Source organism: Apium graveolens, chromosome 4 (assembly GCF_009905375.1).
Source record: "Apium graveolens cultivar Ventura chromosome 4, ASM990537v1, whole genome shotgun sequence".
Lineage (NCBI taxonomy): Eukaryota > Viridiplantae > Streptophyta > Magnoliopsida > Apiales > Apiaceae > Apium > Apium graveolens.
In genome coordinates, this window is record NC_133650.1 from 189,135,574 (window position 1) to 189,207,662 (window position 72,089).

Genomic DNA, 72,089 nt, shown 5'->3' on the forward strand with positions numbered 1-72,089 from the left:
TCTGAGTATTATTTATAGAAGGATTGTTAAGTTGAGGAATGTACTTGGATTGAATATTTATGTGTTAAAGTACAAGAAGAGGTGCGCGGGGTATATAGCTAAATAGCTCAGGGGATAGGCGAACCTCAAAGTTTAATTGTTAAATCAAATAAATTTATTTAATGGACTTTAATATAATTTATTTAATAAACTTAAAATGATTTATTTTATAAACTTTAAATAAGTTTTTTTTATAAATCTAAATTAGTTTATTTATATAAGTTATATTTAAGTTTATTTTATAAATTGATTTAATTACAATTTAAACTTAAAAAGGAAAAAGAAAAGAAAAAAAAATAAAAGAAAAGAAAAAGAAAAGAAAAAATAAAAGAAAAAATAAAAGAAAAGAAAAAATCAAAATAATAAAAGAACACCGGGGTGACATTAGGTCGCCATAGAAGGTGTAGTTTATTTTGGTTTTTTTGTTAACTTAGTACTAAGTACATTTGCTGTACTAGTACACTCCTGTTGCCACAGGCATATTTACTCCCTCTCTCTCCTGGTTGACACAGAGGTTTTGTTAAGGTTATGTCGCCACAGAGCAAAACCAATTCCTCCTGTACACCTATGGCCACAGAATCCTCAGCCACATGTCATTGGATAAAGTCTACATAATTTGCATTAGAAGAAAAGAGCCATTCATTTTTGGATCAAGTTATGTTCATCTTCTCTCCCAAAAGTGAAGTGAAAATGGCAACATTGATTTACAGAGAAGCTCAAGCTTTTTGTATATCCGTTTAACTTCTCACCGGAGTAACGTTATAATGCCCAATTTAATTCTTGTATATTCATAGGGGCATTATAATCATTGCCCAGTAATTAAATCATATACAAACAAAAGCTAGATCATTGTATAGGATTTAATTTGTAAATCTTTGTAGTAGCTAGGAACTTTATTGTTCTTAGATTGTAGCCGGTTAATTTATTTACCGGAGTGTAGCAACACCCTTCGAGGATTTATATACAAATATATATTTCCCCGAATATCTTGTGTTCCTTGTTTTTATCGTTCCAAACACTATTCCTCTCAAGAACACGAAACCACTAACCGAGCACTAAATCTATATCCGCTAAAGATTCGAAAGAATTTTTTAATTGAGTGATTATCGTATTCAGCCCCCCTTCTACGATAATTCGGGACCTAACATTCATCATTAGATGTGGCGCCCTCCAAACCCGGGTCAGAAGTTTGGCGTCCACACACACACCTTAATTATAACCTGCTTATAACAATAATAAAGATAACAATAATATGCAGTGACCCTACTTACCAACTACCACGGACCGCAACAGGTTAAAGTATGCACACAAGCTAAACACATCTACTTATATTACAAACCGTTCAAATCCCAACCATTCAAACTCAAACTGAGTATTAAACATTATTACAAACTTTTACAAACTTAATTTATTCAAAAAGAAACTTAATTTATTCAAAAAGAAACTTAATTTATTCAAAATGAACAATAATAAACAATAACCAGAATCATTAATAGCAGTGAGTGCTTAACAATGAAAGGGTTTCAATCCTTGTATGGATCTACAAGGTAACTTCAAAGCTTGGATGTTGGGTAATGAAAGAATTGGATAACAAATGAATCAACGTTTCAGGGTTTCAAAGATTTGGTCTTTCAAAGCATAAAATACAATGGGTTGCGTATATAAGTAATTCAGTCCAGTGTTTGATATTTAGTTGGTATGTATTTATAGAGTAGTATCATAGATTTGTGGTTTTTGTTTGGGTATACAATAATCAATGGCTTAGAAAGAATAAGGTTTACGCCTCAAGAACAATAACTGGAATCAGGGTTTGGGTTTTAGTGCTTCAAAGCACTTGCAATATCAACAAGACTATCAAGTACTCCAATATCTCGAGAAAGTTCAGAGCACTTGCCTGGTATTAGCTTATTACACTGCACTCGCTTCCAATCTCAACCGCCTTACTCCTCAACTACCTGTTTCCCTTTCCTACGTCTTGCCTCTTCTGCTCACATATCATAAGCATCTATCAATATTCAACTCATATGATTCTATTTAACATATACTTCTATCTACCCTTCGTTTTATCCAAATCCGATTAACGGATTGAAAGTTACGCAATAAACAGTAAACATCGAATATATATAGACCGATAGTCAACCAACATGTCACATATAACACATAATACGTCACATAATCAATGACATATCCTTTATAAAGACATTTCGGGTCATAAATAGGCTTTCTGGTATTTAAAACAATTTTTAAAACATTTTTCGGAATTAAAACGGGCCGTTGGATCAATTTCGGGATAATAAACAGGGTTCGGTTGGCCAATTCTGGCTTCGAAACAATTTTATAATAATTATCGAGCCTTGGAAATAATTTAGAATAATATTTTAAAGCTCGAAACTATTTTTTAGAATTTTTAAATCATTTTTAAATAATTAAATCTAATTAAATAATTAACTAAAATCAATTAATAATTAATTAAATCAATTAATCAATTAATTTTCAAATTAATTGACCAATTAATCAATTAAAAATTAACTGAAATTAATTAACTAATTAATTCAGATTCATTTTTGAATTAAAAATAATTTTTAGAATTAAAATAATAATTTTTAGAATTTTCAGAAATTAAAAATGAATTGTTATAATAAAAATAAATAGGAAATATGATTTTTAAACATTTTTAAAACAGGAATCCTAAATTTGCAAAGTCTGGAAACTTCAGGGACCTAACTGTATCGTTTTTAAAACTACAGGGGCCTGTTTGCAATTTTGTCAGCCCCGCCGTCGACCTCGCCGGAGTGTGGCCGGAAACTTCAGGGACCTAACTGTATCGTTTTTAAAACTACAGGGGCCTGTTTGCAATTTTGTCAGCCCCGTCGTCGACCTCGCCGGAGTGTGGCCGGAGAACACGATTCCGGCCACCTCAGGCCACCAAACTGTCCAGATCACAACTACACTTCACCAGGAACATATTCATGCAAACAAATCATTCTAATCATTCCTGTTCTGGCCGGAAATTGGCCAAGAACATCGCCGGTTTCCGACGAACATCGTAAACCTTCAAAACACAACTCCCTTTGATTCACTAATCCACTGTTAACGAGCTATATATGAATCGGTTGCAAATTTCATAAGGAACACAACCCACTATAAATCAACAGCTAATAACCCCTAAATCAAAAATCCCCAAATTTCAATTGAAAACATTCATACGGGTTATAAACCCTAATTTTAAAATTCGAAAATTAAACTCAAATTTGAACATGTTATTGAACTCCAAATCAGACGTATAATATACCAAAATCATCAGGAAAACAAGCTCTACAACATGCAATCATCAAATCATACAAACAATCATCCGAACAAAAATTCATATTTTTAATCAAAATAATTCGAAATTTAATAAAAATATATAAAATTAACCTTTGATTCTGCAGTAAAACAGGTTATGGAATCTGATAGAGCTCTTCAAGACCTTCAAATCTGGTACTCGAGCTTTTCAAACAAAGATCAATAACACCTTCAAAAGTTGGTTTGATTCTTGGAACAGTTTATTAATATATGGTTTTTCTCTGTAAAATTATATAATTATCTGTCTGTAAATGATTTTGATACGAAATAAAATACGGGAAAAGGTTATTTATAATTACGGAAAATTAGTATCCTATTGGATCATTCCGGATATAAAACGGTACGTTTATTTATAAAAACTGATCCAAACGGTATCGGTTTTCGGGATAATTATCCAAACCAGTACAATTTATACTGCGGTCTTGGTCTCAGCGCCTGGTTACACGTACTACGAGGTGATAATTGGGATAGTTTAATAAAAAGCTCCCGTTTATCAAAAATACGGGTTTTATTGATTTACCGAAACAAATATTGTATCGTAAATGTTACGCCGGGACCCGCGCAGAACAAACCGTACGCCGGATCGAAAAAGTCGAAACATAAAATATGCTCGGAATATTACAATTAGGTTAGGAAGGAGTTCTCGAAGAGTTTCGGGTTCCAAAAACGTAACAACGGATGACGTCGATTGGTTCCCGTTTTTATTAAATAGATTTTAAATGCTCGGAAAAAGATTTTATAAATTTCATATGATTCTTATAAATCCATAAATCAACATAAAAATAATTTGGAAGATATGACAATAATCTATATTTTATTTTGGACATATAAAAATTAAAATACTCAATTAATATTATTTTTAAATATCCAAACACAGATAACACTTAACAATTAAATCACGGAATAGATACTGAACACAGATAATAATTATTTAATAACAAAAATAATTACACGATATATCCCGGATATTACATCTTTCCCCCTTAATAGGATTCTGTCCTCAGAATCTCCTAAGAAAACAAATGAGGGTACTTTTCTCTCATATCACTTTCAAACTCCCAGGTTGACTCTTCAACCTTTGGGTTTCTCCATAATACTCTTACTAACTTTACCACTTTATTTCTCAATACTTTTTCTCTTTCCTCTAGAATCTCTACCGGACTCTTTACGTATGACAAATCTGCCTGAAGCTCTATTGGCTCATATTCTATTACATGTCTGGAAACTGGATTGTACTTCTTAAGCATTGATACGTGAAAAACATTGTGAATGTGCTCCATGTGCGGTGGTAACGCCAACTCGTAAGCTACTTTGCCAACGCGCTTTAGGATCTCAAAAGGTCTGACATATCTTGGGCTTAGCTTCCCTTTCTTTCCAAACCTCGTTAGTCCTTTCCATGGTGATACTTTCGGTAATACCAAGCTTCCTTTTTCAAATTCCATGTCTTTCCTTGACTGGTCTGCATATTTCCTCTGATGATCTTATGCGGCTATTAATCTCTTCTGGATAATTTCAACAATTTCCTTTGTCTGTTGCATCAATTCAGGTCCAAGTATTTTGCGTTCTCCTACTTCATCCCAATGCACTGGAGATCTGCATTTGCGTCCATAAAGGGCTTCATAGGGTGGCATCCCAATACTGGCGTGATAACTGTTGTTATAAGCAAACTCTACCAGAGGTAAATGCTCGTCCCAACTTCCTTTAAAATCAATAGTATAAACACACAACATGTCCTCGATTGTCTGGATCGTTCTTTCACTTTGGCCATCCGTCTGGGGGTGATAAGCCGTACTCATATTCAGTCTTGTTCCCAAACATTCTTGAAAACTCTTCCAAAATCTTGAATTAAACCTTGGATCTCGATCAGATACAATAGACACAGGAACTCCATGACGAACTACAATTTCTTTCAGGTATATATGGACCAACTTGTCGAGCGAAAATCTTTCATTTATAGGCAGAAAATGAGCTGACTTGGTAAGTCTATCCACTATAACCCAAATGGCATCATGATTAGCCCTTGTCCTTGGTAATCCAACTATGAAATCCATGGTAATATGTTCCCACTTCCATTCTGGAATCTCCAATGGTTGTAGCAATCCACTTGGTCTCTGATGCTCTGCTTTAACTCTCTGACAGGTATAACATTTACTAACCCATTCCGCAATTTCCCTCTTCATATCTGGCCACCAATAATTCTCCTTTAAATCCCTGTACATCTTGGTACTCCCTGGGTGGATGGAATATCTTGAACTATGTGCCTCTTGTAAAATTTCATTATTTAACTCCGTCACCGGTGGAATCCAAATTCTAGATGAAAACCTCAGAATACCTTGATCATCCTTTTGCGTACATAATTCTTCACCTACCAAACGATTTATATCTTGATCCATTACATCTTCCTGACATTTCTTTATTTTCTCCAATAACTCCGGTTGAAAAGTCATGCTGTACACTTTTGTTTCCTCAGGCTTGCAAACTCTAATCTCCAATTCTAATTTATGAAATTCCTTATATATATCTTCAGGTACGGATAACACATTTAACCTTTCCTTCCAACTTAACGCATCTGCTACAATGTTCGCTTTACCGGGATGATAATTAATCGAGCAGTCGTAATCCATGATCAATTTTAACCATCTCCTTTGCCTCATATTAAGTTCCTTCTGTATGAATATGTACTTTAAGCTTTTGTGATCCGTGAAAATCATCACTTTTCTCCATACAGATAATGTCTCCAAATCTTCAAAGCAAAAACTATGGCTGCTAGCTCCAATTGCCTTGACGCATACGCAATCACTTTTTCGTGCTGCATTAAAACACATCCTAGTCCTTTGTGAGAAGCATCGCTATAAATTACGAAATTCCCTTGATCGTCTGGAAGTGACAAAACAAGTGCCGTGATTAATCTCCGCTTCAACTCCTGAAAACTTTCTTCGCACTTGTCATTCCATATAAACTTTTCATTCTTTCGTGTAAGCTTTATCAATGGTGTTGCAATCCTTGAGAAATTCTGAACGAATCGTCGATAAAATCCTGCCAATCCCAAGAAACTTCTTACCTCAGTGGGTGTTCTCGGTCTCTCCCAATTCGTAATTGCCTCAATCTTTGCTGGGTCCACTTTGATCCCTTCGTTACTGACTATGTTTCCTAAGAACTGAACTTCCTGTAGCCAAAACTCACACTTCGAGAATTTAGCATATAACTTCTTTTTCCTTAAAATCTCCAAAACTGTCCTCAAATATTCCGCGTGATCCTCTTCCGTCTTTGAATAAATTAAAATATCGTCTATAAACACAATAACAAACTTATCCAAATACTCCTTGAAAATTATGTTCATCAGGTCCATAAACGCTGTCGGGGCATTGGTCAATCCAAAAGACATCACTAAAAACTCGTAATGTCCATACCTTGTTCTGAAAGCTGTCTTTGGTATATCTTCTGGCTTGATCTTTAGTTGATGATATCCCGATCTTAAATCAATTTTGGAGAAGTACTTGGCTCCCTTCAACTGGTCAAACAGATCGTCAATTCTGGGTAACAGATATTTATTCTTGATTGTAAGCTTGTTGAGCTCCCTATAGTCGATACACAATCTCATGCTTCCATCTTTCTTCTTGACAAATAATACCGGGGCTCCCCACGGGGATATGCTGGGTCTGATTACTCCTTTCTCTAACAACTCCTGTAATTGCTTCGCTAGCTCTTTCATCTCAACAGGCGCCATTCTGTACGGGGCCTTGGATACTGGTTCTGTTCCAGGTGCTAAGTCGATCGCAAATTCAATTTCTCTATCTAGAGGAAGTCCTGGTAATTTGTTGGGAAACACGTCTGGAAATTCATTCACAACTGGAATATCTTCAAGTTTTGTTGGTTCTTGACTTCTGTCAATCACATATGCCACGAAATGCTCACATCCTTGTCGTAATAACTTCTTAGCTTGAATTATTGTTAAGAACTTCTTTACTTGTTTCTGACCCTTGAATGTTACTATTCTTTCATCTGGCGTCTTCACCATTACCTTCTTATTTCGACAATCTATTTGGGCATCGTGCTTAGATAACCAATCCATCCCTAATATAACGTCAAATTCTCCTAACTTAAATGGTATCAAATCTACACAAAACTTATTATCAGAAATCTCAACCTCACAATTCCCACAAACTTGATTCACAGTTACACGTTCTTGATTTGCTAATTCCACAGTCATTATTTCATTTAAACACTCAACTGGACAATTTAATTTACTAACAAAATCTTGTGAAACAAACGATCGGGTTGCTCCTGAATCTATTAACACTTTGGCACACAAAGAATTCACATTAAGCGTACCTGCCACGACATCCGTATCCTGGATAGCATCTTTCACAGATATATCAAAAACTCTAGCCCTTGGAGTCTCATTCACTGTTTGGGTAGATCCTATAATCCTCAATGCATTACTAACTGGGGCTGGTGTCTTGCAATCCCTGGCCATATGTCCTGGCTTCCCACATTTAAAGCACGTAAATCCAATGGCTAGAATCTTTACTGCTGGATTCCGGATAGGCTGATCCTTATTTGCTGGCTCTCTTGCTGGCTGATTTCGGCACTCTCTCGAATAGTGCCCTTTCTGGTTGCATTTGAAACATACCACATTCAACTTATTACAAACTCCCCCATGCTTCTTCCCACATACTTGACAATCTGGAAAAGTTAGTCTCAACTAATTCGGCTGATTCGTATTAACTGGCCGGTTGCTCTGGCCTCCGTCTCCTGCACTTTGTCTCCTGAAATTAAAATTTCTCCCTGACTGAAACTTGCCTTTCTTAAGACTTGGAAACTTCCCTGGTTGTGACTGGCCCTCATTCCCTTCAAGTTTCCTTTTCTTGCTTTTTTTTTCCTTCTGGAACATCTCACTCTCTGTCTCTGCGATCATAGCCTTCTGTACTACTCCTGCATAGGTATCCAATTCAAAAATGGCTACCTTCCCTCTGATCCATGGTTTCAAACCTTGCTGGAATCTTTTAGCCTTCTTCCTGTCAGTATCCACATATGACGGTACATACCTTGACAATTCCTCAAACTTACCCTCATAATCTGTTACCGACATGTTCCCTTGCTTTAATTCTAAAAACTTCAGCTCCATCTGATCCTGAACAAACTGGGGAAAGTACTTTTCTAGAAACAATTCCTTAAACCTCTCCCAAGTAATAACATCTGTACCTTCCACTGTCTTCACCACCTCCCACCAGTAGGTGGCCTCATTCTTCAGATAGTAACTTGCAAACTCAACCTTCTGTTCCTCCTTTACTTTCACTAAGGCAAATGCCTTCTCTATTTCCTTTAACCACACATTTGCTTCAATCGGCTCTAAGGAACCCTTGAATTCTGGTGGGTTTATGACCTGAAAAGTTTTAAAGGTTACCTGGGGATTGGTCTGTCTTTGCTGTTGTTGTGCCAGGTGAACTATTTGTTGGGCCAAGATTTGAAGAATCTGGGCTATTGCTGGGTCTATGGGTCCTGAGTTCATATTTGGATTTGTATCATCTTGGTTGTTATTGTTGTTGTTGGTTTCTTCATTCTGGGTGTTGGTGCGGGTATTTCTTTTGGGAGGCATTTTCTGTAAAGAATCAAACAACTTATTTAGCTTTTGAATCAAATCTTTTGCATAAATGAAAAGTTTTGTAAAACAGAAATATCTCTTTTTGAAAATAGTTGTAACTAAGTAAATTGCATGCTTTTTTACAGATTATAAACAGTTATGGAAAACAGGGTACATGGTATCACAGGGGTATAACTGGTGCAATAAATATGGTAAGGTAAAACAGGTGCAATAAAGTAAATGACAGTGTTGGAAAGGAAAAAGGTACTGATATATTTATAGATCAAAAGTTTTAGGTATTACAAGCGTAAAGATGCTTCGAAAGTAAAAGCAAAAAGGGTACAACAACCTACTCACTAGTCAGCATAGCTAGTCTATAAATATAACTCAAAAGTCTACTGATACACACTACACACTACTGTACATACTACATAACCATAACAACACTGCTCAGCATCTCCATCTCTGAATCTCTGTCTCAGCTCCAAGGAAACTCTGGTCCTTCCAGCCTCTCAAAGTCCTCCATCACCTCAGTAGCCCAGCCCATCAGTGCATCAGGGCCTCTGCCAGGTAGTGTAGCTCCATGTAGCCTAGCCTCAAGAACCCTCCGTGTCACATGAATCTCCTCTCGAAGTTCCCTCACACCATGATCAACATCTGTAGTCCTGATGATATGATGTAGCTCTCTGATCTGGGCCAACAAGGAATCACGCTCCAATAGAAGAGCCTCATACCGGTAATAAGGAACTGGGGGCAATATAGACTGGAATGGGGCACTCGCAACTGAATGCCCAGTGGAATCCGAATCAGCTGGTGGGGGTCCTCTGACAGGTGGCCTCATGCCTGGAGGTGGAATAGCCTGCAGTGGTATGGGCTACAACACAGGTGGAGGTAGTATAGCCAACACTGGTGGAACAACAGGACGTGGATCCGAAGACGGCACTCCAACTGAAGGCTCTGAGTGATCAGCTGATATGGGAATAAAAGAGTCGGCCATCACTGCTATCTGAAATCATATCACAATATAAGAATCTCGAACCATAACGCGAATTACACTAATACCTGATATACCGAAGCACTCAACCTCTCGACGTTCTATCTTTATATTCCTTACTTCTAATCCTAACCCTCTACCCATTCCCGTCAACCTAGGCTTGTGTCAGTGACTTATAACCTATAGCTCTGATACCAAACCTGTGGCACCCTCCAAACCCGGGTCAGAAGTTTGGGGTCCACACACACACCTTAATTATAACCTGCTTATAACAATAATAAAGATAACAATAATATGCAGTGACCCTACTTACCAACTACCACGGACCGCAACAGGTTAAAGTATGCACACAAGCCAAACACATCTACTTATATTACAAACCGTTCAAATCCCAACCATTCAAACTCAAACTGAGTATTAAACATTATTACAAACTTTTACAAACATAATTTATTCCAAAAGAAGCCTACTAGCTCAGCTTTCTCAACCTCAATCCCTAGCTCTCGCGCTGGACTGGGGATCCTTGCTACCAACTGGTTCCTTTTTAACTGGAAAGAATATAAACAACATCGCACAAATGAGCTAACTAGCTCAGCAAGTCACAATGATAAAACTGAGAATAATGATCATCAAGTGAATATGGTTATGATATCAAGTGAACAGTGGATTATGATTTAGAATTGGACATTATACTTTTATTTTAAAACATAGGTTAAGCTGCTGATCAGTCACGCACTAACCCCGAGCAAAGCACACATCATTGCTCTAACTACTGGATCCAAGGCACACATTGGCCTAACTTGACCATTATATGGTCTGACCACGAATCTGGTCCATAATTTTATAAAAATAATCCAATTCTAACATAATAACAAAATGAACAATAATAAAAAATAATCAGAATCATTAACAACAGTGAGTGCTTAACAATTAAAGGGTTTCAATCCTTGTATGTATCTACAAGGTAACTTCAAAGCTTGGATGTTGGGTAATGAAAGAATTGGATAACAAAGGAATCAACGTTTCAGGGTTTCAAAGATTTGGTCTTTCAAAGCATAAAATACAATGGGTTGAGTATATAAGTAATTCAGTCCAGTGTTTGGTATTTAGTTGGTATGTATTTGTAGAGTAGTATCGTAGATTTGTGGTTTGTGTTTGGGTATACAATAATCAATGGCTTAGAAAGAATAAGGTGTACGGCTCAAGAACAATAACTGGAATCAGGGTTTGGGTTTCAGTGCTTCAAAGCACTTGCAATATCAACAAGACTATCAAGTACTCCAATATCTCGAGAAAGTTCAGAGCACTTGCCTGGTATTAGCTTATTACACTGCACTCGCTTCCAATCTCAACCGCCTTACTCCTCAACTACCTATTTCCCTTTCCTACGTCTTGCCTCTTCTGCTCACATATCATAAGCATCAATCAATATTCAACTCATATGATTCTATTTAACATATACTTCTATCTACCCTTCGTTTTATCCAAATCCGATTAACGGATTGAAAGTTACGCAATAAACAGAAAACATCGAATATATATAGACCAACAGTCAACCAAAATGTAACATATAACACATAATACGTCACATAATCAATGACATATCCTTTATAAAGACATTTCGGGTCATAAATAGGCTTTCTGGTATTTAAAACGATTTTTAAAACATTTTTCGGAATTAAAACGGGCTGTTGGATCAATTTCGGGATAATAAACAGGGTTCGGTTGGCCAATTCTGGCTTCGAAACAATTTTATAATAATTATCGAGCCTTGGAAATAATTTAGAATAATATTTTAAAGCTCGAAACTATTTTTCGGAATTTTTAAATCATTTTTAAATAATTAAATCTAATTAAATAATTAACTAAAATCAATTAATAATTAATTAAATCAATTAATCAATTAATTTTCAAATTAATTGACGAATTAATCAATTAAAAATTAACTGAAATTAATTAACTAATTAATTCAGATTCATTTTTGAATTAAAAATAATTTTCGGAATTAAAATAATAATTTTTAGAATTTTCAGAAATTAAAAATGAATTTTTATAATAAAAATAAATAGGAAATATGATTTTTAAATATTTTTAAAATAGGAATCCTAAATTTGCAAAGTCTGGAAACTTCAGGGACCTAACTATATCGTTTTTAAAACTACAGGGGTCTGTTTGCTATTTTGCCAGCCCCGCCGTCGACCTCGCCGGAGTGTGGCCGGAGAACACGATTCCGGCCACCTCAGGCCACCAAACTGTCCAGATCACAACTACACTTCACCAGGAACATATTCATGCAAACAAATCATTCTAATCATTTCTGTTCTGGCCGGAAATTGGCCAAGAACATCGTCGGTTTCCGGCGAACATCGTAAACCTTCAAAACACAACTCCCTTCGATTCACTAATCCTCTGTTAACGAGCTATATATCAATCGGTTGCAAATTTCATAAGGAACACAACCCACTATAAATCAACAGCTAATAACCCCCAAATTTCAATTGAAAACATTCATACGGGTTATAAACCCTAATTTTAAAATTCGAAAATTAAACTCAAATTTGAACATGTTATTGAACTCCAAATCAGACGTATAATATACCAAAATCATCAGGAAAACAAGCTCTACAACATGCAATCATCAAATCATACAAACAATCATCCGAACAAAAATTCATATTTTTAATCAAAATAACTCGAAATTTAATAAAAAAATATATAAAATTAACCTTTGATTCTGCAGTAAAACAGCTTATGGAATCTGATAGAGCTCTTCAAGACCTTCAAATCTGGTACTCGAGCTTTTCAAACAAAGATCAATAACACCTTCAAAAGTTGGTTTGAATCTTGGAACAGTTTATGAATATATGGTTTTTCTCTGTAAAATTATATAATTATCTGTCTGCAAATGATTTTGATACGAAATAAAATACGGGAAAAGGCTATTTATAATTATGGAAAATTAGTATCCTGTTGGATCATTCCGGATATAAAACGGTACGTTTATTTATAAAAACTGATCCAAACGGTATCGGTTTCCGGAATAATTATCCAAACCAGTACAATTTGTACTGCGGTCTTGGTCTCAGCGCCTGGTTACACGTACTACGAGGTGATAATTGGGATAGTTTAATAAAAAGCTCCCGTTTATCGAAAATACGGGTTTTATTGATTTACCGAAATAAATATTGTATCGAAAATGTTGCGCCGGGACCCGCACAGAACAAACCGTACGCCGGATCGAAAAAGTCGAAACATGGAATATGCTCGGAATATTACAATTAGGTTAGGAAGGAGTTCTCGGAAGAGTTTCGGGTTCCAAAAACGTAACAACGGATGACGTCGATTGGTTCCCGTTTTTATAAAATAGATTTTAAATGCTCGGAAAAAGATTTTATAAATTTCATATGATTCTTATAAATCCATAAATCAACATAAAAATAATTTGGAAGATATGACAATTATCTATATTTTATTTTGGACATATAAAAATTAAAATACTCAATTAATATTATTTTTAAATATCCAAACACAGATAACACTTAACAATTAAATCACAGAATAGATACTGAACACATATAATAATTATTTAATAGCAAAAATAATTACACGATATATCCCAGATATTACATTAGAAGTCTGGCTTTCATTGACAATTAGAGCACTTGAACCATCCACAACATGCCCTTGTCCAGTTATGAATAATTTTCTTTGAATTATTTCTAATTCATAAGTTTTCAAGATTCTATAAAGAGCTTCCAGTGATATTCTGCTTAGATCTCTCCCTTCTCTGATTGCTGAGATTTTCTGTTCCAAATGATCAGGGAGTGTGAGCAAAAACTTCAAGTTCACCTCTTCAGCTTCATAGTATTTGTCATGGAGCTGCAAGTCATTTATCAGCTTATTGAACCTTTCAAACACATCAGTGATACTTTCTTTTGGCTTGACCATGAAACCCTCATATTGTGAAATCAGTATCCTCCTTTGATTAGATTTAACTTCCTCAGTTCCCTCACAGAGTATTTCAATCTTTTCCCAGATTTGCTTGGCAGTGTCACAGTTGATAATGTTGTTATACATTACATTGTCAAGTGACTCTATCAATATCAACTGCAAACCACTATCCAGGGAAACTTTCTCTTTTTCAGGCTCAGTGTACTCCGAAGGATCTTTTGGAGCATAATGAGCTGGAATGACCATATCACCATCTATTGATTCTCCAACTCTAACCATAGGAGTGAAGTGCCCATTTTTGAGAATCCGAATATAGAGTGGATTGGCCATCCTGATAAACAGCAAAATTTTATTTTTCCAAAGAGTATAGTTAGCTTTGTCAAATGTAGAAATTTTGATGCTACTGATTTTCTGTGTATTCATTCTTCCAAGATCTTGAATCTATTTATTTTCAGATTTTGCTCTGATACCACTTGTTAGGAAATGAGTAACACGCAGGGGGTGAATGTGTTTTTCTATTTTTAAGCTTTTCTTGAGCTTTTTATTATTGAACAAAGTAAATTAAATCTTATAGTGAAATATGTTACTGCAGAAATTAAACATGCAATAATAAAGAACACGGATCTTTTAAAACTCACTTAATTTTATATTAAAATTAAGAATATTTCGCTACAAAATTTCTAGGCTCTTTGTTAATAAAGAGCTTAGCTTCTCCTTAAGAGTGTTACAAGATTTTCTTTTCTGAATTGTTACTACTGACTAAAGGACCGGTGTTAACTTTATAATTTAGTTAACTGCTGGTTTACACAGTGTACAATAAGACATGCTATTAACTTTAGTAAACTGTCACTTGTCATTTCCATTTTAGGAAAAGTGTATCTTCTATTTCTGGCTTAGCATATCTTAGCATCCTGAGTTTACTTTGATCTTCCTTTGTCAGTTAATCTTCACCATTGATCTTGGACATCCTTTAAGCTGCTTTTTGTAGACTTGTCAATCTAGTTGTTTGGATTGTTTGTTGATTGTAAATCTTAGATATTGAACTGGTCTGCAAATTGTACTTTGAGATTTTGCCTTGAGATCTCCATTTGGTCTATAGAGAACTTGACATCTCGATAAGTATATTGGCTTATCAAGATCTCTAGTACTCCATAATAAATTTGATTTGTGGAGGTCTCTGAGTTCTCTATAGGAGAATTTGGCTTGTTGAGATCTCTAGTCTTCATATCTTCACTTTGACTCATCGATAACTCGGAGTTCTCTAGTCAAATTTGACTTATCGATAACTCGGAGTTCTCTAGTCAAATTTGACTTGTCGATAACTCAGAGTTCTCTATTGAATTTTGGCTTATCGATATCTCTGAGTTCTCTAGTGGAATTTGACTTATCGATAACTCTGAATTCTCTAGTCAAATTTGACTTGTCGATAACTCAGAGTTCTCTAGTGAATTTTGGCTTATCGATATCTCTGAGTTCTCTAGTGGAATTTGACTTATCGATAACTCAGAGTTCTCTAATAAATGTTGACTTGTCGATAACTCTGAGTTCTCTAGGGAAGAAATGACTTGTCGATATCTCCAATCTTCGTGTCTTCAATTTGGCTTGTCGATATCTCTATGTGTGTTCTCTATAAGCTTTTCTGACTTCACGATAAGTCATTTGGAGTTTTCGAGTGACTTCTCTATAACACCAAATCTGTGACTTGTAGAGATCTTTGACTTTGAGTATTTTTATCCAAACAGATTTATTCAACTCCAAGCTTCTTCATAATTCTTCTGAGGCATGATCTTCTTGATCTTCTTCCAGATAGAATCCTTAGGCTTGATACTGTTTAAACAAAAAGACTCCAGTCTGCTCTTTTACATTTTTAAAGACTTTAAATGTTACAAGTACAAATGCAAACTAAGATTATAATACAACTTACTTAGGGTTGTCAATTTGACTTAGTCTTGTTAAAATACATGCATGTCTTGCACAACATACATGATATAAATGTGTGTTATGGTGTTATATCATTAATGTTCAGCAAGTTGAATATTTACGTGTTCTACAACGTGAATACGTATGTTCTTCAAATTGATCATGTTTTATAAATCATATGTTCTGCAATGTTCAACTTGTCAAATGTATGAGATTTGCAAGATATTTATTAAAATAGTGATATTTATAGAACATGATTCATATTATAATACATTTTACAAAAAAAATTATACTATTTTACTTGCAGAACATATATGGACTCCCGTACTCAATTAAAAATAAGGACTTAATAGAACTTAACTCATACATATATATATATATATATATATGAAACTTGAAAAATTATAGAATTCTATATTTTGAAAAAAAATTATTTAAAATTCAAAATTAGCAATAATAAATTTACAAAAAAAATGTTTAGTGTTGGAAAATATTGTACAGCTATTTTGAATTATTTGAAAAAGGTTAAAACTATAATGTATTGTACTATTTGATTTAATCCATGTTATGCTATCTATTTTTTTAATATTAGTCGATATTTTGAAAGGATTAACAAGTTCAACTAACATTTAAAAATATTCATCAAATTGAAAATATTTAATTTTAGAAAAATAATATACAATGTTATCAAGTTACTATAAAAAGAAATATTAGAATCATAAATGAAAGAAACTTCAAAATGATTTGAATGATGATATTAGTATAAATTTATCTTCAGATTCTTGAAAAAAAACTTCTGAATATCAGTATTTAATCTTTAAGATATATGAATTATTTTTATGTCACATCCATGACTGATGCTCTGTTTAGTAAAAATAGATATTGTTTGATTGTTTGATTGTCGGTGCTACTACGATCACGATATATAAATAATTATGATTTATTTATTAGATAATTATAATTTTTGAATAATCATAAATACATGTTATTTGAGTAATTTACTGAATAACAATTAGATATATACATGACCAAGATATCTAGCATATAAATAAACGAGACCAACATAATTTACTCAAAAATATAATAAATAATAATTTACATACATACACACACATGTGACTTTATCTTTACCAATATTAAAAGATTCAATTTTAATGGTGTATTTCAGAGTTATTGATATATATACTAGAAGAAAATAACAAAGGTATTTTATGTTCTAAAAATAATAATGATCAATTAAATTTAAGTTTTTTTCAATGTGTTAAAAACTAAATATATTATGTCAATTTTAATTTATAAATTGACAATTATCTGACATCTTATAAAATTAACATTGTATAATAGAGAGGATTAAAAGCTAAGTACACGGCCAAAATCAACTTTATTTAATGAATTAAGACATTAACAATGATATTAAATCAACATAAACGTTGAATTAAAAAAGTGTAAATTCTACTTTATTGAATATTACGATTGCAGGTATTGACCACTTTAATTATGCATTACTAATTCTGTTATGGATCAAAAATTAAGGTATAATAATTGTTGTATTTATTACTAGGGAACATGAGCTTCGAGGCTCGATTTGACTGCTCTTGTGTATCGTGACTAGATATGCCTTAACAAGATGCCTACGTACCTTGCTGTATGCCAAAGATCAAGTCAAAAAACGTAGTTCTGATTTGTGGGGTGAGGCCCCTTATATAGATGTTGGGAGTCCTTGAATTGGACTTGGGTTAGGAGACTTGGTGGGCAAGTCTCAGAATTATAACTGACTTTGGAGTCCTAAGAGGTAGGAAGCAGATTCCTTATCCCACCAGGTTCCTTAGAGGCCAATCTACAAGGATTTATTTCTTCACTAGGACTCATCTTACACTACTAGAAATAATTCCTACGACATCACCCCTTTAACATCGGTTAGAAATGTCACTGATGTTAAAAACAGTTTTAACATCGGTCACTTCAAAACCGATGTTAAAGTGGTTGTAAGACATCACTATCTTAACTAGTCGATGTCTATAATCATTTTAAAAAAATAATAAAAAACCCGCTTCTTCCTTTCCCCCGTTAATACACCAAAAAATTCCCCCTTAACAAAAATTTTATTTCCCCCCAACACAACAAAATTTACTTTTCCTTCTTCCTACTTTTTATCAACTCTCTCTCTCTACTTCATCTATACTCTCTCTCTCCCTCTGCTATCTCAAACTTCATCTCCACTCTCTCTCTCTCTCTCTCTCTCTCTCTCTCTCTTTCTCTCTCTCTATGTTCTCGTCCCTCACTCAGCTCAGTCTCTGAATCTTTTATCAATCCAAATTTTCTAAACCCATCTCAAACCATTAAAACCCTAATCTGTAGAAACCCCTAATTAAGCTTGTAATCTTTGAAATCGAGTTTGTGATTGCTCCGATTCTTGGTAAACAAACTTCAAAAGTGTTGGATATGTTCGATTCTTGTGTGAAAAATATGTAAGCTTCTAATTTATTTTCAATTTTTATGTTTTGATTTTTTTAACGGGTTCGGTTCACAGGTTTGGAGATTTGTTTAGAGGTGGAATATATATATATATATATATATCTCTGTGTGTGTGTGTGTTTTTAAGGGTCGTATTAATGTGTGGGTGATGAGGACTGATTCTGCAGATGAAAATTCTTGGTCTAAAGCACTCACCACAGAGGAGAAACGCGGTACACATAGATATGAAAGCTTTGTTAGACCTGTTTATTATTCTAGGATGGCTCAAAACTTTTGTGGTATGACCTTGAGAAGAAAATGGCTAAGAATGTCGAGATTTGGGGGATTCCAAATGAGTTTGATTCACATGTGTACACTTAGAGTCTCGTACAGCTCAAGGAGGACAATCAGCCGCAAAAGCCATCAGAAAACATGCCACATAAAAAACTAAGGTATATAATGTCTTGTTGTTTGTATGATCTGTTGTTGTATTTTTGAGTTCTGCACAAGTTTATTTGTTCACTATTATGGTTAAGTCTTTTTTCCCGTGCTCATTTTAGGTTCCATTTTCCCTAATTTTGTATATATGTGATTTTCTTTCTTACTTTATCTTGATTTGAGCATAGATTTATAATGTAATAGAAGGATGATGGTTAATGATGGAAAGGAGTAAATACATATTGCGACAACAGAAGGTGTGTACATTGGTAAAGATTCCCACAATTTTAAATAGCTATGTGATATGTATGTTTCTTTAAGATTGTGTATGTGGTACTGTGAAAGATCTTGCAAAATTATATTATAATTTGGAGCTTATTTATAGTAATATTTTTTTTAGTTTCCTTGCTGAATTTATGATAGGGGTGCAATGTCGTCTTAGAACAAAGTTATGGGGCTCCTAAAGTGATCAAATATGGTGTCACTATTGCAAAGAGTATCAAGTTCAAGGATAGAGTGAAGAATTTTGGTGCTAGCCTTGTAAAGCAGGTTGCAAATGCTACAAATGATGTTGTTGGGGATGGTATGATTTCATATAAGTTGACTAGGTTTTTTGAAAGCAGATACTGCTCCTTTAGAGAGAATTTTATTTGATTGAAATCCTGACTATTATTAGGTCTTGAGTAAGTATAGCTAATGGTACAATGCTCCTTTTTACATGTCTACAGGTACCACATGTGCAACAATCCTCACTCGTGCAATATACTCAGAAGGGTGCAAATCTGTGGCAGCAGGAATGAATGCAGGGGCAAGTATATTTGCACAGAGGAATAAAATAAGTAATATAACATCTCAAATAAATGTAGTCTCGTTAGCTAGGCAAGTATATTTGCACAGAGGAAGAAGACACTTTTAATATTACGTACCAAACTAACATATCTAATATTTTTTTAAGGTGATGTATGATTTTGAAGAAAAAATCAATATGGATGTTTTCCCTCGACTTCAAGGTGGTTCACACAACCACACTATCATTGTCTTGGCAGTTGCATTGAAACAGGTTAGAGCTGACAAGTTGAAGCTTTTCCAGAATATCACTTTAAAAGGACACACTCTGAATGTGGATTCTTGTATCCGTATTGTCTTTTAAGAAGCATATTGGTTTTAGAAAATATTAAGGAACATATTGATTTTGATAGGAAATATTAGTAATAGCTGTTGTACCATAGTATTACGCACTCAAAGAACTGAGTTTTAATTTTGCACACAAAATTTTTCAAGTAAATGATTGTTTCTAGCATTTGGGAGGTCATAATACCATCAGTATTTTCCATAACACGCTTTTGTAGAATCATTTCAATCAGGGGAAATACTCTTTTTTTCTTTGTTTAAATTGGTTAATTTATGTGAGTATGATTGATATATGTTAAGTTCTTGCCCCTAACTCGTAAAGGAATGCAGGCGACAACTGGAGAATACAAAGCCTACCAAGAGCAAGTCCTCAGTAATTGCTCCAAGTTTGCACATGTGTGACTAATAAAATCTCTGTGTTACTGCCTTATCTATGATTTTGTAACAAGAATTTTTTTTCGATGTTACTGGTTCAGTTAGCATCTATGAAAACGTATTCCGGTATAGTAAATGGTAATGAATATTCTCTCTTGCAGACTTTGATGAAGAGAGGCTATGAACATGTTTCTGGTGGAACTGACAATCACTTAGTTTTAGTTAATCTGAAACCCAAGGTAAATGAAAGATTACTTTTTTCTTCCACTAGTCTAGAGAAATAAATCCTTCATGATTTAGAGATTCGGATAACTTATTATCCTTTCCTTCCAGCTTCTCTGATCTGACAGATTTGTTCTGTCACTAATCCTTTTTTAAATTATGAAAAGAGTTTCTAGGTTTCAAGTCAGAAAATCCACAGCTCTTTATATATGATGTGAACTTATACTGAAATAATCATGGAAAATGATACAAATTTTATGTAAATTTATTCTTTCTACAGGGTATTGACTGGTTCAGGGTTGAAAAGGTGTTGGAAGTTGTTCATATTGCAGCCAACAAAAACACTGTTCCTGGAGATGTGTCTTCCATGGTTCCTGGTGGCATCCGAATGGGTAGATGATATTTTCTCTAGCAAGTCCAAATTGTGAATAACTTCATTAACTAATTGCCTAAACAAACTCATTCAATGTAGGGACTCCTGCTCTTACTTCAAGAGAATTTGTTGAAGAAGACTTTGCTAAAGTTGCTGAGTACTTCGACAGCGCTGTAAAGTTGGCACTGAAGATAAAATCTGAAGCTAAAGGTTCTTAACTTATCTAGATCTTTTTTTCCTAGTGTTCTAATCTATGCATTGTGCATATATGTACCTTTTTTACTCTTTTTTGGTCGGAGAACCATTTGGATTTTAGTTGCTTGTGATTCCTACGTACTTGATTTCTTAATTTATACGGTATAATTTGATTTGACAATTTGGGGTGATTTCGGCTGTTGCTATCTGCCAATATATTCTAAGGTCTCTTCTTTATCTTTTAACTGCAGATGAAGAGGCAACTAAGTTAGCGAAGAATTCCGTGAAACAGTTCTTCTACTTTGGCCTAACAGGGGCAGGAGGTTGATCTATAATAAAGCAGATCTGTAGTATGTCTGACTTAATATTTTGTGTAGCAGTATGGAAGTGAAACCAATAACCTATTTAACGTTTTTTAGTCTCGAAGTTATTGTGCTTTCTTATGGTGGTTGTAAATGGAATAACCAGTGTTAATGTTGTTCTATGGAAATACACAATGATTTAACTGGTATTATAGTTTTCTAAAATAAAGTTTGCGTTAATGTTGTTCTACATGTCATGTTGTTCACTTTCAGTTAATGTTTTTGTTAACAGTAATTATATTACTAGCATTATTAATGACAATATCATTTTTTTGATTATTTTTGTTTTAAATGCTTCTTTTATATGATTTATATCACTTTCAGCTCATGAATTTATGGAATGAAAACGATGTCTAAAATGTTATAACACATCAACTTGTGCAAATAAAATCGATGTCAAAAGTAAAAGTTTTTATTAAAATAATTGAAATAAATCGATGTCTTTCAGTATAATGCACAACGGTTCCATTGAAAAATGATGTTAAATAAGAACTTTGACATCGCTATATCAAGAAAAACCGATGTGATATATAACATATAACATCGTATCTTGGAAGAGAATTGATGTCTAAGTTCCTCTTTAACATCGATTCCACAGACCGACCGATATACTATAGAATTTAAGACATCATTTTTTTAAGAATCTGATATCTATCAGTTAAAAGTTCTTCCCTATTATATATTTATAGTGCTTTTTAACCTCCTAAATACCATTTTTCACAATCTAGTTGTAACATGTTATTAAAAAAAGGGCTAATTATACATCAGTTTGCTCAGAAAATCGATGTCTATGTTAATATTTAACATCGGCTAAAAATCGATGTTGAAGACCCCTACCTTTCTCTACACATGCGAAGACATCGGTTTGGAAAAAAAGACATCGCTTTATAACCGATGTCTAAGGGCATTTTTCTAGTAGTGTTATCAGCTGACTTATCCCTTATTAATTAATTACGAAATTAATTAAAATTCAGGGTTTTGGGCCTTCTCAAATGGGCCTTACTTTCAGCCCAATTCAGGTATAATCAATGCAACATTAATTACATACCCATGCCTTATTTTATTCCTGATCATTTGCCCCCCAACTTCGGAGAAACCGTGAAAAAGGTTTCGCAGAAGTTAAGTTCATTCGTTCCCTTACAGGGTATCGTTTTTGTGTAAAGTGTGGAGCGACCTACACATTTACAACTATTTTCCTTTATTCCTATTTATTTCCAGGAATTTTCCCTTAATTCTGAGATTTTCCCTTGATTCTAGGATTTTTTCCTTAATTTTCTGGAATTTTCTCTTAATTGTGGGATTCTTTCCTTAATTTCTGGAATTTTTCCTAATATCTTGGATTTTTTCCTTAATTTTCAGGAATTATTCCCTTATTTTCTAAAAATATTCATATTTTTCAGAATTTTTTAAGGAATTTCCTCATTTTCTGAAAATATCCAGGAATTTTTATTTTCCAGAATATAAAATTCTTTTTCAGAAAACATTTTTTCTTCTCTCTTTTTTTCTTTTTTTTTTATGTACATTTCGACCAGGAATCCTGTTCGACCAGGATCCTGGTCGAATTACCCCCGTATTGCCCTAGTCGACAGATCTTTTGAGGAGGAGCATTCGATCACGATTCCTGGTCGAATTTCGATCAGGATTTTACACTATATATATATATATTATTTTTTCGACCAGGATCACAATCATTTCGGTCAAGATTTTTGTTTTTGACCGAAGTATACCTCCTTTCTTGCCTTAGTCGAAGTATTTTTCGATCTGGGGTGTTCGACTAGGATTCCTGACCGAATTTTGGTCAGGATTTTTCCTCCCCCACTTTTTTTTATTTTCTGACCCTGATTTTGACCGAATAAATAGCCAACGTTTTCTTGGTCGAAACTTATTTCGACCTCAATCATTCGATCAGAAATTCAATAGAAATCTTGATCGAATTGGTCAGGATTTTCGTTTCTGTTTAGGGGCCCATTTATTTCCTAGGCTTTTCTTTTGGGTCAACCCTTTACTGGGCTTCTCATAATTTCTGAATTGGGCTTATATATTGGGCCTTAACTTTGGTTTTTCTAACCAATTTTGGGCTTCCTTCCTTTTGGCCCATTCACTGGGCTTGTTGCATTCTCCAAAATATTTGGGTTTCCATTTATATATTTTCTGTCATGGGCCCTAATCTGGGCTTGATTTTTTCCCAGGCCCGATAAGATTTGGGCTGGGCCTCCATTTACATCCCGAATCCCAGATTTTTTTGGAATTTCTGAAGTTTCTTCTGGATTCTTCCAGATTTTACCAAGTATTATTTTCTTTTTCTAGAATTTACATAATTTCTTCCAAAATTTTCTAGAACTTTCCATAATTCTCTATTTTTTGGGCCTAAATGGGCTTTTTAGGCCCAATTTGCCCTCCATGTGCCTATATAAGAGTGAGGTGGGAGTGTGACCTTCTCAAGTGAGAGAATTATTTCTAAAGAGTTTAGAAAAAAGATTAATAATTAAAAGGTGTTTTAATTATTAGTGAGAATAATAAAGGGTTAATAATAATAATATTTTATGGGAAAATTTTCAGCTGAAAAATTTGCCTATAAATATACTATTATAAACCCTATTTTTGCCTCAACAAAAAAATTTACAAAAACCTAATTCTCTCCACCTACTCCTCCTTCATTACATCGTTTTCTTGGTGGATACCGGTGGAGTGTTTCACACTTGAGGAGCAGCTGCTAAGGATCTCCGCTCGTTGTTCTTGGATCGCTATTAAAGACCTCCATCTTTCCATTAACGTAAAGCTTCTTAAGGTAAACATACTGAACTACGAATTAAATATTATTTTTCGCATGGATCCTGCGGAGGGTTTCGGTTTTTTAAGATTTAAATTTACATTTTCGCTGCGTTTATGTGCTAAAAACCCTTCACCCTTGAGATATCTGAAAATTCTCTTAATAGCTATTAAGTGAGATTCTCTAGGATCAGCCTGAAATCTAGCACATAAATATGTAGCAAACATTATATCTGGCCTACTAGCTGTTAAGTACAGAAGTGAGCCAACCATGCCCCTATAACTTGAAATATCCACAGACTTTTCAGTAGTGTTTAATTCAAGCTTAGTTGCAGTAGCCATGGGAGTTTTTGCAGATGTGCAATCCATTAGATCAAACTTCTTTAAAAGATAAAAAATATATGTAGTTTGACTAATGAATATTCCATCACTAACTTTCTTAACTTGCAAACCAAGAAAGTAAGTTAGTTCTCCCATCATACTCATTTTATACTTACTTTGCATCAATTTGGCAAACTTTTTGCAAAGTTTCTCATCTGTAGAGCCAAAAATAATATCATCTACATAAATTTGAACAAGTATACTAGAGCCATTAACATTTCTTAAGAATAAAGTTTTATCTACAGTACCTCTTGTGAAATGATTTTCCAAAAGGAACTTTGATGAAGTGTCATACCAGGCTCTAGGTGCTTGCTTCAATCCATAAAGTGCTTTCAAAAGATAATAGACATGTTCTGGAAAATTTGGATCTTCAAAATCAGGAGGTTGACTGACATAGACTTCCTCCTCCAAATATCCATTCAGAAAGGTACTTTTGACATCCATTTGATAGACCTTGAAATTGGCATGGGCTGCATAGGCTAAGAAGATTCTGATGTCTTCAAGTCTTGCAACATGAGCAAATGTTTCATCAAAATCTATTCCTTCTTGTTGACAATAGCCCTTAGCAACCAATCTAGTTTTGTTCCTGACTATTATGCCATTTTCATCCATCTTGTTTCTGAATACCCATTTGGTGTCTATTGGATTCTTTCCTTTAGGCTTGGGCACCAGCTTCCATATATTATTCCTTTCAAATTGGTTTAGCTCCTCCTGCATAGCTAAAATCCAATCAGGATCCAACAAAGCTTCTTTTACCTTCTTTGGTTCTTCCTTGGAAAGGAATATGCTGTATAGACATTCTTCTTGAGTTGTTCTCCTGGTTTGAACTCTAGAAGAAACATCACCAATTATTAGCTCAAAGGGGTGATCTTTTGTCCATTTTCTTTGTTGGGGTAGATTAGCTCTAGATGAAGAGGCCTCATTGTTGTCTTGATGTGTGATTGAGTTTTGATTGTTAGGATCTCCCCCTGAGTTTGTAGATCTTTGATTTGAGAAAGGGAAACTTTCTATAGGTGATCTATCTTGAGTTCCTGCTCCTCTTGATAACCCGATGGATGGTGAATTTTGAGTACCGACGGATGAAGCGGGTTGCCTTCCGACAGATAAGGCAGATTGTCTCCCGACGGATGAAACATTTTGCAATTCGATAGATGTTGAATTTTGTGCTTCATTTGTAGTAGATTTTTCTGCATTATCCTTTGATACTGTTTCTTATCACTTTCATCATCACTGTCATCACTAACCATCTCCACATTGTCGAATTTGAGGCTCTCATGGTAATCTCCATCTTAAAGTCCTTCAATCTTTTTATCATCAAACACAACATGTATTGATTCCACAACAATGTTGGTTCTTAGATTGTAGACTCTATATGCTTTACCAACAACATATCCAACAAAAATTCCTTCATCTGCTTTAGCATCAAACTTCCCATTTTGATCAGTTTGATTTCTCAGAATATAGCATATGCATCCAAAGACATGAAGAAAATTTAGAGTTGGCTTCTTGTTCTAGAACAATTGATAGGGAGTCATGCATCTTGCTTGATTTACCAGGGAAATATTCTGAGTGTAGCATGTAGTATTTACAGCTTCAGCCCAGAAATATGTTGGCAGTTTAGACTCTTCAAGCATTGTCTTGGCAGCTTCAGTAAGTGATATGTTCTTCCTTTCCACTACTCCATTCTGTTGTGGAGTTCTTGCTGCTGAAAACTCATGCAGAATCCCATTTTCCTCACAAAATGCTCTCATGACAGAATTCTTGAACTCAGTTCCATTGTCACTCCTGATTCTTCTAACCTTGAAATCAGGATGATTATTGACTTGCCTTATGTGATTGATGATGATTTCACTAGCCTCATCTTTAGACTTTAGGAAATATATCCAAGAGAACTTTGAGAAATCATCTACAATTACTAGGAAAAATCTTTTCCTTGAGATGGACAACACATTGACTAGTCCAAACAAATCCATGTGTAGCAGTTGCAAAGGTTCTTCGAGGCTCAATTTGACTGCTCTTGTGTTTCGTGACTCGATCTGCCTTAACAAGATGCCTATGTACCTTGCTGTATGCCAAGGATCAAGTTAAAAAATGTAGTTCTGATTTGTAGGGTGAGGCCCTTATATAGATGTTGGGAGTCCTTGAATTGGACTTGGGTTAGAAGACTTGGTGGGCAAGTCTCAGAATTAGAACGGACTTTGGAGTCCTAAGAGGTAGGAAGCTGATTGCTTATCCCACCAGGTTCCTTGGACGCCAATCTACAAGGATTTATTTCTCCACTATGACTCATCTTATCAGCTGACTTATCCCTTATTAATTAATTATGAAATTAATTAATATTCAGGATTTTGGGCCTTCTTAAATGGGCCTTACTTTCAGCCCAATTCAGGTATAATCAATGCAACATTAATTACATACCCAGGCCTTATTTTATTCCCTATCAAATTCTTTTAAATTAAGCAAGCTAATTGTAAATTAGTAATGACTTTAATAATAAAATATCTCATTATTTCGGGTTTATTTGACCAAAACTCAAAAAAATTACTCGACTCTGCAATATGCATATATGTTAATTTTTTGTTTTTTTTATAAACATATTGACAATATTTGAAGGATTAACTTCAATTTTTTTCCTTTTACACGACCCTGCTTGTATTTATTTAGTAAATAAAAACTGCACTACACAAACAAGAAAATATGTATTATGATTAATAAGATATATTAAAAACGTTATGAACGTTATTAATGTTTGAAAAAATGCCCAAAATACACTACTTTCCAGCTCCAACTGCCCAAAATGCCTGTTGGCGGTACGTTTCTCCCAAAATACCCACTGATTACGCATTCAAGACATGCGTATTAAAGTTTTTAAAAAATAACAAAGAATATGCATCACATACATGCGTATTTAAAAAAATTAAAGAGATACGCATTCCAAGAATGCGTATTCACTAAATTACAGAAGTGAATACGCATTCCTGTAATGCGTGTTCTTTGTTTTTTTTTAAAAAGTGCATACGCATGTCTAGAATGCGTATTCAACGGGTATTTTGGGCGAACACTCCCGCCTATTGGCATTTTGGGCATTTGCCCCCCAAATGGTGGGTATTTTGTTTTTTCACCCTTAACGTTTTACATGAAAATTATACACATTGATAGATACTCAACTTTTATTTGATATGTTTTAGACGTTATATAATATTTATCAATAAAAAATGATCAAAAATTTTACTAATATAATTGTACGGTGTACAAAAAAATTCTAGAAAATTACCTGTGTTTCGCACGAGTTATTATGCTAGTTAACTTTTATATGTCTAACATGTATATTTTTGTAATGTAATAAAAAAAAAATTAAGAAAGAATTACAAAATAATTAGTGTTTAATCAAATGAAATAAATATTATAAATTTAATCGAGTAGATGCTTAAATAGAGGATCCAAAAATACTATGAGATAAAACGAGCGGTAATTTAGTCAAGTGAATATTAAATGGTTTGCAACCATCAATCGATGGTGTGCAATTATCAACACCCTTAATTAATATATGTACTTTTTTCGATGAATGTAATATTTAATATTTACACTTTAATTATAAAAATTATAACAAGACGTGTTTACTATTTTTTACTAAATATTAAGTGTTTAATTTGTATTTTATTAGTCGTTAATAACAATGGCTTTAAAATAGTACAATTAACTAGTTAATAATAATAATATTAAGATAATAACTTATATTATATAAAAATAAAATGTTTATTCTTACAAAAAGTTAAAATATTAAATAGAAATGTTTTAATATTTAAACCAAAATTTAGATCAAATTGTCTGAGTTAAAGAATGGTTGAGTCCAAATAAATTCGAAACAAACTGTTGAAGTTGTTCTAGTACAAAACTTATTTTAAAGCCACTTTATACAATTTTCTAAATTCAAATCTTTTCATAAAATCTTGCTACAAAAATAGTAAGATAAAAATATAACAACTTTTGCATATATTTTGATATTAAGAATCATTTCTATTATTAAAAAACTGATTTAATAGTATAAAATAGTAAAAAAAACACAAGAGAGTACAAACATAATTAAATCGAATATATCTCAAAATGATTGCACGAAAATCGACAGTAGAGAAAAATTGGCCGAGTCGTTTGGTGAGGAAGCACACTGTAAGCCAAAAAGTACACGGTGACAAACATAAAATTATGGGCGATCATCAAATTGCATAAATCGCACAAATCGTATAAACAGTCCGTATCATTATATACTGCAGCAAAAAATGTGATTTTTAATATTCTGTAATATAATTGTGGTTTAAGTTTTGACAATTGCGCGGTGCGGTACGATTTGACATTTTAACAAAGCGGTTCAATTTGACATTTTAACAAAGCAGTTCAAATCACACTGCACCGCAATTTCATATACATATAAATTTATTTATAATATATATAATATATAAATATACTTATATATTATAGATTCATTTCTTATTTAATATTATTTTGTATTATAAATACTAGTTTACAAATTACATATTACTGATATATATTTATTTTTAATCAAAAACATATATATTTAGCTTTTTTCTTAACTAAATTATTATTATATTCGAATGTAAATATTAATTTTTTTATTAACTAAATTACCCGCACCACACTGTATTGCATTTTTCTGATATAATTTATATAATTTTTAAGATTATACAATACAGATACGGTTTAGAAATTTGATAAAATCGAACATGTCATTTAATTTACGATTTGAGCAAAATCCGGCAGCACGGTAATCGCGCCCCACATAAAACTTGTGTGCCTGTCCGTGTATATATCTCCAACAAGTCTAGTCAAATGTAGTCAGTCAGTCCTAAAGCCAAATAAAAAAGTCCAGTACTCCCTCTGGTTTTGTTGTGCTTTAAACGTGAAAAACAAAGGCTTGCAAAAATGGTGGTCGGTGACTGTACCACCGGCGTGGTTTTAGTGGTAGTTCTAACGGTGATCGTGACGGTGGTGAACGGAAATTCAGAAGGAGATGCACTGGTGGCGTTGAGACACAGCTTGACAGATCCCAACAACGTGCTTGATAGCTGGGATTCTACTCTTGTTAATCCTTGTACTTGGTTTCATATCACTTGTAATCAAGACAGCCATGTCACTAGAGTGTATGTGATTACACCCCTTTTTTATTATATCATTCTATGTATCGCTATATATCCTTGTGTTTGTGTGTGATATTTATGTGTTTTTGATCTGGGGTTTTAGATTGCTTTATATATTAAACTCCCACCCTTTATTTCTGTTGTTTATATGTATACATGTGTGTGTATCTATGTGTGATTTTGTGTGTTTGAATTTAGGGTTTTGTATATCTGTCATTTTAATTTGCTTAGATTTTGTGGTTTAATTTGTATGTGAGGTTTTGAGTTTTTTATATTTAATGTTTATATATGTTTGATTCAGGGTTTGTGTATGCTATGTTATTTTAATTTCACATGTTTGATTTTTGTTATTAATGTTTAGTATGTTTGGATTGAGTTCTATATCTGCTATTTGGTTTTGTATTGACTGATTTATTGGTGGTAGTTTGTGGCTTTTTTCTATTTATGTGTCAGGGCTTTATTTTTATAAATCAAGGTTATGTATACTCTCTTTTTGGTTATTTAAGTTTGTGTTTTGGGATTGAGTTGTATTAGTTAATTTGTCTTTTGATTGAGTTATTGTTCTTTACTATCTTGAAGTTTTTTTCTATTTATCTAAGGTGCTTTATTGGTTAATTAATCTCCTGATTTACATATTTAGTGTATTAGATATGTTTTTTTACCAATTAATTTGTATTAAATTAAGGTTGTGGTTCTTTTTTACATAGTTGTGTTACTTATGTTTTATGTGAAGGCTTCATTGAGATCATGGGGTTATAATGCTAGGGTTATACATTGATTTGAACTGTTGTCGCAAACTATATGAAAAGTTGATTTTGAAAAGTTAAAATGATACGGCTGGGTGGTAATGTTTTTCTTGTCATATTAGATGTCCTATTCTATGATTGATTGATGGGAATGTTACTGCTTTATGTGTGCTACTTGATCAATGTTTTGACCTCCATTTTGCTTAGATTGTTACGAGATTCAATCATGCAGTCTTTAGATTGGCAGCGGTGAACCATATTTTTTGGACCAAAGACTCTTATAAGTTGTTTGACTATACATGTTTTAGTGTTTTTTTTTAATTTTCCGATATGATTGGACTGAAGCTTCCTACTAATTGTGTTGTAGTTCTGTAAAATAAAATGTGCTGCTATCTGGAATAATATCTGAATGCTTCCAAGAAACAACTTTTCCTTATGGCGGCGCAAGTAAAATGGCTATCTAAAGCTATTGACATAATCACATTATTTGTAATTTTTACTCTGTTGGATATCCATTCATCGCTGTAAGAAGTATTGACTGTATTTTTCTATGTTAAGAATATGCTTTATATGTGATATTTTTCTATAGCAAAACCAGTGCCATAATTCACAAAAGCAACTTAAAAGCCTAGTGAACATGGTGGCTTGTTTAAATTTGGAAGGCCACTAGTTAGCGTTGTGATATAGGATTGTAGTTTTTGACCTGGTAGTTTTTGACCTGGTACTTTTTTAATACAATATTCTATGCCTGTGACACACAATTCGGATACAATTTTCCTTGTTTCAAGCATGTTATTTGTATTCATAAATATCTATAGTACTGCTGAGTGCTGATCAAGACACTGCTATTTACTTCCAAGTCTAAATATTATTGTTCATTTAAGGTCAGTCTTGTATTGGTTGGGTCAAGGATGAAATTTGTTGCTTGTCTTGTAATTTATTTCTGCAGAGACCTTGGTAACACAAATTTGTCTGGTGTTCTGGTACCTGAGCTCGGAAAACTCGAACATCTCCAGTATCTGTGAGTACTTTTGACTGCATTAGCACTGCTTTGCTGCTAACTATAGTTATTGTTAATGTTTTGTTTTCAGTAGTTATGTATTAATATAATTCAGATATGTAATCGACTAAACAATGTTATCCAAACTTATTATGATTCAGCGAGCTTTACAAGAATAACATTCATGGTACTATACCTGCTGAGCTTGGCAACTTGAAGAATCTAATCAGCCTGGACTTGTACAACAACAATCTTACAGGAATCATTCCTCCTACCCTTGGGAAGTTGCAGTCTCTTATTTTTTTGTAAGTTGTCCTTACCATCAGAATATGTGTGTGAGTGTGTGTATTGTAAAAATTTATTTACATCAATGATCATTTGAGAAGAAGACAGCAGCTTACCAAAAAGTGGATGCTATATGAAGTCACTAGTCCCCTTTTCTCACACAAGCACTCCATGCCCCAATTTATGAATTGAAATTCAACATTCTCCTTTGGCAGGCGCCTTAACAATAATCACTTGGTTGGGAAAATTCCTAGGGAACTTGTTAGCGTTTCCACTCTGAAAGTTGTGTAAGTGATCAAGATTTTGCTTTAATTCTAGTATTATTCTATATATAGCCTGTGAATAAAATTCTATAATAATTGTTTGCATGTGTTTCAGTGATGTCTCAACCAATGATTTGTGTGGAACAATTCCTACCAAGGGTCCATTCGAGCACATCCCATTAAGCAAGTAAGACTCGTTTGATTATCCTGTTTGCCTATATTTCCGGTGCTTTATATTTTTTAAATTTGTTATTACCTCTTCTGGTTCAAATTTAGTATTATTTTGAATATGAAATTAGAGAATCCCTACATGAATACGAAAGAACTAGCAACACCCTTCATATGGATGCTAATAATCTGTGCAGTCTGATATGGGATATACCATAATTAATATGCATCAGGGATTGCATACTTCCCCAGTGCAAGTGATTCATTTACAGACCCACCGAACTTCTAATTATATAAAATTTATACCTAAATTAATATTTTGAACCACTTGGTTTGCATCTTAATTATATATTATTTAGTTATTGGACACTAATAAATCTTTCCCTGCGAACTTATTTCTGGCGGCAGCTGCGCCTTTCTGTATTTATTACATGCTAAAATCAGCTGTAACTAATTTGTAATTTTTACCTCCCAACACTCTGGCGGAAGCTGCGCCTTTCTGTATTTATTACATGCTAAAGTCAGCTGTAATAAATTTGTAATTTTTACCTCCCAACACTCAAACATGCTTGTCACTCTGGATGTGGTGCCCTGACTAATTGTCTTTAATAATGACTCGTGCAGCTTTGCAAATAATCCTCGACTTGAAGGACCAGAGTTGGAGGGACTTGCAAGGTATGATACAAACTGCATATGAATAGGAGATCAAGCTTACTAAAATCCAAACGATCTTATGTGTTAGTTTTATACTTGTCCCTTATAAAAAAATAGTACCAGAATAGGTGTCTTGTGCTACAAGATGGTTGGATATGTGAGCCCTATATATGATGAGGCTCTGTCGTGTAACTTCGTCATGAAATTCTATGTAAAACATAACTATCAACAAAGCGGAGATCATGTATGTGAAACATGGTTCATGTTGTGGTATTGTAAAGGTGACTTGCATGGATGAAAAAACTGCTAGCATTATGGATATATGTTAATACTACACGCATGAAACTTGCATTGTTTGGTAGAAGTATTAAGAACCAAGTTCAAGAATGAGAAGAGGCTACTATTATGTTATAGGGGAGGAACAACTATGTTGTATAGGGGAGGAACAACTATGTTGTATAGGGAAAGAACAAAGCAAGTAATAATAATGATTTATAAAATTCAAATTTTCGCTTCAGGTGAGGTTCATGTCTCTTTCAATGTTTCGGTTTATATGAATTTAAGGTTTTTGTTGTCATTTTGTTGTAATCGATTATAGGTAAAATAATTATGTACAATTATGAGAAAGAAAATGCTAATTTAGCCACTAGGAACGGGGTAAATTAGGTTTTTATAATGTAATCACCTCGTCACATTCTTAATTTACCCTATATTTGAAATAAATCCAAAATTTTGGATTTAAGTAAATTGCTGCATGTCCTAGAAAAATATCCGGAAATTGTTTTCTTTGTGAAATCAATATTAGTGAACGAATAGTCAATTTCATTTATAAAAAAATAGTAAATAATATGATGAAAACCAAGTATTTGAGAACATTTATGAAAACTTCATTTTATTGGGAGATATCTCTTCTATATGTAATAGGAGAACAATCATGAGATTAAAAAGTATCATTAAAAAGATTAAATTACCCTTATTTTTAATATTTATATAAAAGATGTGGTTTGTGGGAGATATCTCTTCTATATGTAATAGGAGAACAATCATGAGATTAAAAAGTATCATTAAAAAGATTAAATTACCCTTATTTTTTATCATACCCATAATATATAACTGTGCTAAATAAATATTTTATTTAACTTTAAAGGTAATTACTTGAATTCCGTAAAAAAAAAAGATAATTACTTAAATATCTGAACATCTGAACATCTAATTTAAAAAAATGAATTCCAGATATAAAGTTAGGTATAGTACATAAAATCGATTATTATTTTATTTATTAATTATTTTTTAGTTTGAAAATATATCTCATGTATTTTTAACGTAATTTTTATTATAAAAAGTAATTAAAATGCACATATATAATTTTTTTTTAAAAATATTGAAAATAAAATCACTTATATATAAATAATCTATATCGGTATTGCATTAAATAAGCTCGAATTATAATGAGTCAATGTTTTTTAATTTATACATGACTCGGCCGAAAAACATTGTCACATTCTATGTTTAGTAAATTTAAATTACAAGTTCGACGAGAATATCTTACCAATAATGTGAAATATTTTAATATCTTATGTTAATATAAATTAATGTGTTTGAGGTCTTTATAAGATCAATTTCAATTGATTATTTGTGTTAAAATTATTAACTTCAATGGTAGCGCATTATTATTTTTGGGTCTTGTCCCGATTTTAAAAATATTCGAAATATGATATGAGATCTAACGAGATTTGATAAAACTACGATGATATATTAAATCGATTTGTTTTTCATTTTTCACTTTAAAATAACTAGATTTTTAAGAAGAATTCTTTTAGATAAGCAATATTCATTGATTAAGATAATATTTTACAAATATTTTGAATTATTTTAATATTTTAAATTATTCAAATAAAAGTTATATATATACTATATTGTAGCATTTGATTCAATACATGTTATACTCTTTAAAGAAAAAATATATATTATTCAATAATTTGAAAGAATTAACCAGTTCAACTGGTATTTATAAAACTTTCAAATTGAAAAATATTTAATTTTAGGAGAATAGTATACAATATTATCAAATTAGTATATGAAGAAATATTAGAGTCGTAATGAAAGAAAAATTAAAAGCGGTTTAAATAACGATATAATTACAATTTTTTTTTCGAATTCTTGAAAAAAATCATGAATATCAATAATGAGTATTTACAATTTATAATTTAATTTAATATTACAACCATGATTGATACTCGGTTGCGTAAAAATAGATATAGATTGTTTGTCAGTGATAATGTGAATATCATATATAAATTATTTTAATTTATTTATTATATAATTTTAATTTTTTAATAATTATAAATGAATGTTATTTAAATAATCAATTGTCTCACTAGATATTAATAATAATTATACATGTATATAAATCAGATATTTAACAATAAATAATTAAAATTATCGTAATTTACTAAGAAATGTAACATATAATAATTTACATGCTGACACTGACACACACATATAACTTAATTTTAATTTATTAAGAATATTGTAAATAAAAAACTAACATTTATCCATATATGCATACGTTGAATTTCAAAAACTAAGATTTTTTTATTAAAATCAACTTTTATATTAACACTAATGTAAATTTTATATTATTATATATTATGATTGCAAGTCATTATGACTTCACTTATGCATTTTTTATTTTTTTAAATTGAGTAAGTTAATTATAAGTTAGTAGCGAACTCAGTAGTAATATAGACAATTACATATAGTTTATTTAAATAAAATTCAAAATTTTTGGAACTCTGTATTCAACATATACGTTAATTTTTAACTTTTTCTTTGTAAATATAGTAACGACATTCTACAAATTAAGTTTAATCGTTTCGTATTAAATGTACATTAACTATCCTGTTTATATTTATTCATTAAATACAAATTATAATACACAAACAAGAATATATATATTTTGCTTAATGAGTTATATTAGAAATATTGTATAATTTGTTAATGTCTTGTATAAAAATAACACACATTGATAAACAATCAACTTGTATTTGATATAATTTAGACATTATACAATATTTACAAATAATAATTAAACAACTAAAAATATTATAATTACATGATAAATATTTTTTTTTTATAAAATTACCCATACCTCGTACGAGTTATTATACTAGTTTATATTTATTAATGAACGACGGGTTTATTTTACTGGTTAAAGAATAGCTAATAAGATGATGATAACTCAACATTTGATAATACTTTCTGGAACGATTTTAAACACTAGCGATTCTCTACTTATTTTAACATTAGTTTGAACATTTTTCTTTTGCTCACATTAGTTTGAACATTTTTTTTGGCAGGGGTGAATAAAATAACTACTCTTTACGTGATTGAAATATTATTTAATCTTTTTCGTTTCCAAAACAATCGAGAGGAAACTTGTTTGAAAAATTTTCCACAACCTTTCCCCACTTTAAGATTCAGAACACCGACCTTTGCGTATGATTTCACTTCCTTATGATTTCACTTCCTTATCAACTTTTTACATTTGATTTTACTTTACTACGATTACGAGCTGTCATCGTGCAAGTTGTTAACCACTTGGATTTCATTGGTTATATGCATATTAGAAGTTTAGAACAGCGTGATTCGGCTCTATAGCAAATTGCATCGGAAAATATCATAAATCCCAAATATTTTTCCTAAAATTTCCTCCAAATACTGATGTGTCAAATTTCTAACTTGTAAGTTTCCTAATAATAATATGAAATTACGCGCATACATATACGCCCCCGAATTAAAATCTGTCACTTATATTTCACATTATTTGGTATAAAATTTGGAAAATAAATTTGGGATAAATATAAAATTTGGGAAATAAATTTGGGATAAATAGCAGCACTGCTACATTGCATCAGTGGGTGTTTGACCACATTTCTCTCAAGTGAAAAAGGCATTGTCATAATCAATAATGAATATCGGCAGAATTCTAAAATTAAAAAATTGACATGCTATGACCTCAAACAAAGTTCTCCTATTTTTTACTGCGGCCAAATTAGACTAAATTCAATCCAAATTTGAAAAGTACGTCTGAAGTTGTGACCAATTTTAGTCGAAATGACATATTTGTTTAATTATTTTTTTATCTTGATTAGCCGAAATGACATATTTGTTTAAGGCGGAAAAGTCCCACAAAACAATTGACCATACAAACATGAATTCGATCGAATTTGGTCAAATTTAAATATAGGAATGAACCAGAAAAGTTAACGTTGATTATTTTAAAATTCAGTACAAAGGGGAGAGTTTGCCGCCTAAAATTGTTTTAAAAATATTTTTGCCAAATTTGTTTGAATTAATAAATGTGATCAGAGTGCGATAATATAACTCAAATGATAAGTACTTATTTCTTGTCATTTCATGTGCTGAGAGAGAAATTTGGTTACAACACCCGATAATTATCGTGCTTGAATAACCGAACAGCCCTTGTTTCTCAGGTTTAGAGTTGCTGCTACAACCGTGGTAATGACAGTGTGACTGGTGTGATGTAGCTAAAAGTGTATGGTGCTTGAATGGAATTAGCAAAGATAACCACTACAAATAGCTGAGAATATCCTTCTAGGTCGACCAAAAGTACTCGAAAAATGATCATTGTGATTACACGTGTGGCGTAAATGGTGAAAATTCGAACCCTTTTTCCAACTGCATATATACTCTATATATAGGGATCAAGGTCAATGTAATTCTTTAGGGTTGGACTCTTGTTCCTGAGCAAGAAGTCACGTTGATGATAATTTAAAATCCAGTCCAATAATCGGCCCAACTGCTTCCCAGGTGAGTTTCTAGTGTCCATGCCTAACAGGACTCCTTCAATCCAATAAATTCATAAATTATAATATTTATCTTTCATTCCATGTAATTATCCTATATATATGAGTACTTATAACATTTAGAGTAATATGTTTTCATTCAAAAGTCGTCCTTTGAGGATAAGATAGATCCTTCTTTATTTTAGGAGGTACAGTCTGTAACGACCGAGAAATTACGACTATTTTGTGCTATATTAAATGATTGTTATGTGATTTATGATATTATAAGTTACCATTGATTATAAAAGGTTATCTCTTATGTGCTATATGTATTCTGTGTGGTTCGAGTTATTTTTGGGTATTTTATTACGTGTTAAATGAATGTATATTAAAAGTTATATTATCTAGGTTTCATTTTAATAGCTGATATTTCGTATAGAACAATTGGCCATATTTTTCATCATATGGCATATATCATATTGATTTTTCGAACATCTAGTTAATTTGAAAAATGTTTCGTTTCGTGAAAAATGATTTTTCGGGGCCCCTACTGGGACGTCAAAACCCACAAAAATCGTATTTTTGTTTTAAAAAAATTTTGGAACTGTCAAATATACAATATTTTTGTTTTTTTGGATTATTCGTAATTTTTGGAAAATTTTGACATAATTTTTGTATTTATTGAATTAAATATTATTCCCCGTTAATTATTAATTTTGGGCTAATTATTTTATTAAATGATATAATTAGATCCCAAATTATTTTAGGAATATTATTTTGTAAGTATAAATAGATTTTTATTTATTAATAATAAGTTTCAAAAATCAGATTTTTAATTAATTTTTCAGAAAAATAGAAAATCCTATATAATTCGTTCTTCGTGTTCTTGAGAATCGAACTCAAATTTGAAGGTGATGCCGGTTTCAGATTTTGATATTTTAGTAACCAAATCGAAGCCCTCGATCTCTTCTTTCATAATTCATTATCAAAATAACCAAACGATAGGTAAAATTTTAATTCTAATTTTTAGGGTTTATACTTGATTTTGGGGCTTTTTGATTCAATAGTTTTTAGATGTTCTTGATGGTTTCATAAGTTTCCTCGAATGATTTGCATTCGTTTTATGTACTTAATTGAGTTATTTGAGTATTAGAACTGTGAAGTCGAATAAAAGATTTTATTAAATTTTTTAATTCGATTTTTTGAGTTATTTGTTGATTGGTTGATGATTATACTGAGGGGAATAGATTGTAGGTGTTCCAGAATTTGTTTTCGTATATAAATCGTTGTATTTGAGTTAAAAATGAGAGAAAACGAGTTTCGCCGGATTTTTCTAAATTATCGCCGGCATTCATGGAGTTTCGACCGGAGTTAGCGAACTACGGTCGTTTCCGGTGATTATACTTGAGTTTGTGCTTCTGGGAATGTAAGGAAGTAATTAGGACAAAAAAATGAGTTGATTCGTAGGTTTTGGGGCCAGTTTGGGTTGGACGGAACCGGCGAATGTAACGACCGAAGTATTATGACTGTTTAATATGATGTTAAATGAATAATTATGTGATTTATGATACTATAAATTATGAATGATCATAAAAGATTATCTGTTATGTGATATATGTGTTCTGTGTGGTTCAAGATATTTTTCGGGTATTTTATCACGTGTTAAATGGAATTTATTTTAAAAGTTATACTATCCAAGTTTCGTTTTAGTAGCTGATATTTTGTATATAATAATTGGCTTTATTTTGCATCATATTGCATATACCACTGATTTTCTGAACATCCAGTTTATTTAGGAAATGTTTTGTTTCGTGAATAATGATCCGTCCCGGGCCCCTATCGGGACGTCAAAACCCACAAAAGTCGTATTTTTATTTTTATAAAATTGTGGGACTTTCAAATATTCAATACTTTTGCATATTTGGATTATTCGTAATTTTTGGGAAATTTTGACATAATTTTTGTATTTATTGGATTAAAAATTATTCCCCGTTAATTATTGATTTCAGACTAATTATTTTTATTAAATGATATGTTACACCCGACATTTCTGTGTAATATTAATTGTAATTTTGGTGTAATTATAAAGCCGAATGCCAATATATTCAACTATTGTATGCTTGTGTGAATGAGAATTTCTGCGTCTTAAATTTTCGATATGTGGTATATGATTTTTCAAATCAAAAGTTTATTTATTTCTTTCGTTTTTTTTGATTTATAAGGAATATTTTAAACCTTGAATAAATTTCTTTTTAAAAGTTATTTTGCTCACAAATTTCAAAAGTAGTTTTATAAAATTTCCAAAAATCCAAGCTATTTTATGGTATAAATTTTATAATTTTTGAACTTGTGTTTTATTTTATAAAATTAAATCTTTATAAGTATTAATTGTCATAATTAGCAAATTACATAGTTATCCTTACATGCAAATCCTTTCAATTCAATCCAAAAGGGCTAAAGAGTCAATAACCACCCCACTAACTCTTATTTTCTAGCCAAATACCTTCTTTACCCTTGCATGCAAATTGAACCAATTACAAGTGGAAGGGTAATCATGTCAATTCCTATTTGCACTCACATTTGTCAACACAAAAACCATAAAACAAGTAAAGACATGATCATTTCACACATCACTCACCACCACACTCATTCTTCTCTCCCTCCTCTCTCTCACTCTCGGCTACTCCCTCCTTCACTCTCGGCTTTTAGCCGAAACCACCCCCTCCCCATTTTTCTTCATTCCTCAACCAAGCTTCCACCCTCTATACAAGTAAATGTTACTTCCCATACCATGATCACTCATATTTCAAAGAGTTTTGAGTAGAAAGTTTAAGTTTTAAGGTTGCATGTAAAGGTTTTAGTTGAAACTCAAAGTACAACCTTGATTCTTATGAGTTTAGGGTTGTTTTTGAGAGGACTACAAGGGATGGAGAAGTGCCAAGTCTTGAGAAGGAAACTCTTGACGATTAAATGGCCATTCCCTTCCATTTCATTCGGCCATGACCATAGGGGAGCCGAATGAATGGTCCTTAAGACTATTCTTGTTGCTTTGTTCAATTTTTGCATGTTTATGTGATAATGGCTTGAATTTTATGGTGAAAATTTGATGAAACTCCTTGCATGCTAAGTGATCATCTAGATATAGCTCATGCTAGGCTTGCATGTAAATTTCTTGGTAAAACATATTTAGAAAACATGTTGTTTGGCTTGCAAAACTCGAGGACATGCATGCATGTGAATTTCTCTTAGAATGTTATAAGATTTTGATCATTTGGAAAGATTTTGTTAGTAAGCTTTAATTTCAGTAGGATTAAGGTGTTAATATTGATTAATGCTCCTTGATGCATGGTAATAATTCGTGGTTATCTTTTATAAAAATGCATATCTTGTTGTTTCAAAAACTTAATGATTTGTGAGTTGTGAAGTGTAGTTTCTTTTGTTTTTCCATAATTATACCATAGATAAAGGATGATCTCCACCAAAGTTATTTTGAGAATAAGGGAGTTAGTTCAGTAGATCACCATGTTTAAGTCTTGGTTTGGGTATTGGGTTGTTGGTAGTTGAGCTTGTCAAGTCAAAACCTTGGAGAAAGGAGAGTTATAGTTTCTGCAGAAAATCAGTTTAGTACCCTGAGGTTTAGTGATAAGTGACATTTTATACCACTTAGAACGTCTTAAAATGGCTTAAATTGGTGTCTTGAAATCAAGTATTTTGTGTATTTGATGCGTTTTTCTAGTGTTTATGCATTTCAGGGTATTAGTTGCATTTCGGGGGAGGAATCATCAAGAATAAGCCTTGGCATGTGTTCACCGTTGCGAAAGGAAAGAAACGGGCAGATTACGGCGAAGAAACAGAGCAAAATCAGATTTTTTCCAGTAGAGGTCTGAGCGGCCGCACAGGGTCGGGGAAAAAAATATATTATTTTAGGACTTCTACTTCTGTTTGGTTTCCACTTCTATGTAATCTGAGTTTTATGGGACTATTATATAAGTAGATTTGAGACGTTTTTCACAAGAGGGGGATTGAAAAAGATCGTGTTTTTACGCAAGGAGCGAAGGAGATAAGGAAGAAGACCGATTTAGCACACTGCAACGAAGAGGAAGCATATCTTCTTGTGATTCTTGTTTCGTTGTAACGTTGGATGCTAGTTTTCTTGCTTTGAACTTATTTACTCTTGTGACGTACTCTGTTTTAATATAATTAGTTTAGTTATTATTTTCTTGTGTTTGTTTATCATGATTTCATATGAACCCATGATGACGATAAGTGCTATTATGGGCTAATCGTGATCATGGGGTTGCAACAGATTTATTATGGAATTCTTTAGTTAATTGTTTAATACTTTAGTGTGTGATGATTGTATGATATCTAGTATTGGTTGTGCGTAGTCGTCTTATGTGCGTCGCGAACATATAAGATAGGGTATTAATCTCTTGTGAAGCGACGGTGGATCTTGAGATTTAGAACTTGCCATGCTAGCATAGGTTCATGTACGTTTTATATGATTAGTGGGTAACTCTAACAGTTTTATTTGCCCTATATAATCAAAAGGAATAACTTGTGCTTAAATCGTTGTGTTGTCAATTTCTGTAGACATATAGGAACTCAACATAATTGATGACTATTCAACTTCTATCTTAAGTGTGGATGCTTGGTAGAATGGTATTAGTACAATGAAAGTTGGCTTTTATCAGTTTCGTGTTATTCGATTAATATCATCACTGTCACATGCTAAAGGTAATAACAATGGCTATTGAAGGAAGTAATAATGAAGTTGTGATCTCATGAGTGTTTTATTGTTGATAAGTTGAAGTGTTAGTTAAGTGATTAATTAAGTAGTTAATTGTAGTTAATATTTAATCAACAATTTTAAGTATTAGTGTCTTAACATTGAGAAGTAATCATACATTGGTGAGTGAGTTCAATTAGACAATAATTTAGTCTGAGTCTCTGTGGAACGAACTAGAAAATATTCTATATTACTTGCGAACGCGTATACTTGCGTGAATATTAGTGCGTGTTTTCGCCCTAACAAGTTTTTGGCGCCGCTGCCGGGGACTCGGCGTATTTGTTTAGTTTATGTACTTACCATCATTGGTCATTAGGACTCAGTGATTAGGACGTAGTAGTTAATTATTGTTTTCGGTTGTGTTTCAGGTACTTTAGCAAGCGTTTATGCAAACTCGTTCTCGTGCTCGCAAGAGGACTTTAGATACAGCTGAGGAGACAGACGAAGTTCTTAATATTCCGGAGAAGTTAGATTTTGAGGATTCGGATTCAGGAACTGAGCAGAAAGAACCAGGAAACATGGGAGATCATATTGTTCAAGCTGATCCAGCTCTTATGGATTTTTCTCGGCCTAAAATTGATGACATTCAGTCAAGCATCCTTCATCCGGCTATTCAAGCTAACACCTTTGAAATCAAGCCGGGCACTATTCAGATGGTGCAGAATTCTGTTTCTTTTGGAGGAGCGGCAACTGAAGACCCCAACATGCACATAAGGAATTTTGTCGAGATCTGCAGCACTTTTAAGTACAATGGCGTGACTGATGAGGCTATCAAGTTGAGGCTTTTCCCATTCTCACTGAGGGACAAGGCTAAAGACTGGTTACATTCTGAACCAACTGGGTCCATCACTACGTGGCAAGATCTTGCGCAAAAGTTTCTGGTGAAGTTTTATCCGATGGCAAAGACTGCTGCTATGAGGAGTGCTCTTACTCAGTTTGCGCAGCAACCTACAGAATCTATGTGCGAGGCTTGGGAACGTTACAAGGAAATGTTGAGAAAATGTCCACATTATGGAATGCCGGATTGGATGGTGATCACTGGTTTCTATAATGGTTTGGGGGCCCAATCTCGGCCCATGCTTGATGCAGCAGCTGGAGGCGCTGTAATAACCCCCAAAATTTTCAACTTTTTGTAACCCTTGTGAATAGTGTTTTAGCTGAATGAGAAAACTTTTCATGCCACACTATATAGGGGTTCTGTTATGGATATTCTGGGATATTATTAGTACTCTATGTAGTATATAAGTGTATGTAAAGATCGTCAGAATCCAATTCCGAACACTTGGATTTTTCCCGAAAATCCACTAGATACGGAGAGAATTGAGTATAAGGTAACAGGATAAAAAGGATTTAAATTAAAGGATTATAATAGAGGATCATAAAAAGGAATATAATGTATTGAGAAAGGTTAAGGGAACCTAAGTAATAAGATCCCGGGTATGATCCTTCAAACGATAAACGAAAACGAAAGTTAAGTGAACCGTATAACAGATCAACGGTCATTAGGCAAACAATTAGGAAGTTAAGCAAAGGGATTAGAGGGAGTGATGTCACCCAACCAATGAGAGGAGGACAAGGAGGGAAAGATGACATCACAACATGACATAGGCATGACATGGGAAGGAAGGAGGTGTGGTTGAATGAGAACCACACAAATTCAAGGGCAACAAGGTAATTAACTAAATCAAACACAAAAACAAATCAACCAAGCCAAGAAAATTCATTCTTCATCAAAATCAAAAAGAAACCAAGGCTTTGTTCTTGAGAGCTCTCGGCTTTTTACTATTCAAAAGGCAAGAAATTTCAAAAATTCAAGATCCAAGCTTCCTAAATTGGTGAGTTAATTCCCTAATCATCTTCATGCTTAGTTAGGGCTATATCATGAGTTTAAGCCATTAATTCCTTCTCAATCTTCTTCATTTAATCAAAGAAGAAGACTATGAATAGTGTTTTCAAGTTTTTAACTTGAAATTTTTCTTGTTTTCCTTGAAGATCCAAGCATTCCTAAGACTTCTCAAAGCTTCTTAAGGCTTCCTAGCTCCTCCCACCACTTCAAGGAAGGTATATCATCTCCAAACCCTAGATTCCTATGTATTATAAGATGATTTTGATTAGTAGGGTGATATTGTAGCTTGATGTTTGTGATTTAGAGTTTGTGATTGAAATGGTATTGAATCGGATTGGTAAATCTTGTTGTTTTGGTTAAAAGAATGTAGTTTAGTTAAATTCAAGCTTATGCATAAGTATGAATGTTAAAATTGAATTGGTTGGGGTTGTTATGATGTGATAAGGATGGATGTTGGTTGTATGTTGGATTTGAGGTTGAATTGGGTTGGTTTTGAATGGTTTTAAATTGGGAAATCGCGTAAACATAGCCGTCGTAACGTCCGATTTTCTTTTGACTGTTTTTGTGCATAACATTAGGACCCGAGAACTCCCTGCTAGATTATGACCATTGCCATGTTTAGATAGCTTATGTTACGAGCTTCATTTTGATCGGTAGTTCGTTCGATTCCGATGCACGGTTTAGGAGAAACGACCGTTTCAAGTAACGGCGTTTCGCGAACGAAACTTTTCCCCTCGCTTTACTTTGAAACATAGGTTAAAGACCAAAAAGGGTTAATTAATGTATGAAACATTTATGGTAAGTGTGTTAGGCAGTTGGTAAGACACTCGCGAAGGAATCGCCTTAAAACTCGTAAAGGTTAAATTATTAAAAATGGTGGAGCCGAGGGTACCCGAGTGACTTAAGCGAATCAGTAAGCGCAAAACAAGCGTTAGAGTCTAAGTTAGTTAAAGAATAGATTACAAGTGACTTTGGTTTAATTCCAACTTACTTGTTGTTTATAGGTTACCAGACTCGTCCCGAGCCTTTTATCACCCCAAGTCGCTCAGGCAAGTTTTCTACCCGTTATACTGTTGTTGTGATGTATATATGTATATGCATTATCTTGCGATAGATGCATGATGTTTATATTAGCAAATGTTGCAATATATTGAAGCATGCTGATATGGTATATATATGCATGCCTGTTTCGTATTCTTGCCATATATATCTGTTGGTTCAGTTGCATAATACCTATGCTAGAGGAAAGCGGTAATTTGCATATACCCTTAGTATAGGGACCCAAAGGTGAAAACATTTTCTAAAACCGGGAGTCGAGGATCCCGAGTAGATTTTGTATATATATATATTTATATATATATATATGGTCATAGTTTTCAAAAACTATTAATCAAATAAGGGTTATTCGATAACTTTATATTAATTATTGAATATTACTTGAATATTCTTTTGAGGACTTACGACTCCTTTTATTGTATTAATTGAATATTATTTGAATATTCATTTGAGGATGTATGACTCCTTTATTTTTATTTAATAAATATTATTTATAATATTCATTCGAGGTATTATGACTCCGCTTATTACTGAAATATATTCTTTATTTTATTAAAGAATAAGGTGTCAATAATCAAACTTATTTTCGATTATTCAAATAAAGATAGTACTTTCATATAAGTATATCTTTGGTTATTTGATATCCATTTCAAGTATAAGTTTTAATACTTCTACTTCGATTATTTTTATAAAGATTATTCTTTATGGGAATATTATTTAAATAATAATATTCAAACATTTTCTAAATATAATGGGGACTGATTTACTTCATTAAATCAGCTTTACTCCAAACACTCTTTAAAGTGTTTTCGAGTCTTCAAAATGATTTTTAAAAGTTAGAGCGGATCCCACAAACTCATTTTTATATTTAAGATCTTCCTTTTTAAGGGGATTTAAATACTCGCTCAAAACCTGAGGGATCCGGCTCTGTGGTGTATTTTATATTCGCAACAAGGTTGCAGTTTTGGTAAATGAATTGATTACTTACCCAACGTTCGGGAAGTAAGTCCATCTATTGAGTCGGCATAAGCAGCATGGGCTCAGTGGGCGTCCATGATAGTGTAAGTGGCTCAGTGGGAGTCCATCAAATGCATAAGTGGCAGTCCAACATAAGGTCCTATTGCGACCAAGGGTGATGACCAGTGGGGAATTCGTCCATCTACTAGTAGAAAAGGTTACTTATGGGTATCTTTGCCTGATCAGCAAGATATCTGGTTTATGCCAAATTCTTTTCCTTTCCAAATTTATTGGATATTGCAATTCTGTTCATACTTTACATGACAGAGGTTTTCAGGAAATTGTATACAGAAGATGTATATGTGGATATATATATATATCAGAACTTAATGAAGTATATCATGACTTCATTTCCTTTAATAATACTTCAAAGATTTAATCTATTCAAATCTTGTCTTGTAGTCTCATCTATGTGATGAACTGTTGAAAGCTCATTATACTTTGAACAGTGGTAGTTCAAGTAGCTTTATAAATGATATAAGTGTAGTGAAGTATTTGGTAACTTCATCCCTTGTTTTTACTTATATCTAGTAAGTAATTATCTTACACACGATAAAAGATTCTAGTAAGTATCCATTTAGATACTTATATTATTATTATCACTATATATTATCTTGCGAGCTGTAAGGCTCACTCTTGCTTTATTTCTTCATCACACAACAACAGTTAGGAAAGATGGCCAGACTCCAGCAGACCCAGTGCAAGCGCGTGGGAAGCGTCCCGCGTCTTCCCGATGATGTTGTGGCTGCTATAGCTGCAGAGGTAGATCTATTGGTAGATCAGGCATTCTATTTTTGAGAATCAATTATGTATAATTATAACTTGTGGCAGATAATGGCAATTAACTGTAAATTTATCAAGTAATCATTTTGGGTTGTAATAACTTTTAAATTGTGGATTCAAAGACTTGTACTTATTTCAATTTCATCTCTGAGACTATAACGGGTTGTGGTGTGTGTTAGTGTGGGGTCACAGCATAAGGTTATTATTATTAATTAAGTGAAGTGATATTGTGGAAAGAAAGACCGTGACGACCCGGATCCCCGACCCCGGATCTGGGGGTGTTACAGGCGCCTTATGGGCTAAAAGCTATACTGAGGCGTATAATCTTATAGAAACGATGGCTGCGAATGAGCATCAAAACCCAACTCAGAGGATGACGTCAGGCAAGGTAGCAGGTATTCTGGAAGTTGATGCAGCCACCGCTATTGCAGCCCAGCTCCAAGCGCTATCAATGAAGGTTGATTCTCTGGCTACATATGGAGTTAATCAAATAGCTATGGTTTGTGAGCTTTGTGCAGGTTCTCATGCTACGGATCAGTGTTCTCTTGTCAACGAATCTGTTCAGTATGTGAATAACTATCAGCGACAACAGCAGCCTGTGCCAGTAACCTATCATCCTAACAACAGAAATCATCCAAATTTCAGCTGGGGAAATAATCAGAATGCTATTCAGCCACCATATCAGCAAGGAGTGAGTAAACAGTTTAACCCACCTGGATTCCAGCAACCACAGCAGTATGCTACAAGGCAATCATATCCTCAATAGGGAAGTACAGCTGCACCTATTAGTGCTGATTTTGAGGAACTTAAGCTGTTATGCATGAGTCAGGCGGTTTCTATCAAGACCTTGGAAAATCAAATCGGTCAATTAGCCAATGCAGTGCTCAATCGTCAACCTGGCACCCTTCCCAGTGACACGGAAGTACCAGGCAGGAAGGAAGCTAAAGAGCAAGTCAAGGCTATTACCTTAAGGTCTGGAAAAGTTGCTGATGCTGAAAAGGCAAAAGAAGGAGAAGCTGGAATTAGAGATGAATAATCTAAGCAAAAGGAGAAAGCGGCGGAGCCAAGGAAGACTACCGTTGAACACACTCTGCCTGAGCCTAATACAGGGGAGAAACAACTCTATCCTCCACCACCTTTTCCTAAGAGATTGCAGCAACAAAAGCTGGATAGACAGTTCAGGAAGTTTCTGGAGGTGTTCAAGAAACTTCACATCAATATACCTTTCGCTGAGGCTCTGGAGCAAATGCCTAGTTATGCGAAGTTTATGAAGACTATTCTTTCAAGGAAGGTGAAACTAAGCAAAAGGAGAAAGCGGCGGAGCCAAGGAAGACTACCGTTGAACACACTCTGCCTGAGCCTAATACAGGGGAGAAACAACTCTATCCTCCACCACCTTTTCCTAAGAGATTGCAGCAACAAAAGCTGGATAGACAGTTCGGGAAGTTTCTGGAGGTGTTCAAGAAACTTCACATCAATATACCTTTCGCTGAGGCTCTGGAGCAAATGCCTAGTTATGCGAAGTTTATGAAGACTATTCTTTCAAGGAAGGTGAAACTGGATGACCTTGAAACCGTTACTCTCACGGAAGAATGCAGCGCTGTTCTGCAGCAAAAGTTACCACCAAAACTGAAAGATCCAGGAAGCTTCACCATACCTTGCACCATTGGCAATCTGACTTTTGACAAGTGCCTTTGTGATTTGGGAGCAATCATTAATCTGATGCCGTTGTCGATCTTTAAAAAGCTGGATCTGCCTGATCCAAAACCCACATACATGTCGCTACAATTGGCTGATCGTTCCATTACTTACCCAAGGGGCATAGTGGAGGATGTGCTCGTCAAGGTGGATAAGCTCTTCTTTCCTGCAGATTTTGTTATTTTAGATTTTGAGGAAGATAAGAAGATTTCCATAATCTTGGGAAGGCCTTTCTTGGCTACTGGCCGTACCTTGATAGATGTGCAAAAAGGTGAACTTACTATGCGGGTACAAGATCAGGATGTGACCTTCAACGTATTCAAGGCAATGAAATTCCCTACAGAAGATGAGGAGTGCTTAAAAGTGGATGTGATTGATTCTGCGGTTACTTCGGAACTCGATCGCATGCTAATGTCTGATGCATTGGAAAAGGCCTTAGTGGGGGATTTTGACAGGGATGATGAAGATGGCAACGAGCAATTACAATATCTGAACGTTTCTCCCTGGAAGCGAAAGCTGGACATACCGTTTGAATCTCTTGGTACTTCTGACCTTAAGAATGCTGAAGGAAAACTCAAACCATCAATAGAGGAAGCACCTACCTTGGAGCTCAAACCATTACCTGAATACTTGAGGTATGCTTTTTTAGGTGATTCATCTACATTACCTGTTATTATTTCATCTGACCTTTCAGGTAGTGAGGAAGACAAGCTCTCAAGGATTTTGAGAGAATTCAAATCGGCTATTGGATGGACCATAGAAGACATTAAGGGGATAAGTCCTTCATATTGTATGCATAAAATTCTGTTAGAGGAAGGTAGTAAGCCAACTGTGGAACAGCATCGAAGACTGAATCCTATCATGAAGGAGGTGGTGAAGAAAGAAATTCTGAAATGGCTAGATGCAGGCATCATTTATCCTATTTCTGACAGCTCGTGGGTGAGCCCCGTACAATGTGTACCTAAGAAAGGAGGTATCACTGTGGTCGCAAATGAAAAGAATGAGCTCATCCCCACTCGAACAGTTACAGGATGGAGAGTATGCATGGATTATAGAAAATTGAACAAAGCCACAAGGAAGGATCACTTCCCTCTTCCATTTATTGATCAGATGCTCGACAGGTTGGCGGGTCATGAGTATTTTTGTCTTCTGGATGGTTATTCAGGGTATAATCAGATTTGTATTGCACCAGAGGATCAGGAAAAGACTACCTTCACTTGTCCATTTGGCACGTTTGCTTTTCGCAGAGTTTCCTTTGGGTTATGTGGCGCCCCAGCCACTTTTCAGAGATGTATGATGGCTATATTCTCTGACATGATTGGAAATAATGTCGAAGTGTTCATGGACGACTTCTCCGTCTTTGGACATTCATATGATGAATATTTGAATAATCTGCGCGCCGTACTCAAAAGATGCGTGGAAACTAATTTGGTGCTCAATTGGGAGAAATGTCATTTTATGGTGCGTGAAGGCATTATTCTTGGGCATAAGGTCTCTAACAAGGGTCTGGAGGTGGACAAGGCCAAGGTGGGAGTCATTGAAAATCTTCCCCCACCTAATTCTGTGAAAGGAATCCGTAGTTTTCTTGGTCATGCGGGTTTTTATCGGCGATTCATCATGGACTTTTCAAAGATATCTAAGCCGTTGTGCAATTTGCTTGAGAAAGATGTGCTTTTCAAATTTGATGATGAATGTTTGGCAGCATTCGAGACTCTCAAGAAGAGTTTGATCACTGCACCAGTTATTACAGCACCAGATTGGACAGAACCGTTTGAGATGATGTGTGATGCGAGTGATTATGCGGTAGGTGCAATTCTGAGACAACACAAGAAAAATCTCTTCCATGTGGTCTACTATGCGAGTAAGACTTTAAATGGGGCCCAATTGAACTACACCACTACTGAGAAGGAGCTTTTAGCTATAGTCTTTGGTTTCGAGAAATTTCGATCTTATCTACTTGGTACGAAAGTAACAGTATTCACTGATCATGCGGCTATTCGCTATCTAGTTTCCAAGAAGGATTCGAAGCCGAGACTCATTCGTTGGGTGCTTTTACTTCAGGAATTTGAGTTAGAGATCAAGGACAGAAAAGGTACTGAGAATCAAGTAGCTGACCATCTCTCTAGGTTGGAGAATCACGATTCTACTTCACAAGATAAGACGTTAATCAATGAATCTTTTCCGGATGAGCAGTTGTTCGCAGTTCAGGAGGAAGAACCATGGTTTGCAGATATTGTAAACTATCTCGTCAGCAATGTAATGCCTCCTAATTTGACATCCACTCAAAAGAAGAAGTTTCTGCATGAGGTGAAGTGGTATATGTGGGATGAACCATATTTGTTTAGACAGGGAGCTGACCAGATCATCAGGAGATGTATACCGTTCTGTGAGACGGAGGGGATATTACGAGACTGGCATTCCACGGTTTATGGTGGACACTATGGTGGTGAGAAGACAGCAGCTCGTATTCTGCAAGCAGGTTTTTTTTGGCCTACTTTGTTCAGGGATGCTCATCAGTTTGTTTTAAGGTGTGATCGTTGCCAAAGAGTGGGAAATTTGACAAAGAAGGATGAGATGCCATTAAATGTGATGCTTGAAGTCGAGGTCTTTGATGTTTGGGGAATCGATTTCATGGGGCCTTTTATCTCGTCTTGTAATAATCAATACATCTTGCTGGCAGTCGATTATGTCTCAAAATGGGTAGAAGTTAAAGCTTTACCGACAAATGATGCAAAGGCAGTGCTAAATTTTCTTCATAAGCAAATTTTCACAAGGTTTGGAATACCTCGGGTAATCATAAGTGATGAAGGATCGCATTTCTAGAACCGTAAGTTCACTTCTATGATGCAGCGTTATAATGTGAATCATCGAGTAGCTACTGCCTATCATCCGCAAACAAATGGTCAAGCGGAAGTATCTAACAGAGAGATAAAGCGCATTCTAGAGAAGGTTGTTTGTCCGTCAAGGAAGGATTGGTCTTTAAAGCTCGATGAAGCTGTTTGGGCTTACAGAACAGCATACAAAACTCCACTTGGTATGTCACCGTTTCAGTTGGTGTACGGTAAGGGATGTCATCTACCTGCGGAGTTTGAGCATAAGGCCTACTGGGCATTGAAAAAGTTGAACCTGGATTTAGATGCAGCTAGTAAGAAAAGAATGCTTCAGCTTAATGAACTTGATGAATTTCGACTTCAAGCGTACGAGAATAACAAAATGTATAAGGAAAAGGTGAAGAGGTGGCACGATAGGAAGCTACATCCTAAGTTATTTGTGCCAGGGCAACAAGTTCTCTTATTCAACTCTCGGCTCCGACTTTTTTCTGGGAAGTTGAAATCAAGGTGGTCTGGACCTTTTATTGTCAAAACTGTGTTTCCACATGGAGCGGTGGAAATTTTTGAGGATGATCCGGACCAAGCATTCAAGGTTAACGGTCAGCGGTTAAAGCACTACTATGGGGACATGGCAAACCGAGAAGTGGTTAGTGCCATTTTGTTGACTACTTGAGAAGGGTACGAAACGTCAAGCTAATGACGAAAAAGAAGCGCTGCGTGGGAGGCAACCCATGAATTGTTGTTACAGGAACCCTTAGAAGTTAATAACCTATCCAAAAACACAAAAAATCAGAAAACAGGGGCTGAAATTTTTTTTTTCCAGTGACCCCCTGAGCGCCCGCTCAGCTTTGCTGAGCGACCGCTCAGGGGTCGAGTACCCGAACTTTTTTTTACAGTTCATATAAAAAAAACAGTTGTAGCCCATAAACCCACGATTTGTTCCCACTACCCCATCATTTTAACCCTTAATTCCCAAACCCTAATCTAATCCACACCCTATATATACATACACCTATCCTACATATCTCCCACAAAATTCCTACACTTTAACTCTCTCCCAAACACCAAAACTCAGTTCTTACACATTTTTTTTCACGAATCAATGGCACCCAAGAGAGCACGCACTATTGACAGCAGCAGCACAGTTCCTATTGCTGATTCATCGAGGGGTACTGCTGCAAGGCCTCGGTTAACTGACAGAGCTGCGGAGGAGGAGTACACTAGGCTTTTGGGGAAGCCGATTCTGAAGGAGAGAGGGTTTTTACCATCGGGGAGGGATGGTGAGTTGCTGCCCATGATTGCAGAGAAGGGGTTGATAGCTTTCTGCGAGTTGCCCGAAGCAGTGCCGATGAGTGTGGTTCGCGAGTTCTATGCGAACGCGAAGGCCAAAAAGAATGGGTTTTCTGTGGTCCGAGGGCTGACAGTTGATTATCACCCTACGGCGATTCTCCGTGTGATTGGACAGCGAGAGAGGAAGCCCGAGGAGGAGAACTGGAATGAAAAGACTGCTGAGGACTTTGACTTGGATTTGATTTGTGCGACTCTTTGTCGACCGGGCACAGTTTGGACCTTCAGGACCGGCACTAATGAGTATCGTCATTTTCCGGCGATCGCCATGAACAGGTATGCCCGTGCATGGAATGCATTTATTTGTGCTAATATTTTGCCTTCTTCACATACACACGAGGTCACAGTTGAGAGAGCACAGTTGTTGTGGGGAATTCTGAATGAGGAGTACTATGTGGACCTTGGTGAGTTTATCTACCAAGGAATTCTGAAGTTTTTGAGGGGAGCGAAGCATATGAACATCCCTTATGCATCCACGGTTACGAAGCTATGCCAAGCAGTGGGAGTGAACTGGCCGGCTCATGAGCAGTTGCAGTTGCCGGCAGCTCCGATTGATTCTGGCACTCTGAATGGGATGCAGGAGTGGACCGGTGGTGAGCTTGAGGAGCATGGGCTGGGTTATCATCTTCCAAGAGGGCGTCCAACACGAGGTGCTACTATGGCTAGGCCAAGGCGTGATGAGGCTGGTTCTTCGAGAGCTCAGGAGGGTGCTGGGTTGGCTGATGCTCAGTATAGGAGGCTTTCACGGCGGATGGATGCCATGTATGAGACGCAGAGCAGGTTTGCTCAGGAGCTCACCCTTGCGTTAGGGACTGCTTTTCGGGGCCTTGGAGCTGATATCCAGTGGCCAGTTTTTGGTGAGGACTCTGCATACCCGCCGCCTGATACTCCACCCACTGAGGGTGATGATGATGACTCCGAGTAGGTATACCCTGTGTTCCTTTCTACTACCTTCACTGAGGACAGTGAAGATTTTAAGTTTGGGGGTGGTAGTGAAGGAATATTGTGTGTGTGTCATATAGCTGCATATTCATGATAGTTTAGTTCATATAGTTGCATAATTTATGCCATATAGTTTTTTTTGTTATGTATGTCATGTAGCTCATGCATTTACCATGATCCCTTTTGCAATGATTTATCGACTGAATTATGATATTGATGCGAGTGTAGTGATAGCATTAAAGTGATATTAAGTCGTGTAGGTTGATATGCATGCTAGAAACACTTGTAATTCCACTAAGTCTTAGAGAATGCGTAAGGGCTAGATTGTTGTTATGATTTGGTTGTTTTCGAGGTTAATCTACTTATTATGCTTAGAATTCGATAATAGGTTCTTAGTGATAAAGGCATGAAAAAGAAAAAAAAATTTTGGAGAAGAAAAAATGGAATTTGTTGCTAGTTGTGGCTAGGCGTCAAATGGCTAGTAGCCGGCTCGCATATGGTGCGAGTAGTCTAGGGTTGAGCAAGATGGAGCGAAACGCACTTGCTCAGAAGTTATAAAAAAAAAATAGTTTATGCATAATTGATCTAGAGTGGGCTCTTTGATATTCGAGTTATTAAGTTCTTAGGGGACTTTGTGCCTAGTGACCTAAGGCTTTTAGAGTCTGGGATCCGCTAACCTAACGCTCGTTACATGGATACCATTGTATAAGTCTTTTGTGGACCTCACTCATTGCACGGTCAAATAAGCATTTGTGTTGTGAATAAAAAGCACGATTCCGTAATAAGCTCCAGAATTCTTGTAGTGTTGTATATCACTTTGTGCCTAGAATTTTTTATTCTTTGTATAATCATTGGATTGCCTTGAGGATAGTCTAGTCATAATAATTGGTCTAGTTCCGAAGCATATCTGTTAAGCATTTGCATACACCACGTTTCTGGCTGTATGTCCGTTTGCATGAGTTTATTGATCTTTAGTTGTCTAACTGCATTCGTTGAGATGTTGCAATTTGGTTGGTTAATCGTAGTAAGGGGGATCGCTGCATTTTTATATAGATTGCATTCATGCATGTTTTTTTTATTTGTTTTTGAGTCTGTGACGCTTGAGGACAAGCATCGATTTAAGTTTGGGGGTGTGATAAGTAGCATTTTATACCACTTAGAACGTCTTAAAATGGCTTAAATTGGTGTCTTGAAATCAAGTATTTTGTGTATTTGATGCGTTTTTCTACTGTTTATGCATTTCAGGATATTAGTTACATTTCGGGGGAGGAATCATCAAGAATAAGCCTTGGCATGTGTTCACCGTTGCGAAAGGAAAGAAACGGGCAGATTACGGCGAAGAAACGGAGCAAAATCAGATTTTTTCCAGTAGAGGTCTGAGCGCCCGCTCAGCATTGCTGAGCGGCCGCGCAGCAAGCTGAGCGCCCGCTCAGCTATGCTGAGCGGCCGCTCAGGGTCGGGGAAAAAATATATTATTTTAGGACTTCTACTTCTGTTTGGTTTCCACTTCTATGTAATCTGAGTTTTATGGGACTATTATATAAGTAGATTTGAGACGTTTTTCACAAGAGGGGGATTGAAAAAGATCGTGTTTTTACGCAAGGAGCGAAGGAGATAAGGAAGAGGACCGATTTAGCACACTGCAACGAAGAGGAAGCATAACTTCTTGTGATTCTTATTTCGTTGTAACGTTGGATGCTAGTTTTCTTGCTTTGAACTTATTTACTCTTGTGACGTACTCTGTTTTAATATAATTAGTTTAGTTATTATTTTCTTGTGTTTGTTTATCATGATTTCATATGAACCCATGATGACGATAAGTGCTATTATGGGCTAATCGTGATCATGGGGTTGCAACGGATTTATTATGGAATTCTTTAGTTAATTGTTTAATACTTTAGTGTGTGATGATTGTATGATATCTAGTATTGGTTGTGCGTAGTCGTCTTATGTGCGTCGCGAACATATAAGATAGGGTGTTAATCTCTTGTGAAGCGACGGTGGATCTTGAGATTTAGAACTTGCCATGCTAGCATAGGTTCATGTACGTTGTATATGATTAGTGGGTAACTCTAACAGTTTTATTTGCCCTATGTAATCAAAAGGAATAACTTGTGCTTAAATCGTTGTGTTGTCAATTTCTGTAGACATATAGGAACTCAACATAATTGATGACTATTCAACTTCTATCTTAAGTGTGGATGCTTGGTAGAATGGTATTAGTACAATGAAAGTTGGCTTTTATCAGTTTCGTGTTATTCGATTAATATCATCACTGTCACATGCTAAAGGTAATAACAATGGCTATTGAAGGAAGTAATAATGAAGTTGTGATCTCATGAGTGTTTTATTATTGATAAGTTGAAGTGTTAGTTAAGTGATTAATTAAGTAGTTAATTGTAGTTAATATTTAATCAACAATTTTAAGTGTTAGTGTCTTAATATTGAGAAGTAATCATACATTGGTGAGTGAGTTCAATTAGACAATAATTTAGTCTGAGTCTCTATGGGAACGAACTAGAAAGTATTCTATATTACTTGCGAACGCGTATACTTGCGTGAATATTAGTGCGTGTTTTCGCCCTAACATTTAGAGTGAGTTTTGACCATGTCACTGATGTGCACTTTGAGGCCTAAGCCACCAGAAGTTAGTATTGGGAGTATATAAAAGTTTTTAGGTGTTGGTTTGAGGTTTACATGTCATTTGGTTAGGTGCACAAGTAGAATAACAAAATCTGTCCAGCAGGGGACAGTTTTATTGCAACTTAGAAATAGGGAGTTTTGACCATGTCGTGGGTAGGCCACCATTAGGCCCTGTTGGGCCTTAGTTAGAGGGAGTGTCAGGGAAGTTGTTCCAACCATAGTTCATAGGATATGAGTTAGAACCATGTGTCACAAGTTAATTCAAGTCAGGGCGTTTTCTGCCCAGAAAAACAGGGGAACCTTGGACTTTTAGCTTAGGCCCAAGAAGGCCCAAGCCAGGCCCTTGAGCCACATCAAGTTTGTGAGATGCCCTTAGGTCAGGAGAGTCTTGTGTAAAAGTTTTGAAGGAAAACTTGTAGTTTAAGAGTGTCTAATGGACTCAAGAAACCATAGTTATCATTCTGAAATTTGCACCAGTGAGCACTTTCACTTATCACATAGTTTTAGAACACTTAGGAGTGAGATTTAGGTTGACCACCATAGTTGTAAGATAGTATAAGGTCCGTAGAGAAAAAGGCACAAGTAAGGGTCAATAGATTTTGGATAGTTTAGTAAAGGCACATCGAGTTAGGAAGCCAAAATTTGAAGACTTTGTCTAGTTTAGCGACCAAGTGACTTAAGTTGTGAGTCGAGATCATCCAAGCCTAGTGTTGCATTATGGTGTATATGGTGTTATTTGGTATTAATATATGATATGTGATTATGTGGCTATGTGTGTACAATTGTAATTTAAAGGTGAATATAAAATTTAGTGCATATAGTCCTAAGTGCCATCCGTGTTTAATTTCGGGTTGTAAATAGGTTTAGTTGGTGAGAGTATATTATAATGAAGATTATTATTATTTATGTAGGATCTCGAGACGAGGGAAAACTTGCCATAAAGGTCGAGTGAAGCTCCAGTTGCTCCTACCAGTCAGACCAGACCAGCCTTTCTCAAGGCAAGTGATTTAACTTTTCCTTCGTATTTACTGCTAATAGTTCATACATTGCTGCAACTATCCTGTGTCATTTGATATTTTAAATCAAGCGTATCTTATGTTTATCTTTGAATTATATAGAGATGCCATGAACCCTCAAGTACGTATTACAAAGTAGTCTTATCATGATAGTATATTAAAGTAATTCGAATGCCATGATAAAAGAAAAGGGCAGTTATAACTCTTGGTTGATTCTCTTGATTAACATGCTGATGATTCCTAAGTATTGATATCTCATCCTGATACTTGAACCCCTATAGAACCTTACCTTGAACCCTGAAAGTCAGATACTTATCAAAGTGATTCCTCAATGATTGATACCCCTCTTTCTTATCCTAAAGCTTGACAATTCTGATATATCCTGAGCTAAAAATCATTTCTTCATACCTTAACACCCTTAGTATTCATGAAGCTTACCTCCTTGATGATCCAGCACTTGAACCTTGATGAGAAACCATTGCTTTAAGCCCAATTTGGCATTTCCCTTCATGATATCCAATAGCCTCACTAAATTCCCTTGTCCAAACTTTGATATATGAAAACCATTCAGTTACCCTAATAGAGTATAGTTTTGTGATTCATGGCTCTGAGAGTTAGTACCATTTCCCCGTGTTTCGAGTTGATCTATAATCCCTTGATAAAGATGTTTACTGTAAAAAGAGATTTTGTTATAATTCGGCATCAGTTTTTGAAATAAATAAAATGTGGGTTTTCAGTCCCAAAGGGGGATAAATGTTTTCTTTGAATAGTGGATCTGGACTGAGACGCGAGTCCTTTCCACACTTATATTAGGCTTAAAAGTTGCCTAGGGATTCCCATTAATGTTTTAGAACCCAGCGAGGTTCGGGATTACTTCGCGGCTGATCACCGGCTGTAATCCGTAGCGTCATAAAATGATTTTGATTAAACGGTATGATTTTGAAATTGTTTTGATACAAACAAAATGATGCCATCACCCAAAGTTTTATCCCTCATTATCAGTGGTTATGTCTTTCCATTGTCATTCTTTAATGTATATCTCGATTTATGTTTTGTATCATATTGTTTAGCACTTGTTGAGCATTTGGCTAACTCCTTGCTTTACCCTGATATTACAGCTAGCAACTATGGTTAGATTCAAGCAGACTGCCCGTAAGACCTGTGATGCTGATGCTTATGTTCGAGCTCAGGTAGAATAAGCGATAGTAGTTTGTGTGAGGACTCGGTATTTAAAATCGGATGTAATAGTTGGTAGTGTTGGGCTGTTCCAAACCCTAAACTGTAAGATCTTGGATTCGGTTATGTTATTTCTTTTAAAATGTTGTAATAGCTATATTTAATCTGCTGTTTAAGTTGGGGTGTGACAGGTTTTGGTATCAGAGCTACGGTTTAGAGTCCCTGGACAGCCCAAATTGGTTCTAGGATATGTGTGTAGGTTATAGATATTATGCGAGAAAGTAGGTTAAGTAAATTTATTATTAATACTCCTCTTATTGGTTGTCAGCAAAGGGCGCATTCCTCGTCATCCTCTGGGTCGGACGACACTATTGCTTTCACTGTGTATGCCGAGTTGAGGCGCGAGTTCGACATGCTTCAGGGCAAGTACGACCGACTGATAGACCGACTGAAGAACGTATATCCGGACAGCCGAAACTACGAAGGGAAGCCCAAGAAAAATTAATCGATTAATTCATTTAATCAATTAATTTTATCTGTAAATAGTTAAATAAAATGTAATTATTTATAATTAAGAAAAATAATGATTTAAAAGTCATTTTGAACTTTTAAAATTTTTATAAAGGTATTTAAAATCCAATTAATATTATTATTAATTGAATTATTCTTATTTTATTAATAATAAATAGATCTTCCGTCCGTTTAATACGAAACAAACGCGTATAGATTCAGAAAAATATTCTACTTCTAATAAAAATACTTTCGAGACATAAAAGCTTTCGTTTTGAAAGGTTGCTTGAATTTGTAAACATTTCTCAGTCGCGTAAATATCGAAAAGTCGTATTTCAACTTGATCTCAATTTTTTTAAACACACCAAGTCGAATGTTTTGACGAACTGAGTTATGTGTTATATGAATAATGTGATCTGTGCCTTATGTGTTTACATGTTATGTGAATTATGAGTCCACGTGTCTATTAAACGTTATCTGATTAAAATATGATCCTTATATGTTATTATCGGATGGGTAGACGAAGAGGATAAGCGTATAGACTAGACCATTATATATTGTCAGTTAATTGAAATAGTATCTTTTATGATAGATACACATAGTTCGAGGCGTTCAAAGCCATACAGAGAAATTTAAACGAATTGCCTCTCTATACGAAATACATGAGACGAGTAAATACAGAGATAAGATAAACATAGGATGGTGATTGACAAGAAGGGTCAGATAGCCTGTCGATGAAAACACTGATATACCAGAACTGAGTAATATGGCAGATAGTTAAAGATCAGAGGACTATCAATTGAGGCAAGTATTCCTGAACTTTCTTATGATATACTGCAAAGTATTTCTTCCCTATTCTAAATTCAGAATAGTTAAATGTTTTACATTTCGCTGTAATTACTCTTGATTATGCAAGTACCTTTTTGTTCTTGTTCCTTAGTATGAATTGTAATCTCTTGAGTAAATACCTATTATTTCGGGTTATTTGCGAACCCTGAATCAGGATGTTTTAAAATCAAAGTGATTTGACATTAAAATACTCTATGGACTGGATGGTTATGATGAGGGCCAGTGATGGACTGGACCTTAAGGGCCAGAGATGGCTGGACCCTTAATTACAAAGACCATAGTGCCTGGGTACCTTATATGTTGGTGGGTCTATAAATATGGGTTTAGATCCGCACTATACCCTGAGTGATCAGCAGGTTATGGTGCATATGTTGGTTCTAGTGTCTAGTCTAATTTATTGTTGATCGGCATTAATGGCATTCCTTCTTAGAAAGTTTATGATTACTAAGCCAAATAAAGATTTAATTCAAAAGATGAATCTGTTGTGCAAGACGTGCCTGTACTTTAACAAGACTAAGTCAAATTGACAACCCTAAGTAAGTTATATTGTAATCTTAGTTTGCATTTTGTATTTGTAACATTAAAGTCTATAAAGATGTCAAAGAGCAGACTTGAGTCTTTTTCCTTTAAACAGTATCAAGCCTAAGGATTCTATCTGGAAGAAGATCATGCCTCAGAAGAATTATGAAGAAGTTTGGAGTTGAATAAATATGTTTTGGGAATAATGTTCTAAATCAAGATCTCTACAAGTCACAGATTTAGTGTTATATAGAAGTCATTCGAGAACTCCAAATGACTTATCGAGAAGTCAGGAAAGCTATTAAAGAACTCAGAGATATCAACAAGCCAAATTGAAGACATGGAGATCGGAGATATCGACTAGTCATTTCTTCACTAGAGAACTCAGACTTATTGACAAGTCAATTCTTCACTAGAGAACTCAGAGTTATCGACAAGTCAACATTCATTAGAGAACTCAGAGATATCGATAAGCCAAAATTTACTAGAGAACTCTGAGTTATCGACAAGTCAAATTTGACTAGAGAACTCTGAGTTATCGATAAGTCAATAACCCACTAGAGAACTCAGAGATATCAATAAGTCAAAGTGAAGATATGAAGACTAGAGATCTCGAGAAGCCAAATTCTCTTATAGAGAACTCAGAGACTTCTATAAGTCAAATTTACAATGGAGTATTAGAGATCTCGATAAGCCAATATACTTATCGAGATGTCAAGTTCTCTATAGACCAAAATGGAGATCTCTAGGTAAAATCTCAAAGTACAACTTGTAGACCAGTTCAATATCCAAGATTTACAATCAACAAACAATCCAACCAGATGGATTGACAAGTCTACATAAAGCATCCTGAAGAATGTGCAAGATCAAGGGTGAAGATTAACTGACAAAGGAAGATCAAAGTTAACACAGTATGCAAAGATATGCTAAGCCAGAAATGGAAGATATACTTTTCCTAAAATGGAAAAGACAAGTGACAATGTACTAAAGTTAATAGCATGTATTATTATACACTGTGTAAACTAGCAGTCGATTAAATTATAAAGTTAACACTGGTCCTTTGTTAGAAGTAACAATTTTAGATCAAGAACTCTTGTATTCTCTCAAGAAAGAAGCTAAGCTCTTTATGAACAAAGAGCCTGGAAATTTTGTAGCAAAACATTCTTAATTTTAATATAAAATTAAGTGAGTTTTGAAAGGTCTATGTTGTTTATTATTACATGTTTAATTTCTGCATGAACATATTTCACTACAAGATTTGATTTACTTTGTCCAACCAAAAATAGTTCAAGAAAAGCAAAAAACACAAAAACACATTACCCCCCTGTGTGTAATTCATTACCTAACAAGTGGTATCAGAGCAAAATCTAAAATTAAACAGATTCAATATCTTGGAAGAATGAATACACAGAAAATCAGTAGCATCAAAATTCCTACCTTTGACAAAGCTAACTAAACTCTTTGGAAAATGAAAATGTTGTTGTTTATCAGAATGACCAATCCACTCTATGTTCAGATTCTCAAAAATGGGCCTCACTCCTATGTTTAGAGTTGAAGAATCAACATATGGTGATATGGTCATTCCAGCTCATTATGCTCCAAAAGACCCCTCTGAGTACACTGAGCCTGAAAAAGAGAAAGTTTCCCTGGATAGTAGCTTGCAACTGATATTGATAGAGTCACTTGACAATATAATGTACAACAACATTGTCAACTGTGACATTGCCAAGCAAATCTGGGAAAAGATTAAAATACTCTGTGAGGGAACTGAGGAAGTTAGATCTAATCAAAGAAGGATACTGATGAATATGAGGGTTTCATGGCCAAGCTAAAAGAAAGTATCACTGATGTGTTTGAAAGGTTAAATAAGCTGATAAATGACTGGAAACATGTCATTCATGGCTGTGGGCAACTTGGGGCAATGTGTCGTGGTTGGTTGCACTTGAAGCACTTCAAAGGGGCTCTTGTCTGAACACACACTCCATGGTGCCTCTTTCCGCATGTTCACACTCTGGTATAGGGGCGCGGGGTTGGCTATGAAATGTCACCCTAGATTGTCCACCACCCTGGCCCACGCTCTCACTTGTGGCCTTTCTAAATTCGGGGCCTCTTGCAGGTTGGGACACCACTCCCCTGTCAAACCTGCTCGGAAGGATCCTATTCCCGGTTCCTCCCCCTCCATGACTTCCTATCTTCCTTTTCCTACTTTTCTTCTCCTTCAAACTCTGATCACTACCTGCTTCAACAATTGAGGCATTCTACACTAAGGTGGTATAGTCTGTCAGCTCTAGTACTTCTACTCGATTCTGGATCCACTGCTTTAGACCAAGCTGAAACCTTCGTGCCTTCTTCTCTTCAGTATTCACAAACTATGATACAAATCGTGACAATTTAGTAAACTTGGCCTCGTATTCCACCAAATTCATTCTATCCTGTTTCAACTCTAGAAACTTGATCTCCATCCGAGTCTCCATAAACTTAGGGAAGTACTTATCTAAGAACAACCGAGTAAATCTATCTAATAGGATCACAACATCAGTCTCGAGGTTACGCTTAAACTCCCATTATTAGTTAGCTTCCCCCTTCAGCATGTAAGAGGCGAAGATGGTATTGTGTCACTCTTCAACACCTAGTGTCTCGAAGGACTTCTCAATTTCCTTAAGCCAGGCCCGTGCCTCAACGCGATCAGTAGATCCTAAAAACTCCATGGTTTGAGAGACTTAAACGCCCTGAAGGTGGTAGCAGCAGTTTGTCGGACAACATGTGGCTGTGGTGGAAGGGGCTGTTGGTTCAGATTTGCCCTTAAAAAGTCCATAAATTCATTCATGGGGTCCCCCCTTGATGGGTATCCTCAACTTCTTCCTCTACATATCCTTCTTCATCAAACTCATTAAAGTTTAAGTCCTCTTCACTTTCCTCATTCAATATATGGTAAGGTTCATTTTTGAAAGGAATATGTCCTAAGTCCAATCATGAATTAGGATTTAGGAATAACTTCCTGTGTAATCTGTTTTGATTTCATTGATATTAATAAAAGACTTGTTTTGTTTTTATTACGGGCTCTATCTATTTAAGTGTTTAAATAAGATATACCATAGATTAGAGTAAAGCTTTTTATGGATTATGATGAGATCATAATAGTGAGACCTAAAAGATGATAACTCTAAACTTAAATAGTTCTTGGTCGTAGGATTACTAACTGGTAATTAATAATCCGCAAAGATCGGTACATACTATGCTTGCTTCATTATGAAGGATGTCTGTTCTCATAGACATTTGTGTGGTGACACTATAGCTAGTATGTAGGTGCTTATTATAGAATAAGTTCACTGAACATGACTCGCACAGCTGAACAACTGATGGAGTTCACTCACGTGTCAGCAGTTGTTCACATAGTGATAGTTGTACAAGTATCCTTAGACTTGAGGTCATCATAGTCATCTTGTGTACACTGAACTATGCTTTGGTTTAGTTCTTAGTCTCCAGGGACAATTATTAGGGCTCTACTGGGTATAGGAATTTGTACACGAAGATAGTGTACACTAAATTTGTACACGAAGAGTTATCATCTTTTAGGTCTCACTATTATGATCTCATCATAATCCATAAAAAGCTTTACTCTAATCTATGGTATATCTTATTTAAACACTTAAATAGATAGAGCCCGTAATAAAAACAAAACAAGTCTTTTATTAAAATCAATGAAATCAAAACAGATTACACAGAAAGTTATTCCTAAATCCTAATTCATGATTGGACTTAGGACATAATCCTTTCAATCTCCCACTTGTACTAAAGCCAATCACTCTGGTATCTAATACCCATCTTATCTTTATGACGATCAAAGTGACTTTCATAAAGTAGCTTTGTAAGTGGGTCTGCTATGTTGTTATGTGTGTCAACTCTAATTCAATACAATATAAGAAATGTTACCGCGCTCCCACTAACCCTTTTGTAGACGCATGGTTCATCTACGTTTTTGATAAAATCAAACTCTTTGATTATCTCATCAAAACGAATGTTCCATCTTTCGAGAAGCTTGCTTTAAACCACATTAATCGCAAGCAAAATCTGAACTGATTTTAACAGGGCTACATGTAAAACGTTTCATCAAAGTCAATCCATTGCCTTTGTTTGAATCATTTTCCCAAAAGCCTGGCCTTATAGGTCTCCACCTGGCCATCTGCTATAATCTATCTTTTGTATACCGTATACATAGATTCCATTCTGGATTTCATGGCACTTTGCCATTTCTCTGAGTCAACACTACTCATAGCCTCATTATAGGTCACAGGGTCGTCATCATCAATGATCGATAACTTATTGTCATTCTCAATGACAATGCCATCTTACCTCTCAGGTTGGCGAGACACTCTCCCTGACCTATGAATGGGCTGTTCCACAAAAGGTTGTTCAGTCAGAACAGGTGTTTCCACTTGATCCGTAGTAGTTTGTGCTTCTTGAACTTCATCAAGTTCAATTTTTCTCCCACTGTTTCCTTCAAGGATAAACTCCTTTTCCAAGAAGGTAGCATGTCTGGATACAAACACCCGATGATCGGTGTAAAAGTAATACCCTAAAGTCTCTTTAGGATATCCCACAAAACTACATCTTACGGATCGATATTCCAGCTTATCTGGGTCAACTTTCTTGACATAAGCTGGACATCCCCAAATCTTAACGTGTTTAAGACTCGGTTTCCTTTCTTTCCATATCTCATACGAAGTTTGAGGAACAGATTTTGGAAGGCACCTTATTCAGTAAATATGCTGAGGTTTCCAATGCATAACCCCATAGGAATACTGGAAGATTTGCATAGCTCATCATGGACCGAACTATGTCTAACAAAGTTCGATTTCTCCTTTCAGATACTAATCTGGAGGAGTCCACTGGGAGACTATACCATTTACTTTGAGATAATCTAGAAACACTCCATTAAAGTATTCACCACCTCGATCTGATCGAAGAGTTATAATACTATGTTTGGTTGTTTCTCCACTTCATACTTATACTCTTTGAACTTTTCAAAGGCTTCAGACTTGTGTTTCATCAAACACATATCTGAATCTAGATCTATCATCTATGAAAGTAATGAAGTATGAAAATCCACCTATGGCTTGCTTAAACATTGGTGCACATACATCTGTGTGTACCATTCCTAGCAAATTTGCAGCCCTCTCTCCATGTCAACTAAATGGAGACTGCAATGCCACTATAAAGTGAGATTTTCATCATCCCTTTTCTTTTATTAGTTTGTTCAATCTGAAGTAAATTATGTCACATATATACAGACCATTATTTAAAGTACCACGTCCATAAAGAATATTATCTCTAAGAATAGATCATTCATTATTCTCAATAATAAATGAAAATCCAGCCAAGTCTAACATGGGAATAATATTCCTCACAATCGAGGGAACAAAATAACAATTATTTAAAACAATAGTCTTGCCCGTAGGCTTATGTAAATGAAATGATTCTACATCTTCAGCAGCAACTCTTGCTCCATTTCCATCAGTAGAATCACCTCCTCTTCCTCAAGAGTCCTACTTCTCCTTGGTCCCTGCAACAATTTCAGATTTGAGAACCACAGGCGGTATCGATTACCCAAGTAGAAATGACATATTCACTTCTATCATGAACATACCTGAATCAGAAGCGGTAGTCTCACTACCCTTATTCTTCAATTCTGCAAGGTAAACCTTGCAGTTCCTCTTCCAGTGCCCCACCTTATTACAGTGAAAGCAAACAACTTTGCTCTTGGGGTCTTCAGCTTTTTGTGGAACCGGCATTTTCTCACCTACTTTCTTCTTCTTGGAAGAGTTCCTCTTCCTTTTCTTAGGATTGGAACCTTCACCAATTAGAAGAACAGAACTCTTCTTAGGGGGAAAATTCGATTCCGCAGTCTTCAACATGTTGTGGAGTTCAGGCAGGCTGACATCCAACTTATTCATGTGAAAGTTCACAACAAACTGCGAGAACGAACTCGGAAGCGATTGCAAGACCAAGTCTTGGCTCAGCTCCCCATCCATGGCAAAACCAAGTTGTCCAAGACGTTCAATCAAATTGATCATCTTAAGTACATGGTCATTCACAGATGATCCCTCAGACATCCTACAACCGAACAGCTCCTTCGATATCTCATATCGAGCTGTCCTCCCCGCCACATCATACAACTCTTGTAGATGCATGAGGATAGTGTGAGCATCCATATGCTCATGTTACTTTTGTAGCTCAATGTTCATGAAAGCTAGCATGATGTATTGAGCAACATTTGCATCATCTATCCACTTACGATACATAACATGTTCATCATTATGTGCATCATTAGCAGGTTCAGTAGGCTTAGGTGAGTCAATCACGTATTCCAACTTCTCAATCCTGAGAACAATTCTCAAGTTTCGAAGCCAGTCAGCATAATTAGGACCAGTCAATTTGTGAGCATCTAGTATGCTCCTGAGTGATAGTGCAGAAGACATAACGTACAAAGTAAATCTGTAAATGATAAACACATAACAACACTTAGCAAATATTCGATTTCATTTCAAAACACTACATGAATTGGGTCTTTATTCATAAGTGGCTCCCACTAGTTTTCTAATTTATTCAACCCCCTATGTGAAAAATTAAGCATTCATAATGCTAGTGGGAATAGGGATCCTACATTCCATTACACAACCCCGGCTGTAGCACGAACCGCCATGCAATGTTCAATAGGCAGACAACTCTTGTCAATTACATCTCATGTTATTCCCTAATCAAACTTTAGCCTCTTGAATAATTGAGTCTCGGCTATAGCACGACAAACTCAATATTCTAAGTCAAGTCTAACCCAACATTCCGTACAGTTGAATCAGTCCCCAAAGGCCCACGGCTGTAGCACGTACCGACCTTTAGATTCTTATTCAATGTACACATCTCTATGTAATAGACAAGTATTTCTTATTTCGAAATCAAAGCCCTCGGCTGTAGCACGAACCGATAATGATTAAAAAATAAGAACTACTTTTCTATCATGTTGGAAGGCTATGACCGACACAAGCCTGTTGTGTCATTGGCCAATTACTACTTGATATTATTTAATTTTAGAGGGATTATATTACATTACAATCATAATCATATTATAAAGAAATTCTTCCTTTTAAATTAAATATTTCAAATCAATAATCAATAATCAGATGATTCCCAAATCGGGTGGAGCATTGTCAAGAGGCGTCACTTAATAACCCTTTCTTACAGATAGAAATCTGTTGTTGACAGAATCATCCTTTCTCTCATATTGAAAATTCATATTCAATTACGTGTTTCACAAACACAAGAATCTCATGATTGTATTCATAATATTATTCTTAAGGTTATGAAACAATTTCACTATACTAGGTTGTCTAACAAACGCCTTATGTTCATTTAAGTTCACCTAAATCTATCATCGCATGATAAACTAAGCATATATCACATATATCAACATGAATAAACATCAAGGTAGGCATGTTACATCATCTAGCACATTAGTCTAAGTATTATACATCTCAATGTATCACATGAAGCATTTAAAATCAATTAAAAACAGTCAAAAACAGCTTTAATACACTTCATGGAAATATAAACAGTTCAAAACTTTTATATAAACTAAAATTGATCATTCCATTAGATCCGTCTCGGAAAAACGAATTCAACGGTATATTGCACGCCCAAAACGGAGTTACGAAACTCCCAGAAAATCAATTTAATATGGACAGTCGGGCTGTAACGCATTACAGGAACGCGTTACAAGCCTTGTAACGCATTCCGGTGATGCGTTACAGCCTTTTAAGCCATTTAAAATGTGTAACGCATTCCATGAATGCGTTACAGGTGTGTAACACATTCCCGGAATGCGTTACACCCCTATAAATTTATTTATTATTATTTTTTTAATTTTCTGCAGCCGCTCTTTTCTTCCTCGATTCCCGAGCCGCCGTACCTGTACTTCTGTCTCTTCCCCGTGCAGCAGATTTACAGACAACACAGCAGCAGTACAGGAGACTTACATATGTACATATATATATATACTTACAAATAATATATATATATGATTTATTTAATTACGAATTTAATTGCTAGAACTTTAAAAATTCATAATAAAAAATCTATACATCCTAAAATTATGAAAAAAATACCCAGACGATCTACAACACTTGTAGAACCCAGATCAACATTCAAAATTATTCTGAGAAACGATTTCTCATCAGACAAAATTAATCCATGATATAACTTGTAAAAATCATAATTAATTCATACAAGCACATAAAATTCTGAAATTTTTACCACAGATCTATATGCATACAACCTATGCTCTGATACCATTGTTGGATTTTAAATGCAGCGGGGGCATGGCAAAACACTTTTACACACACAAAATCCAAATAAAAGCATATAAATCGTGAATAAAAATTTGAGAGATCGAATCTAACCTTTTAAATATTAATCGGAGACAACGATCAGAGATCCTTAGCAGTTGCTCCTCAAGTGTGAAGCACTCCACCGGTATCCACCAAGAAAACGACTTTTAGGAGGAGGAGGAGGTGGAGAGAATTTGGTTTTCTAAAACTTTTGGGTTTCTGGGGTTGGAATAAAAATAGGGTCTATAATAGTGTATTTATAGGCAAAATTTTCAGCTGAAATTTTCCCATAAATATTATTATTATTATCCCATTTATTATTCTCATTAATAATTAAAACACCTTTTAATTATTAATCCTTTTTCTAAACACTTTAGAAATAATTCTCTCTCTTGATTTAATTTCCAAAAATTAAATCCTTAATTAATAATATTAAGAACTTTTCTTAATTAATTTATAATCAATTAGATCTCATTTAATCAATTATTAAATTTGCCAATTAATTATTTATTTCAAAAATAAATAATTATTAGCCATTATTAATTAATTCCTCCACCATAAAATTATTCTCTTTTTATGGTGTGACCCTGTAGGTTCAATATTAAGCCGGTAGTAGAAATAAATAATAATAAAACTATTTTATCATTATTTATATAAATTTTCTAATTTATTAAATATGATTAATTAATTAATCACATTTATTCTACATCGTGAGTGATGCTTCTCAATATATCGCGACTATCCGGATAATATGAATTCACTACTTAGAATACCAAGAACCTGTCAGTGAATAGTTACCGTACAATAAACTCCTTCTACCCTACAATGTCCCGATTAAATACAAAGCATGGATCTCGTGTCAAGCCTATCTAATTTAATCACTTGCTTACCATTTATTATGCGTAGTTCTATGCAGAAACTCCTTTCTAATTTCATTTACTCTGGCCAGAGATTCCTGAACTAGCATAAGTGGATCAGCCTTGAACATTCGCTTCCTTCACTGGAAGGGGTAGATCCTTTATTGATCATACACTATCTTCGTGTACAAATTCCTATACCCAGAAGAGCCCTAATAATTGTCCCTGGAGACTAAGAACTAAACCAAAGCATAGTTCAGTGTACACAAGATGACTACGATGACCTCAAGTCTAAGGATACTTGTACAACTATCACTAGGTGAACAACTGCTGACACGTGAGTGAACTCCATCAGTTGTTCAGCTGTGCGAGTCATGTTCAGTGAACTTATTCTATAATAAGCACCTACATACTAGCTATAGTGTCACCACACAAATGTCTATGAGAACAGACATCCTTCATAATGAAGCAAGCATAGTATGTACCGATCTTTGCGGATTATTAATTACCAGTTAGTAATCCTATGACCAGGAACTATTTAAGTTTAGAGTTATCATCTTTTTAGGTCTCACTATTATGATCTCATCATAATCCATAAAAAGCTTTACTCTAAACTATGGTATATCTTATTTAAACACTTAAATAGATAAAGCCCGTAATAAAAACAAAACAAGTCTTTATTAATATCAATGAAATCAAAACAGATTACATAAAAGTTATTCCTAAATTCTAATACATGATTGGACTTAGGACATATTCCTTTCACTAAAAACAATTGAAAGCCAATCTAGCTTATACGGTCTACCCGGGGTACTGCACTGAACATCTTACAGAACAGCTGGTCGTTTCCTACCCATTTCTTGGACGTGAGTTTCATGATAGGCATCTTGATTCACTGTTATGTTGTGTCATTTTAAGAAAACAAGTGTGAGCTATGATGCCCGGCATAATAAGGTACATTATGAAAATACTGTACAAGAAATTCATATCAGATTATGTATATGATATATATGTTTGTTAAAAAAATGGGTTTTCTCGGTGCTGCACACCTCTTTTCAAAACAACTCTTTTATTGACTTATTAGTTAGCAAATACCTTAATGGTAAACCTAGCACATACATCCAGTGGTCACCCTTTCCGCATTCAGGCATATTATGTGTGGCCCATACATCCAGGTTTTCCACATACTTCACATGTTTACATGTGGCACACCAGTAGTCGTTCCAGTACACGAAGTACTAGAGTACTCCTCCTTGTCCTTTGAAGAATCTTATTATAGAAATGGAACTCGAATTATATCGAAGTTCCTCAAGCGTTCTGCATTTTGATAGAAATAACTATCGATACTCATCGTGAGTTCAAACATTATCGGTACACAAAATTCGTATTTTACTATCATGGCAAACATGGAATTTGTACAGACGCTAGTAAAAACATGTTCACAACACAACAATATATGGAGTCGGGTTCGTAATCTTTCCTGGGTAGTTTGAAGTTGAGGGTGCTCTGGTCCCCCCGAAAATCTATAATTATAAACAATTATTGTTTCATTAAATTTCGTTTGTATTTATCGTTACTTGTGCATACGCGATACTTACTGATCGTTCACGCAACTTGATTTACTCTTATTATTCCAATAAGTACAAGTACTTGTCATATTCTCTTTCTTTTCTAAATCCCTTATGTCCGTTAATGTCATTTACATTTCGTCCCTCGACCCCCCTCTCGATTTTTAAGGGTTTCTATTCGCGCGGTCTCGGCTCCGACATTTTTATAAAATTGAAAAATTCATATTTTCACTTGAAATTTTTATGGAATTTAATAATCTATTTATTACTCTCTTTAAAAATGTCATGATTTTTGAATATTTTTAAGTCGATCATTTCTATTTCCAAAGTTCGTAATTCGTAGTAGTTTTTAATGCGTAAATCGTTTTCACCAAAACGGACTTAACTTTTGAAACGTAAATCGAAATCAAGTGATTCAAGAGCCTAAATGATCCTTACAACAAGATCTATCATTTTTAACTCTTACTTTTTAAGAAATCACAGTTTATACATTCTGTGTTTCTACAGAAAACTTATGGTTACAATTTTCTCTTTTAACGACGTTATGCTCGCGACTCGGGTTTCGTTTTTGCTCTAAATCATTAATCAACAATCATCAATCACCATAACGTCATTTTAACACTTACTCCTCTCAGAAACATCATGTTATTG

The 72,089-nt window shown here is 34.7% G+C and overlaps 1 protein-coding gene, 1 long non-coding RNA gene and 1 other non-coding gene across 3 annotated transcripts; 2 read left to right on the forward strand and 1 right to left on the reverse strand.

Annotated features, from left to right (window-relative positions):
• Positions 1-19,728: 19,728 nt before the first annotated feature.
• On the forward strand, positions 19,729-20,478 carry LOC141717018 (uncharacterized). The gene is made up of 3 exons (XR_012573496.1): positions 19,729-19,785; positions 20,187-20,252; positions 20,393-20,478. It is a non-coding gene; the product is annotated as an uncharacterized LOC141717018 (long non-coding RNA).
• An 8,896-nt stretch (positions 20,479-29,374) lies between these two features.
• LOC141720492 (leucine-rich repeat protein 1-like) lies at positions 29,375-33,136 on the forward strand. Its single transcript, XM_074522928.1, has 6 exons — positions 29,375-29,689; positions 31,382-31,453; positions 31,594-31,737; positions 31,933-32,004; positions 32,096-32,167; positions 32,773-33,136. The coding sequence occupies exons 1-6, from the start codon at positions 29,472-29,474 to the stop codon at positions 32,843-32,845; spliced, it is 651 nt and encodes a 216-aa protein (XP_074379029.1). The 5' UTR covers positions 29,375-29,471; the 3' UTR covers positions 32,846-33,136.
• A 10,174-nt stretch (positions 33,137-43,310) lies between these two features.
• Positions 43,311-43,417, reverse strand: LOC141722542 (small nucleolar RNA R71). Its single transcript, XR_012575558.1, has one exon. It is a non-coding gene; the product is annotated as a small nucleolar RNA R71 (small nucleolar RNA).
• Positions 43,418-72,089: the final 28,672 nt, after the last annotated feature.

Bases quoted from the DNA above. Each gene is read 5' to 3' on its own strand.
- LOC141720492 (XM_074522928.1), top strand. From the start codon at position 29,472: ATGGTGGTCGGTGACTGTACCACCGGCGTGGTTTTAGTGGTAGTTCTA. The intron at 29,690-31,381 runs GTATGTGATTAC...TTATTTCTGCAG, and splicing joins GACAGCCATGTCACTAGAGT to AGACCTTGGTAACACAAATT. The intron at 32,168-32,772 runs GTAAGACTCGTT...TGACTCGTGCAG, and splicing joins GAGCACATCCCATTAAGCAA to CTTTGCAAATAATCCTCGAC.